A 72,089-nucleotide genomic window follows, 5' to 3' on the forward strand; every position below is an offset into this window, starting at 1 on the left:
GAAAAAGTGGTATGATTCTTGGTTTGAGATGTTCTTTGGAGATTTTAGATGTTATAAGAAGTTAAATGAATGAAAGTTAGTGGGGACAAGTAAAGAAGAGTTTAATAGTATTGTTGGAGCTAAAAGTAAGGGAATTTGACTAAATTTGTGTAAAATCGAGCTGAAAATGGAAATATGGTAGGGGTATCGGTACTGAAAGAATAGTACCGATACTATAGGTTTAAATTAGTAGAAATACGATGAACATCATCGATACTGAAGCAATTAGTACGATATTGATGTGAGTATCGATAGTACCAGAAAGGTATCCATACCATGGATTCCAGAATATAGAAATGGTATCGATACTAAAAGGTAGTATCAATACCATAATATAGAAGTATCGATACCATGGTAGGGGTATCGATGCTATTGAGCTTGGAATTATAAGATAGGCTGAAATTCTAATAGAAATTGAAATAATAGTACTTATATCATTAACGTACAATGTTAGAGAATATACTAACATTTGGTATTGTATGTATCTTTAACGGATGCTTGTGAAGATCATAACCAGCTCCCGAGTCTAGCAAGAAAAAGGGCAGGGGTAAAGTTGTCAAACCGAACATCATTACACTTATTAGCGAGGCTTATCAGGTGAGTACATTTATTGTATTTATATGGTCGAACATCATTACAACTTATTAGCGAGGCTTATCAGGTGAGTACATTTATTGTATTTATATGAGATGAGTAAGATTCGCAATGAGTTAACTTAGAATGTTTTTATTTAATGTATGTTTTATAATATTTAATATACTTTCATTATATGTATAGAAAGGATATTATGAATGAGTTTTAGAGTATGAACTGCTCTAAAATGAATAAATAAATGAAAATGCATATTGGTGCATTATCAGCATGAAAGGATGCCATAAATGAAAATGCATAACAGTGCATTAGGCAAGAAAATATTCCATAAATGAAAATCCATAATGGTGCATTATCGGCATGAAAGGATGCCATAAATGAAAATAAAGAATAATAACTAAGAATAATGGGAAACATATACAGAAAGATAGGTATGCTGGGCATACTAAGAATAATTACAATGATTGTATGAAAGAAATTTGGTTTAACTGAGACAAATTTATTTGATCCTTATGGAGTATATGATTTATTTTGAAACCAAATAACCATGATATACTTATGTATACATTAACGTTTATTTACAATATTATGTCTCACTAAGTAAATACTTAACATGTGTTGATTTCACGCGTAGGTAAAAGTATAGACTAGTCAAGTAAGGAGTGCAGCAGTAGCAGCAGCTATCATAAATTTAAGGTTGACTCGTCAGTAACAATAGAACAATCTGGTTTATTTTGAAAATTAGTTAAAATGTAATTGAAGTAAGAAAAATGCTCTGGAATGTATTTAAGTTATAACTTCGTAATAGATTACAACGAATGTTTTGCTTTATATTAAAAATGAATTGTTATGAAATTTTGAAACAAAATTTTATGTGTTTTACAAACAAGTATATGGTTTCTAAAAGTAATGTGACATATGTACGAAAACATATACGAGAAATGGGTGTTACATACGGTAAATGCTACAGTTTCCATGGAACTCGTCATGCTGGCGTAACGAGTTCCATGCTACAGTGCCACACCCGCGTGACGAGTCCTAATAAAAAATACTTTTTTTAATTTTTAAAAGCATTGTAAAAAAAATATTATTTTATTGTTGATAAAACTCATCACGTCGGTGTGATGAGTTCCAACTGGTATAATTTTGAATTTGTTGATCGTTGGATTGACCGTTGTTGAATGATACGTTTTAAAAAAAAATCATTGGAACTCGTCACGCCGATGTGACAAGTTCCAACGGCTAAAAATATAACATACATAGCACGCTCCTTTCACTTCTTACACACACAACACACTCCTTTTATCTTCAATCTCTTACACAACAAACTCATTTCTTCTAACCAAATACATTTCAAATAATGAGCTACAAATTCTTCACATTTGTCTATTATAATGTTGAAATTCTACAAACTGATGTTGGTGTTGTGTTTAAGTCACACAGGTTCATCAATATGATGTTCCATGTTGATGTATCTCATCGCCAAATGAAGCAAAAAATTGAGAGAAAACTTGGGGCTTATGTTTCATGTTTAAGTTATCAGCACCTGATCTTCTCAAATTCAATTACATACGGATGACGATGTTGTTGTTATGGTTTGACTTCATCAATCATCAAATAATAATATGATGGAGATGTACGTCAAAACCACAAATACAACTGATATTCCGACCACATTAGTACTAGCTCAAAGAACATAAAAAGCAGACCCCTCTCAACCATATGCAAGTGATGGTGATGATAACTGTCGAAACGATTTTTTTCTTAAGAGCAAGATTTGAAAACCACACCATTTTTTTAATTATTTCTCTTTATGAATGATTTTTAATTAAAAAACAATAAGATTTAGAAAATCTCTCGTTTCGAAAATTTGGAAATTCCTTAAAAAACATACGGTTCGAGGAGTCGCCACTAATCTTTGATTAGGGTGTGATTGGGCACCCAAAAATGTTTTTGTCATTTTAAATAAAAATAAATTTTAATTAAAACAACAAATTGAGGTCTGCATTACCAGAAAATGAGTTCGGAGTCGTTTATGCGTGAGGAAGGGTTAGTACCTCCACAGCCCTAAATCGGTACCTAGTCGATTAATTAATGTCTTTGCAATGAAATTTACAAGTTCGACTTTAATTTGATTTATGATCCCTTAAAACAATAAAAATATATACATTCAACAACACCAAAATAATTAAATTAAAATTACCAAGACATTAGAAAGATAAAGAATATTTGATTATTTAAAAATATTGAGATCAGATCTTTAGGTGAGTTCTAACGACCTTTTCTCAACAAATTTAAATAGCAAAACATTTATTTTTCTTTCACTCCCAAATTTTAAAGTGGTGAATCAAAATTTTGGGTGTCACTGATGGGATACAATTTTAATTTAAAATCGTCTAAAGCGACTCTCTAGTGAGTTAAGAGAAGTCATTTAAACAATTTTAAACTAAAGGATATTACCCTTAATCAAATTATGTAATTAGGTTGAGTCATATACATAAGGCTAACATGCAAATATTAATTAAAAATAATAATTATCTACTTAATAAAATATTAAAAAAATACCAAACAATATACCATCTTAATACAAAAATTATTTACATGTACTATGTAATTATATATATATATATTAACATGTAATGCGTAAGTGTGACTTAAATAAAAATAAAATAAAAACATAACGTGCCAAACTACAAATTTAAAAAATATACATATCTAAATGATGACCAAATTTCAATAAATATGAAATTAAACATGTAAATTAAAAATAAGCTAGTGACCCTAAACTATAATTTTACCAAACTTTTTAATATAACTTAAACTAACGTAAACCTAAACTATTTTAACGCCCAAGGAAAATGCACACAGCCGCATCAAGCTTTCTCCATCTCTTCCTCGCACAGCACCCTTCTTCTTCTTTTCATGGCCGCCGCTTCTCTACTTCAAACATCACCGCAGCCGACCGGCAACCCAACAACGAAAGAAGCCTAGGCCCTCCTTACGAATGGTGTTGTCTCTCACCAAATAACCAAAACTACTACTCCGACCATCATCCAAACTGTCTCACGAATGACGTTGGCTCTCACCTTTCAAACCGAGAATTCTAACATTCTTTACTTCGCATTGAAACAACATTCGACCGGGTAAGTTACCCAATCCTAACCAAAACAAAACTAATACGCAATTTTCATCTAACACCCATTTTTCTATCGTTTGCTTCCGATCTAAACCTTGGGATCACGACAACGCTAATGGAAAGCTCATAGGAATTTCCTCGCCATTCTCCCTTTCACTCTCACGATTAATCTTAAGACCACCATGTACACGCCTAACCGAAAAATGGCTTTTAGTTTTGGTTCATGTGAAGCTATGACTCCAGTGAGGACTCAAGATCCCCTAAAGTAAAAACTAACACCTTCCTCACTCTTATTTTGTTTCTTTTTTAATTTGAAAACCCCACACACATGAAGCTACTGGAAATTAAAGAAAGATGGAAGATACCTAAAAATCGTTATGGTTTCTATATCTTAAATTGCCTTTTTTTTAATATGGAAGCGATAGTCTCTTTGCATTGATTTCAAGAGAGAAAAATGGGATCCGAGAGAGCCTCCTTCGTTTATGAAATTCCTTTTTCTTCTTCTCGAACGATGCCCTCTCTTTTCGTTTATTTATTTATTTTTAGTTTAGAACTTATTAAAACAAATGAAAAAATATTAATGTAAATAACAATCAAGAACAACCTCATATAGACCGAATTTCTCTTTGTATTGCTTTGTTTCATTTAATTGAAAAATAACACAAGCACACATACACACACTGAAAAAATAAGAAATTACCTTCGAGAAATACCAGGAGAAAAACTCCTTAATATACTGCTTTCGAGAAAATAGGCTTGAGAAAATATGAACCCCCCTTTCGTTCGTGTTCTGCTTGTTAATTTCTCCTCTGAATCTCTACCCGATTCCCCTGTTCGACTCTTCCTTGTTCATGAATTCTCCCTCCTTTTAGCTTTCCAGTCTCCACCGAATCATTTGTCCTTGCTCTTTATTTTCTCTGCATTTGGTGAGATAATAACATGTTTAGGTGAAATCATCCCGTGATTTTTGGGTTAGGTGCTTTCTTGACTTTGGTTTGATTTTTTTTGTGCAACATGCTTCTATGGTGGCACGATTGGCGGCAATGACTTGGCTTGAGCTAGTGTCAAATTTGTTGTAGGTTTCACGTGAAAGGCATGGATGGTGGCAGCATCTAAACGAGTCAATTTTGGATTCGGGTCTTGTAACCGGGTCTGAATCCAGGTCTTGGGCCTGATTTTTTGGGCTCCGAGATTTGTTGTAATTGGGCTACAAAATAAAAATAAACAGTATTAATATATATTATTATTATTATTATTATATCCCGACAAAACGGTGTCTACAGCTGCCCCTCTTTGCTTATTCTTTTGTTAATAAGAATAGGGCAAAGATAAAAAGACAACGCATTTTCGTCCAGTTCCATCTCCTTGCTTTAAAATTTTGGTATGGGACCTGGTTCACCTTTCTACTTGGGAAGTCAGACTCAAGATCGATTTTCTTCACTACTCTTCGGTGAAGGCTTAAGATTGAATTTACTTCACTACTCTTTGATGAAGGCTTAAGATGGCCCGGAGGACTTATTCATCATGCTCGGAAGGCTTACTGATGAATTTGCTTCACTACTCTTTGGTGAAGGCTTAAGATTGATTTGCTTCACTACTTTTCGGTGAAGGTTTAAGATGGCCCGGAGGACTTAATCATCATGCTCGGAAGGCTTACTGATGAATTTGCTTCACTACTCTTCCGTGAAGGCTTATGATGAATTTGCTTCACTAATCTTCGGTGAAGGCTTTAGATTGATTTGCTTCACTACTCTTTGGTGAAGGCTTAAGATAGCTCGGATGACTTAATCATCATCCTTGGAAGGCTTACTGATGGATTTGCTTCACTACTCTTCCGTGAAGGCTTATGATGGATTTGCTTCACTACTCTTCGGTGAAGGCATTAGATTTCCCTAAGGACTTAATCATCATGCTCGGAAGGCTTACTGATGGATTTTCTTTACTACTCTTCAGTGAAGGCTTAAGATTGACTTGCCCTAATCTCATGTGTGCAAGTCCTTCCAATCGACCGATTCACTTCTTCATACACAAAAATCTTTATTTTTCTTCTACATTTGATGGTCATCACTTCAGAATAATGCTTCTTCTGTGGATTAGACCTCTCAATTCTTCAGGGTATGCCTCTCTAAATATGAGTCCTTGTGTTTGAGGTTTGAAATTTTCCTTTCAACTTGTTGGGCTTTTGACATCATGGATATTCTCTTTTCACTGAAAGATTTGTCAAAACCATGTGTTTGTGCATGAAACACGAATGCAATTAAATGTATTAGTGTAATGCATTTTCTTTTATGCAAATAATATTCTCATGAATGCGTAAATGTTGATTCAAACTTCATTTGTCTCTAAAGTGGCGAACTCGGTCTTTGTCTACTTGATCATTCCTTTCCAGGGTCTACTTTATATACTCGTGTAGCAACTCATAGTTTCCAACTTGCATTTTTTGACGAGCCCTCTGATTTTCTTCTATCTTCTTGTCATCTTTATTTTCTTTCTTCATTTTGGAGAAAGTGTTTTCTCTCTCGACTTCTTGCTATGGTCTGAAATAGGACTTTGTTGCCCCATTTTTGGAGACTATGTATATGATTACGCCAAACTTCATAAAGATCAATGAGATATCATCATCCATTCTGATTTGACACTTGCAGCACATCCCAAGAAAGATCTACCCCAATTCTTCATGTCACCACATCATTTCTCATTTTAATCTTGGAGTTACGTAGGACAACCTTCATCTTGGGCAATATAAACAACACATGATCGTAACATTGATTCAACATCAGATTTATTGGTTCGTAAATTATTTGACAACATATTCATCTTTTCATATGGCTTTTTCCCACATCTCCAATCGGAGAAGCTCTTCACATAGCATTCAGAGTTTTTGTTTGATATTACAAGGATACCAAAACTCAGCAGAAATCACAAGAGTAATGCAACTGATGATTGACAAAATGATCGTATACAGTAAACCCCACTGTTTCACCATTTTCACTCTTCATATACTTCTATCCCATTGGAACTATTTGTTCAATTCAATGATCTTTCCACAGGTTGTCATAGATGCCCCACATTAATACCTTTAGCTGAAACAGACCTTCCTAGTGCCCCAACGTTATCTTATACTGGTATGGGTCTTCAAAATGCCCCAACGCCTAAAATTGTAAGGTTCATTCTCAATGCTTTCTTAGTTTGAATCTTGTCATCTCAACATGATGTGGGTTCAGTCATTCCCCAATATTATCTTATACGGGCCTTCAAAATGCCCCAACACCTCAAATTGTAAGGCTCATTCTCAATGCCTCCTTGGTCTGAATCTTATCATCTCAACATGATGTGGGTTCAGTCATGCCCCAATGTGGGTATTCATGTCTCCCTTCGTACCAAAATCTCTTGACTTTGAATGCTCAAATTCTAGTGCCGCTACACAACAGTATAGTCGAATATCTTGAGGGCTTCTCTTCATGTTGCCCTAAACACTTAAGAAGTAATCAATTCTTCTAACAAATTGTATTGCACTTTTATACATGTTGTAATATGTGATTCTTCTGAATGATGAGACCATCTGCTTCAAGATTGCGGAATGCTTCATGTTCTGACATCGCTTATTCTTTTTCTCAAATAGAGGCACAATGAGCCTCACCAACTCCAAGAACCTTTCACATTTGAATTTTCCTTTTTTAAAATGTTTTTCCCTTTTCTCTTATTTTAGGGAACACAGAATGAAAGAATTTATAAAACATTGCCCCTTAATTCAGGCTCACAATCAAATCAAATCATAAATATGAATTCACATAATATCAAGAGAATTAATAGCTCTTTAATGTTTTCAGGGTTATATCTCTTTGACAAATGTCAAAATTGAGGGGTTGGCTTCCTATTTTCTAAGGTTTCGACCACCAAAATGTCATTTCTTTCTTGATCATTATGAACATCGCAAGATGCCCTTCTTTCTTGGCTTGGTATTTTAATCGGATGTGGACAAAATGACGCAACTAGCATAATCAATTACTAGATTTTCTAGAACACTTCTATTTCAGTTCTCTGAAATCTTCCATTTGTTCAAGCTCCATAGACTCCTCTAACAAAGGCAGTGCAGAAATATTGATCTAAAAGTGACATTCCTGAGTGCTCGTGTAAAGTTGACTATAACAGATGTTCCTTAACTCCCTTAGTCCATCTTTACCGAAACTCCTTATTTATAAATTTGATTTAATTTACCATTGTTTGGCTAGCTGAAATCAGCTTTATTGTAATTTTCCTTTATCGAGCTAACTGAAGGGTTCATCTCATCACAAAGTCTTTGACTTGACAATCACAGTGGAGCATACACCGAATTGCCAGGTACCCGATCAAGGTCATGGTTTGAATATAATCTATTCATAAAGCCAGGGCTTTCGAGTTTCCTCTATAATCAATTGCCTTAGCGGAATAGCTCAACTTTATTTTATATATATAATATAATCACCTTTATCAGGCTTTATTATATACATATTATAATATGACATGGGCATACGGATCCAATTTCTTAAGCTTGTCAAGAAAAACCTATCATAGTCTAGGTGTTGCTGAAAGTCAGAAAATCTCATCGTTAGAGTTCAATTTCCAAGCAATTGACCTAAATTAGATTCACCTACTCGACTATTCCATCTGTAAAGATCATAATCATCATTGAACGTCGTTAACAAAAGTATGGTCTAGACAGTTTTGTGATGTCATACAAAAGATGCCCCATGTTGTCTGCTCCTATACATACCTGAATACCAAGCCTATGGTTTATTTCTTTATGATAGAAAAAGTCTATATCGATCCCTGTAATAAAAGGTATGGTGTTTGATTGTATCTTCTGGGGATAAGGTCAAGGTCTTTGTTTTATCAGGTTTCAACCCTGTCATTTTGTCAAAGATTTATAACTCTAATCATTAAAGAGCTTTTAATTCAGCTGATATTCAAAGAATTTCAAGTCGTAAATTCGATACAATGTTCACCATCCTTAAAGTGACATTAATTCATTTAAATATCATTACAAAAACTGATGAGAAAGTTTAAAAAAACATGTTCAAACACGATGTTGTAAATGACATAAAGTTTCATGAAATGACTTCTTTCTAATTAGGATACCCCATTATTCTTCTGATGCAATGGCGTTTGACTCGATCGGGTGTTATACATTGCGCTCTTATGCCGTACTCGAGTTCATCATCCATTGTTCCACTAATTCTTGTGTCAACGTCCCATTTTCAAAAAGCCTCTCTATCTCCTTGAACAACATCCTACAATTCTCCGTAACATGCCCCAATGCCCCTAAGTGAAAATCACATACATTTTCTTGATCATAATTATGGGCAGAAGAGTTTCGTGGTAACTTTATTGGCTTCGGTTTGAGGTGTTGGCATTTAATCAAATGTGGGTACAAATCTGAGATAAGAATTTTGAACACCTTCAACGTATTTTTCGATCGTGGGACTTTATTTGGACGACTCGAGAAACCAGCTGCCCCTTTTCTTTTACGACTATGGGAGCTCTGGACGTGACATTCATTCACCTCATCAGCTCTTACTTCTAGATTTCTTGGGCTTTTTGAAGTGACTTTCAAGTTTCCTTTGCTAATTGCATCTTCAATTATTTCCCCAGTTGTCATAAGATCCTTGAAGTCATTTGTCGAATTTCCCAGCATTAACTCAAAGAAAGGAGCTGGAAGAGAATCGTGAAACATATGTGATATTTATTCTTTTACCAAAGAAGGTTGAACTTGTGCTTCCACTCCTCTCCATATTAGGGTATATTCTTTAAAGCTCTCAGAAGCTTTCATCCTCATCTTTTGAAAGTGATGACGTTTTAGGGCTAAGCCTTTAACATATTGATATTGCCCCATAAAAGCATCAACTAGGTTGACCCATGTCTTGATCTGCTCTTTGTTCAAATGATTGTACCATACTACAGCTGGCCCAACAAGACTATCATGGAAGTAATGAATCAACAGATTATCATCATCTAAGTACCCTTCCATCTTTCTGCAAAATATTTTCAGATGAATTAGGGGGCAACTGATGCCATCATATTTCTCAAAATTAGGCACCCTAAATTCATGTGGGATGACCAAATCAGCGACTAAACTGAGTTCTCTAGCTTCTAACTCCTTGTGAGTGGCATTAACAACCTTCATATTTTTAACGGTTTCATTCAACCACTTGATTTCGTTCTCAAATTGCTCATAATTGACGAGGCTCTTCCCTTTGTTTGAGTTAGATGCTCCAAGGCAAATTATCACTCTTGATGCATTAGTATGATGACATTGATTTCCTTTATCATCCATTTTTTCTTTACCAACATCTCCTGGTTCCAGTACCTGGATCATTTGATTCGACGCGCCTTGGAGAGAACCCGATACTTGATTCCTCGTACCTTGTTATAACCCGACCAACTGCTCTTGCAACTGATCTTGCGATTCCTTATTAGATTGCTCAATTGCTTCCATTTGTTTGTCAATGATGATGAGGAAGTAGTATGAATGAATAATCTTGTTATTACTGTCATATAATCTTCCATAAGTTATTTCCATGTTTTTATAACTAATGCATGTAAAATACTTAAACAAATACATGAAATGTAAATGCAAATGCTAAATGCAAGTACAAAAGGTGTCATTCCAGAGTGACCATCTTTAAAATAACTTTCATTGAACACAAAGGTCCCGGTACATCAAACAAACTTTACAAATAAGGAATGACTTTTACTCCTAACTTTTCTATCTCATTCAAAAGCTAAAGTAACTTCCACTCATGTTCGGGGGTTGAGTTGTCAATCTGCTTCAATTCTCTTGCAAAGCCAGCTAAATCAACCTATTTGTGAGCCACATCGCTTGCTTGGGTCATAATTTCTTTCACGACTTTGTCCATTTTCTCTATCTTGAGTGCCAATTGTCGGAGTTGTAGGCACTGCTGTTGATTTTTCCTTGTAAGAAAGTCATTGTGGTTATGAAACGCTTTCATAAGATCACTACAGTCATCCACCATCTTCATCAACTTCTTGTTTTTGGCTCTGTGGCTTTTAGCTCAGCTTTATTTTCCCACTTATGGTATTGATATGAAATTTACATATTGGCTATGGACCTATTTAACGTCTTAATTTCAACTTGATACCTTCTCAAATCATTGATAGATGTATTGCACCTCTTTTCCACGATCTGTAAATCATGAGAAAACTTCTCTGCTCGACCTTCGAGCACCTTGCAGTTCTTTCTACAACATTCAGCTTCATTATGTTATCCACTCATCTGGGACATTCCCCATACCAGCAAATTTAAAAGCTTGATTGATCCTTTGAAAACCATCCTGCATGGCTTCCATCTCTCTACTCAACTTATTATTTTCACTCTTTAAGTGATGAATCTAAGCTTCATATTTTAGCAAACAATCTTCCTCCTGGATGACCTCATTGATACCCTTACCTTTGGTCTCTTTTGGCTCAAACTCAATAGGATAATATGTTGCCGAACTATATTGATCTTTCAATTCGAACTATAATACTCCATGATCTAGAAGATGTTGGACTCAACACTTGAAGGTAGAGCAATTCTCGATAGAATGTCCTTGAACTCCAGCATGATAATCACAATGAACATTGACGTCATACCAACGTGAATATGGAAGCTGAAAAGGTTTCATATAATGTGGGGCAACTTCTCTGGCTTCTAACATTTTATCATACAAGTCCTTGTATGATATTAGGATAGAATCAGAATGAGAGCCACCTCTCGACTTGAATTGAACTGGAGCTTCAAGCTTTACTTCCTCTGATGTTGAGAGTAGAATATCACACACCAACGAGTTCTGACTGCACGGCTTCTTTTCATCCTTCTGAACTTCTAGAGTTGACACAATTTCCCTAGCGTTTCCAAACAGCTTGTTAATACGAACATTGTGTGTGGCTTCTCATACCAGCTAGAATCCGCACGCTCTAAGGTAGTCTCTTGCATATTTGGCACCTCAAGATCATTCTCCTTGAGCTCTCTCTTTTCTTTTATAGAGGTTTCACTTCCTTTGTCCAAAACATCTATTCTATCCATCATCTTTGACATCTACTCTTTCAATTCTCTTATTTCCTTTTCCTCCTCGTCAGCCATGCGATCCTTGGGTGCAGATCTCTCCACTATTCTTGAAGCCTTCTTAGGATGCCATTTCTCAGTTGTATTATAGTCTGCTTGATCACGAAACCCCTTGTTCATCATGAAAACCTTCTACTCTGATGACCACTCACAAATCAACACCTTTTGATTACGTCATGATTATGCAATGCATAGAAACAGAAAAGCAACATAAAAAACAAGTTAGTACAAATAGGATAACAAAATGACCAAAAACAACAATAGAAAAATAAATTAATAAGCTAATGCAAAAATAAGAATGTAAATGCAAATGCACGAGGTGTTAATTTCGAAAGTGACCACTTATAGAACAACCTTCATTTAGACGACAAGAATTCAGTAAGTACACCATGTAATCAAAATATAAATGTGATGCTTCATCTCTTCATTTCCTTGAGTTGTACTCTTCATGGGATCCAATATTGCACCCCAAATCTGTTGGCGTATTTTATCACCTTTGATGACGTTGGATGTTCATAAATTGAATTTTGAAATCTTCATTCTTACCTCCAATGCAAGTTGTCATCATGTCTTTATGAATGGGCTTCTCGTCCTTGGTATGACTATATCTATCTTCTAAGTCAACATCTTGACCTTTGCAGCTTTAAAGGAATTCTTCAATCAGCTTCAGATCTCTACATTCATCGGGTTTCCTTCTTCATGGATCGTTTGAACATCTCTGGATCTCCCCGTTTTGACAACATGGTGGAGAATTTCTTGCCTCAATATGGTTAGCCTTCTTGTTAGTCAATCACTTGTGAATTAACACCCCTTAATGACATGAGGATGCAAATGCAATAAAATAACAATAAAATAGACATAGAACAAAAACAGGTTAGTACACATAAGATAAACAAGATAGTAAGTACCGTAAACATCAAATAATACCTATCCTCATATGCTAGCTACCCAATGATGCTTTAGTAGATCCTACCCAATATGATATCTACCCACATGCTTTGTCATTCACAAAAAATCCTAACCGCATTATATCTAATTCGTACCTAACCACATGATCTCTAGTTTGCATACTTTTTGTAAAAATGAATAGATTCGAGGAAAATGTTAGAATGAGTTTCCCCTTGTGACCTTCAAAGAAAGATGGGCAGAGGTTCAGTATAAAACGGGCAGAATTCTGGTATCACTAACAGGGTCCTCGAATTGTCCTTTGCTGGTGCCCCTTGGGCTTGCCAGACCCTCGATTCTCACCCATTATAGGATTAAAACGAATCAAGTTCAATTCGAGAGGAAAGATTTCCCTATATCCATGCGAGGAAACTCAATGTTTTCTCGTAGACATAAGGCATGTACCCCAGAGGTTACTAGCTAAAGCCCGTGTGGAGAAAAATAATTTTTCTCACGTAAGCGTAGCTTTCACCCCTACCTAATGGGACAGAGCACAGTTAGAAGGCTCTAAATATTGGAGGTTTATAGCAACAGTGAGGGGAAACTCATAATACTTTGCCTCGATCCAAGTAAAACAACAGACTAAAGTGAAGGTCAGATAACTGAAACATGTAGATCACACGTTAGTACAACTATTTATTTGCTAACCAAATCACAAATTAAAATGTAAACAAAAATTGAAAACAAATTAGGGATCAAAAACCAAATTAAAACGAACTTATAACTTTCGTTTACAAAGACAACTAATTAATCGACTATCGGCATGACTCTTTAAAAAAAGTCCCCAGCGGAGTCGCCAAGCTATCGAAACGATTTTTTTCTTAAGAGTGAGATTTGAAAACCACACCATTTTTTAATTATTTCTCTTTATGATTGATTTTTAATTAAAAACAATGAGATTTAGAAAATCTCTCATTTCGAAATTTGGAAATTCCTTAAAAAAACATATAGTTCGGGGAGTTGTCACCAATCTTTGATTAGGGTGTGATTGGGCACCCAAAAACGTTTTTTCATTTTAAATAAAAATAAATTTTAATTAAAACAATAAATTGAGGTCTGCATTACTAGAAAATGAGTTCGGGAGTTGGTTACGCGTGAGGAAGGATTAGCACCCCCACAATGCCCTAAATCGGTACCTATTCGATTAATTAATGTCTTTGCAATGAAATTTACAAGTTTGACTTTAATTTGATTTATGATCCCTTAAAAAAAAAATATATAACATTCAACAACACCAAAATAATTAAATTAAAATTACCAAGCCATTAGAAAGATAAAGAATATTTGATTATTTAAAATATTGAGACCAGATCTTTAGGTGAGTTCTAACAACCTTTTCTCAACAAATTTAAATAGCAAAACATTTATTTTTCTTTCACTCCCAAATTTTAAAGTGATGAATCAAAATTTTGGGTGTCACTGATGGGATACAATTTTAATTTAAAATCGTCTAAAGCGACTCTCTAGTGAGTTAAGAGAAGTCATTTAAACAATTTTAAATTAAAAGGATATTACCCTTAATCCAATTATGTAATTAGGTTGAGTCATATACATAAGGCTAACATGCAAATATTAATTAAAAATAATAATTATCTACTTAATAAATATTAAAAAAAACCAAACAATATACCATCTTAATACAAAATTATTTACATGTACTATGTATATATATATATATATATATATATATATTAACATGTAATGAGTAAGTGTGACTTAAATAAAAAAAATAAAAAACATAACGTGTCAAACTATAAATTTTAAAAAATATGCATATCTAAAATGATGGCCAAATTTCAATAAATATGAAATTAAACATGTAAATTAAAAATAAGCTAGTGACCCTAAACTATAATTTTACCAAACTTTTTAATATATAACTTAAACTAACCTAAACCTAAACTATTTTCACGCCTAAGGAAAATGCACACAGCCGCATCAAGCTTTCTCCATCTCTTCCTCGCACAGCACCCTTCCTCTTCTTTTCATGGCCGCCGCTTCTCTACTTCAAACATCACCGCAGCCGACCGGCAACCCAACAACGAAAGAAGCCTAGGCCCTCCTTACGAATGGTGTTGTCTCTCACCAAATAACCAAAACTACTACTCCGACCATCATCCAAACTGTCTCACGAATGACGTTGGCTCTCACCTTTCAAACCGAGAATTCTAACATTCTTTACTTCGCATTGAAACAACATTCGACCGGGTAAGTTACCCAATCCTAACCAAAACAAAACTAATACGCAATTTTCATCTAACACCCATTTTTCTATCGTTTGCTTCCGATCTAAACCTTGGGATCACGACAACGCTAGTGGAAAGCTCATAGGACTTTCCTCGCCATTCTCCCTTTCACTCTCACGATTAACCTTAAGACCACCATGTACACGCCTAACCGAAAAAGTGCTTTTAGTTTTGGTTCATGTGAAGCTATGACTCCAGTGAGGACTCAAGATCCCCTAAGGTAAAAACTAACACCTTCCTCACTCTTATTTTGTTTGTTTTTTAATTTGAAAACCCCACACACATGAAGCTACTGGAAAATTAAAGAAAGATGGAAGATACCTCAAAAACGTTATGGTTTCTATATCTTATATTGCCTTTTTTTTTTAATATGGAAGAGATAGTCTCTTTACATTGATTTCAAGAGAGAAAAATGGGAGCCGAGAGAGCCTCCTTCGTTGATGAAATTCCTTTTTCTTCTTCTCGAACGACGCCCTCACTTTTCGTTTTTTTATTTTTAGTTTAGAACTTGTTAAAACAAATGAAAAAATATTAATATAAATAACAATCAAGAACAACCTCATATAGACCGAATTTCTCTTTGTATTGCTTTGTTTCATTTAATTGCAAAATAACACAAGCACAAATACACCACACTGAAAAAAATAAGAAACTACTTTCGAGAAATACCAAGAGAAAAACTCCTTAATATACTGCTTTCGAGAAAAATAGGCTTGAGAAAATATGAACCCCCTTTCGTTCGTGTTCTGCTTGTTAATTTCTCCTCTAAATCTCTACCCGATCCCCTGTTCGACTCTTCCTTATTCATGAATTATCCCTCCTTTTAGCTTTCCAGTCTCCACCGAATCATTTGTCCTTGCTCTTTCTTTTCTCCGCATTTGGTGAGATAATAACATGTTTAGGTGAAATCATCCCGTGATTTTTGGGTTAGGTGCTTTCTTGACTTTGGTTTGATTTTTTTTTTGTACAACATGCTTCTGTGGTGGCACGATTGGCGGCAATGACTTGGCTTGAGCTAGTGTCAAATTTGTTGTAGCCTTCACATGAAAGGCATGGGTGGTGGCAGCATCTAAACGAGTCAATTTTGGATCCGGGTCTTGCAATCGGTCTGAATTCGGGTCTTGGGCTTGATTTTTTGGGCTCCGAGATTTGTTGTAATTGGGCTACAAAATAAAAATAAATAATATTAATAATATAATTATTATTATTATTATATCCCGGACAAAACGGGTGTCTACAATAACCTTGTTAGACGATTCAATGAAAGTCTTGCTGAATTTAGTGAAGATGATGAAGATATTGTTCCGTTGGTAGACGACACACTATTAGTTGATGAGTCCGATGTTTCTGAGGCTGTTTCAAAGGGACAATGTGTGGATATTGAAGCTTATGTATGGGAGGCAGCTATTTCAAGATGTAAAGGATTACAGAATTCTTCAAATGTTTGGACCAAAACATACCCTCAACATGAAATGCCTTACCATGATTTGCCTCAGTATTATCATACAGTTGCAATGCATGACATAACTACGATGCTATACGGAATCCTGAAATATATGATATGTCAAAGTTATATGCTGCCCACTGGGGTTTTTTTCGACGAGCAGTCATCTGAGTTGGCCATTGGGTCTCAGTTTGAAACAAAAAAGGCACAACTAGCAATCAAGGAGTACTGCATCAAAGCTCATCTTCAATTATATGTCACGGAGTCGGATCAAAAAACTTATTTCGTATGGTGTATACAACATGATGTTAGTTATAAATGGAGGATACAAGTATCATACCTATAACGGAAGATGTTGTGGGATGTTACAAGGTTCAATGCACAGCATGCATGTACAATGACCTCCTTGACTCAAGATCACAAACATTTAGATTTGAATGTCATATGCTCTTATGTGAAGCTGTTGGTGGAAAAATCCAAGAGTGTCCGTTTTTGTGTTAGTGGCAACCATTCGGAATACATTTGGTTATATTTCGACTTATTACAAGGCATGGATGGTTAATCAGAAAGCAATGACCTTGTTGTATGGTGATTGGGATCAGTCATATAATGAACTACCACATCTGCTTCAAGCAATGGAATTTTTCATCACTGGAACCATTGTTAGGTACTATACTCGTCCTACGGTCATGCTTGAGGGAGACGTTATACCTGGGAAGACAATTTTTGGTGGCTTGTTCTGGGAATTTAAGTAAGCTATCAAAAGGTTTAGATTTTGTAAACAAATGATTCAAGTCAATGGCACTTTTTTTGTATGGGCTCTACAGGCATGTCTTGATGATAGTCGTTGCACAAGATGGAGACGAAAATATTTTCCTCATTGCCTTCGCCATTTTTAAAAATGAATCAGAGGAAACTTGGAATTTTTTCTCTCCAACTTGTGTTCCCATGTTGTCACTTAAGATGGGGTTTGTATGATCTCAAATCGGTCACCTGGGTTGTTAAGGATAATTTCTAGACCCAAAATAAATGGACACTTTGCACGCATATCCTGCCTATTGTATATGTCATATTACGTCGAATGCAATGAAGAGGTTTAAGCAGAAAAAGATCAAAAAGGAGATTATCAACATGATTAAGTTTATATCATTTTTCATTAATTATTTAGCTTCATTTATGTTTTTTATTTCTTAATAACATTTAATTTACTATTTTTTAGGGTATGCTTTACTCCAACCAAACTTCCATGCACGACTTTAATTACATTTTATTTTAATTAAAAGTTATTTTTTAATTAAAGATATTTTATTTGTTTACATATTTTTCAAAACTCTTTTAATTAAAACTAAAATTATTGACAAATTTTAAATATTTTTAAGGGTGAAAAACGAATAAACAAATTTATTACTTATCAATGATTTTTTTTACAATTAAATATTGAGTACAAAAACTTAAATAAACAAATTTATTACTTATATTTGCGCAATTCTTGTCGATGTTGAGGAGTGGTAGAATATTCATGACGTGGTGCTCATCGACTTCGTTGTGGTCATCCACCTTCATCATTTCATCTTCTTCCAGTTCAAGTGTACTGAACATTACTCCACTACTTTGATTTAATCTTCGAGTGAAAATGATGGAGTATTCAAGGTATTTTACGCCATCATTTACGTCATCGCCTCAAACTGATATTGTCTGTATTGAAGAAGATGATCCCATGGAACTATATCTTCTGGTTCTGAGGAAAATTGTTGTGAAGGTGGCACTTGATCCCACCCACTTCATTCCCACGGTGCTCGACTCTTCATCGATGGTTGATATGCACCATAAGATGAAAATGTTGATGAATGATGATTTTGTTCCATATTTTTCCTTCATTATTTCCCACTCGGACCATGCCACCGGCGTTGTCAAGTATGGTTTCCCATTTTCTTCATAATTTTGGAGGTAGGGAGAAACATTGAAATCAAAATCATCAGGTTATACCTCGGAATGATTAGGAAATCGTAATTGTCTATTTTTCCATTGTTGTATGAATATAGCATGCTTCCTTGGCCAATCTTCACTATGCTTCCCACGCGCATCTATTTTATGCAAATCGTCCATGTTAAATATGGACATTTCTATCGGTTGGTAGAACCCCAATTACCGTAAAACTCTATCGGAGGCATTGATCTCAATAATTGCAAAATGGAGCAATGGTGTTACGGCACACCATGTCTCCGCTCCTTCGAAGAACATTGACGGTAAACACCGTTGGATATCCGACTCATAATAAGGCATCCAATTAAAATATCAAAAGTATTATGTTAGTATAATTAAATAATTAATATTAAAATTTCAAAGTTAATGTAAAAAATATTAAAATTTACCGCATTTCTACCGGTGATATCAGTCCTCATCCGAATATATACTTTGGTTGCACCCGACAACTTTGTATCGGTTATTCGGTGTCGCCATCTAAAAAAAATTACATTATTTATTATCATTTTTAGAATATGTAAATAAATATTATAAAATATCAAAACTTTAAATATAGGAATTTACCTTACGAAAAGAGGAAACTTCATATGAGCGGATGTAATAGGCGTCATAAATGGGATACAAAACCACACCCATGATTGGAGCAAAACTAAACAACCCGCTACGTCCACTTTTTTCCTCTAAATTAAATTTTTGTAATGTATTTAAATTGATAGTTTTAGTATTTTATTTATATGAATACATACTTTGAAGTTGTTAAAATTGAAAAAAATATACGATTTTTCAAATTTCCAAAATATTTTTAAAGTGACGTGACATCCATATCTAGTGTATGGAAAGATATACGGGGATGGCTTTTACATTTATTGGTATCAGAGCTACAGGTTTAGCCGATTCTCGATTGAAACTGAGTTTAATCGAAATAAGAAAAAGAAATTTCATGCCATTAAGATTGTCAAGGCTACTGATATGGTGTCATTAGTGTGTAATTGATGGCACTCCTTACTAACTGTAATATTGTTACTATGTATGTTCTATTAGATATTAGAATCCTCTAACTCGCGTAGAGTGGGGGAACAAGAAATGAGAGAAGGGATTCATAGCGAAAGTTACGAAGCTAATACTGAACAACCGGTTCCATCTGAAAATGCTAATGCGCCTGCACATCAAGGGATGTCAGTACCATAGTATGGAGTTTTTATGCAAGCTCTCAACGCTATGTTGACCCGTTTTCAACCTCCTCCGCCTCCCCCTTCTCCTCCAACACCGAAAAATATTGATCCCAAAAGAGCTGAAGAGCTTGGGAGCTCCAGAGTTCTGGGGAGAAGAGGGTGAAGGTCCTATGGAGGCCGACTTATGGTTAAATGATGATATAATAATGCTAAAAAATCTTCATTGTTTGGATCCAAAAAATTTGGGTGGAGATGTATCTTTACTTAGAGGATCGCTCGAGTATGGTGGTCAAATACTACGATGTATGCAACACCGGAGCAAGTGACCTAGCAATTCTTCCTGGAAGAATTTAAGAACAAGTATGTGGGTAAACAATTCAAATGAGCAATGCTGTTAAAGTTCCTAAAATTGAAATAACGTGATCGATTAGTACACGAGTACGAGGCTGAATATAATAAGTTGAGTCGTTTTGCTATGGAAGTGGTTCCAAATGACAAGGCCCGACGCGATTGGTTTATTGAGAGGTTGAGGCCAAAACTAAAAGAAATGATGCTGGTTTTGAGTTTGCCTAATTTGCAAGAAGTTATTAACAGAGCCAAATATATCGAGAGAGCTCAAGAGGAGACATTAGTAGCGGAACATAGTGTACAGATTGGGAAAAGAGTTGGAATGCCTTCAACTCCCCATTATGTTAAGATAGGCAAGGGCTCAAGTTCGAGAGATACAGACAAAGAGGGTTTTGTTGTAATTTCACAGAAAATAAAATCGTCCCATTCGATTACTGCTAGCTCGGGTAGAGCAATTGGGGAAAGAATTGTATGTCAGACATGTGGAAGAGTGCACCAGGGAGTATGCAGACTTCTTAGTGAAGCTTTCTTTCAATGTGGTGAGACCAGTCACTTTGCCCGAAATTGTCCAAAGAAATCTGGGGACAATTTAGTGCAATCTGAAAGATCTGTGGCAACCTCTAATAGAAACAGAGAAAGTGGAAGATCAAGTGGATGAGATGAATCATTGAAGCGACAAGAGATTCAGGGAGTCGTCAAAATCTAGAATATTACGACCAATGGGGGTCGGGATGATCCAAAAATTTTAATAGGTACTTTTCATCTTTTGATGAGATTGTATTGGTATTAGTTGACCCTTGATCTGTGCACTCATACATTAGTACAAGGTTGACTAGAGCTAGAGGAATTCCTATAGAACCAATCTTGAGTAAAATGATAGCCGTAAACCTTAATGGGTCAGGGTATAAGTGTGAGTGAAAAGATAGTAGACAATTAATAAAGATTACAGGGGCTATGTTATTGGTGAATCTTAAGGAATTATAAATTGATGAGTTAAGATCATTGCGTAAAGTGATATTGATAATGATTGTAAAGAGAATGATGGTTGGTTAAGGCGATAGATACTCAAATAAGAAAAGTAGGATTGTTTGATAATTTCACAATATTGGGAAATTAGAGATGTCTTTTTATATCAATATCTTGGGTTACCTCCAGATCGAGTGGTGGAATTCAAGGTTGTTGGTTATTAAAGTATTGAAAAATGTTTATACGATTTAGTATCAATGAATCAAGAGGAATTATCTTTGTATGATTTAGAGTCGGTAATAGTCGAGTTGCCTTAAAAGATTTAACGTCATTATCGATATAGTGAGTGGTACTAATCACACGAACCTTAATTACTTGTGGAATTGAAGAGAGTGAACATGAGACAGAAAAGATGTTCAGAACCTCTAAAGATGTATGAAGTGATCATTGATTTTACTACAAAGGAAAGACGAAAAATTTCTGGATAAGAATGTTATAAGTAAAAATGAAGAAATTAAGGACTTTTGGAGGTCAGGTTCGACAAATGTTCGTAGTATTGTGGGAGACTTTATATGTCTGACGCACTATTAGAGGAAAAGTTGAATATCAAGTATTTACTAAATTGTTTCAATCAATCTTGATTCATGAATGGAAAATGGGTTATAGAGATATAGAGATTCGATTAGAATTGATTTATGAAAAAGAATCAATACAAATCTGGATTAGAGAAAGCCAGAAAATGCGTAATAAAATGATTCATATGGTTGAGGTATTATGGTAAGCGCATAAAGTCTTTAAATTCGAGGATGAATTTTTCTAAGTAGGATAATTGTAATACCCAAATAACAGGTCAATGACTATATTGAAAAGATTTGAAATTTAAAGATTTATTTTAATAAATGGTAATAGATGAGGAAATGATTTAGAATAGTGTTTTGAACTAAATTGTATCAATAGATGAGTTACGAGGATAAATTTAAGAGGGAAAAATGAATTTAAGATATATATTAGGGATTTAAGAAAAAAGGGAAAGTGAAAACAGTTAGGTTACTCTTCTTCTTCTTCTTCATGTGGTTTTCTATCCTTCATAGCTTCAAAGATCGAAATCAAGCTCCCGAGTCAAGCAAAACTAAAGGCAAAGGAAAAGTATCGGAGTGATCAACTTTGCATTTTTGATATAATAGCGAGGCAATCCAGGTGAGTACATTTAATTATGTACGTATATGTTACGGTAGTCATACTTGTATGATCTATTAATGTAAGTATGGTGATTACCAAATGGCACTAAGTGTGCAGAAAACTTAAGAAATTCAGACTAAGTGTATGAATTTCTGTATGGGCACTTTTTGTGCAAAACTAAAAAATTCATACTAAGTGTATGAATTTCCGTATGGGCACAATGTGTGCGAAATAAGAAATTCATACCAAGTGTATAAATTTCCTATGGGAAATATATGTGAAATTGTTAGAAGTTCATAATAAGAATGTGTATTTCCATATTGGTAGTGGGATTATTGCATGGGCACTATAGGTTTTAACCATATAATATATAATGATTGAAAGGGATAATTTATATTATGAATGTTTATTATAGTAGAAACTGATCTAAAATAAAAGATTCATACGCCTAATTGTACAATTGACAGAAAGGTGTCATTTATTCCAGTTAGATGAAAAGTTAAGTGTCTTTGAGGCCTAACTGTGCATTTGACGGAAAAATATCATTTATGCCAGTTAGATGAAAGGCTAAGTGTCTTTGAGGCCTAACTGTGCATTTGACAGAAAGGTGTCATTTATGCCAGTTAGATGAAAGGTTAAGTGCCTTTAAGGCCTAACTGTGCATTTGACAGAAAGGTGTAATTTATGCCAGTTAGATGAAAGGCTAAGTGCCTTTGAGGCCTAACTGTGCATTTGACAGAATGCCAGTTAGATGAAAGGCTAAGTGCCTTTGAGGCCTAAATGTGCATTTGACAGAAAGGTGTCATTTATGCCAGTTAGATGAAAGGCTAAGTGCCTTTGAGGCCTAACTGTGCATTTGACAGAAAGGTGTCATTTATGCCAATTAGATGAAAGGCTAAGTGCCTTTGAGGCCTAATTGTACATTTGACAGAAAGGTGTCATTTATGCCAGTTAGATGAAAGGCTAAGTGCCTTTGAGGCCTAACTGTGCATTTGACAGAAAGGTGTCAATTATGCCAGTTAGATGAACGGTAAAATACCGTTGAGTAAAAGAATAATGGTCTAACTGTGCATTTGGCAGAAAGGTGTCAATTATGCCAGTTAGATGAACAGTTAAATACCGTTGAGTAAAAGAATAATGGCCTAACTGTGCATTTGGCAGCAAGGTGTCAATTATGCCCGTTAGTTATGCATTTGGCAGAAAAGTGTCAATTATGTCAGTTAGATGAACGGTTAATTACCGTTGAGTAAAAGAATAATGGCCTAACTGTGCATTTGGTAGCAAGGTGTCAATTATGCCCGTAGATGAACGGTTAAATACCGTTGAGTAAAAGAATAATGGTCTATCTGTGCATTTGGCAGAAATGTTTCAATTATGCCAGTTAGATGAACGATTAAATACTGTTGAGTAAAAGAATAATGGCCTAACAGTGCATTTGGCAGCAAGGTGTCAATTATGTCTGTTAGATGAACGGTTAAATAGCGTTGAGTAAAAGAATAATGACCTAACTGTGCATTTGACATAAAGGTGTCAATTATGCCAGTTAGATGAACGGTTAAACACTGTTGAGTAAAAGATGAACGGTTAAATACCGTTGAGTAAAAGAATAATTGCCTAACTGTGCATTTAGCAGAAAGGTGTCAATTATGCCAGTTAGATGAACGGTTAAACACTGTTGAGTAAAGGATTAACGGTTAAACACTGTTGAGTAAAAGAATAATGGAATCGCTTTGCATTTGACAGAAAAGTGTCAAATATGTAAGTTAAAGGAAAGACTAAATACCTTTGGGTAAAAGAATAAAGGAATTATAATGTATTGTGATAGGAATGGTGCATAAGTGATATGAAGGGATGATATAAATATATATATAAATAGTGAACAACAATGCATAATTAGTATGAATGGATGTTATAAAGGAAAACGTAAACATATCTTAATGGACATGAAAGGATTCCTAAATGAAAATACAAAATGGTGTATTAACAGTGTTTAAGGTTCCGCAATGATGATTATAAAAGATACATGATCAATTGGCACCTTGGTGCAATACATGTATAGTATTTTCACAATTAATGTACACAGGGAAAATAAAGAATAATGAGGAAACTATACAAAAGGATAGGTATGATGGGTATACTAGGAATAATTTTCATGATGGGATGAAAGAATTATGGTTTAACTGAGATGAGCTTAAATGGTCTTTATGAATGATGCAATTTAATTCTTCATTCAATATTCATAAGATATTGTCGTATAATTGTAATATATTTACAATATTATGTCGCACTAATTAAATACTTAACGTGTGTTGATTTCACGCGTAGGTAAAGGAAAATATTAGTTGCGTAAGGAGTGCATCAGTAGCAGCAACTTTCATCAATTAAAGGGTTGACTCGTCAGTAACGTTAAGACAATCTTATTCTTTTTGAAAACTTAGTTGGCATGTAATGGAACTAAATTAAATATTTTGTAATGTATTTAAATTGATAGTTTTAGTATTTTATTTATATGAATATCATACTCTGAAGTTGTTAAAAATTGAAAACAATTATACGGTTTTTCAAATGCCCAAAATAATTTTAAAGTGATGTGACATCCATATCTCGTGTACGAAAGGGTATACGGGAGATGGGTGTTACAATTCATATCTGCAACCCATTCATGACATCGGCTAGAGCCTCCTTTCCTAATAAATTTGAAATAACAGTATTTCGCGAGTAAGTGTTGCGAAGCACCAACGACATACCATTAATAAGAACACCAAGTTGATACACGTTATCTTCCAATGTTATCGTCACTTCACCACAAGGAAAATGAAACGTATGTGTTTCGGGCCTCCAACTCTCAATCAACACTGATATCAGTGCCGACATCACCTTAAATACGTGAAGAAATGTCGCTCCATATAATCCGAATTGTGAAAGATATATCATCATCCGCTTATGTGACTCTTCATTCGTCATTCCTCGATGACGAATGGCTCATTCTTCTCGCTACAATTTGAAAATAAATTATTTAATACAATTACACAAATAATTATTATTAATACTATAATTTTGTCAAAACTAAAATAAAATTAAACAAATTAAATTTACCGTAGTCAAATCGGTTGATGAAATATGAAGATCATCAAGACATAACATTTCTTCTCTTGAGGCCATTTTAGCACATGAGTTTTTACTCTCAATATAATGATTGAATCCAAGTGAAAAATCAATCTAACCCAAACCTCTATTTATACTACTCTACCCAACGGCTATAAACAACTAGTTTTTTCAAATTGAAAATAGCCGTTGAGGCTCGTCACATCGGCGTGACGAGTTCCATTGAATTTTTAAAAAAATTTTGATCGTTCAACAACGGTCAAACCAACAGTCAACAAATTCAAAATTATACCTGTTGAAGCTCGTCACGTCGGTGTGACGAGTCACTTAAGATGACACGGCCCATTAAAAAAAATATACCATGGAACATGTCACGTCGATATGACGAGTTCCATAGACACTGTATCATTTGCCGTAGATCCTAAATTAAAATTTCGAGTACCCTATTGGGCTAAATAATTCGCCCGCTTGAATTATTGGGGTAAAAAAACCAACGTAGTTGTGCACCACTAAATTATACAAAACTCATCGTTAAAAATTATTTTTTTTGGTAAAATGGTATAAGAGGTTCCCATACTTTTAGAAAAACTAATGTGACCCTTGTATTTATTTTTCTCTCAATATGGTTCTCCAATTTAGAAACTAAGCCTAATGTGGCCTTTTGATCAATGTTTTTCATCGTTGACTATTACAATGTTGACGAGGCCTTTAACGGTGTTGATGTGGCGATCCATGGTGTTGATATGGTAGTCCACGATGGTTGATAACGTGACGGATAACATGGCAGCTCGACTAAATTGGTAACTCAAACATGGTAGATGGACTATCACATCAATATCGTGGACCACCATGTCAGCACTGTGAAATGCCACGTCAACATTGTATCAGTCAAACGACGAAAAACATTTTTCAAATGGCCACCTTGAGTTTATTTTCTGAGTTGGAGGGCTACATTGAGAGAGAAACTAATACGAGAGGCACTTTATTTTTTTCAAAAATACAGGGACATCTGATGCCTTTTTACCTTATTTTTTTGTACCCAATTTAATAAATTTATACATTCGAGTCAGGGGGCAATATCTACAAATAGTTTCAACACCATTTGATAAAAATATAATTTCATAACTTCTAGTTTTTAACATAAATATAAGTTTGGTAAAAAATGAATCAAATGTAGAAGCTGGTTCAAAGACCTGGTGTTGTGTTTGTATCTTTAAAGTCTTAGATTTTATTTCCCTTGATGACATTTTACTTTTCTTAATTTTAAATATATTATAATATAAATAAAGATCAAATTAATAGAATATATAATTTTTAAGAATTAAAATTATAATTATACCAGATTACGTCATACTTTTTTTTATTAAATCAATAATAAAAAAATTAGCAACAAGTGACAAAAACAAAAACAAAACGTAACGTGATATATGATTTTGTCAAAAACAAAAGTTAGATTATCAAAACAGAAACATGAAAATAAGTATGATATCAAATATGTAGTTTAGCCTAAAATTTATATTCTCAAACTATTCAGCAAATGTAATATATTGATGTAGTGGTTAAACAATTTGGCTTATCTAGGGGACTTGAATTTGAATCTAAGTGTAATCATATGACCTTATTCTTTTAATTTTTTTCCCCAACCAATTAGTTAAGACCATATGTCACCACAATATGAGGACACACGTTACTAATTAAAATTTGTCTAAGTGACAAAATGAAAATGGAAGTAAATAACGGTGATCAGTTAATAAAAAAAATCGATGATTAAATTTATTTTTTTCAATGATGTAACCTATCCAAAAAGTATAGCACTCCATAGTTAACTATAATTACATGAATTTTTTTACTAGATATGAATTGGGTAAAATACATCATTCGTCATTGAATTTATTCTCTCTTTCTTATTTTACTCATTGTACTTTCAATTTTTCTAATTAATTCACTAAATTTTCGAACCGTTCTTATTTTGATCACTCTGAATTATTTTATTATTATTTTCATATGATGTGACCTTTATTATTATTATTTAATATAAAATAATTTAAAATATTAAAAAAAATAGAATGTGAGTGGACGCCACTGTCAGACGTCGTTGACCGTCGTAGATGGCAGTCATTTTATCCCAAATTTCATGTGTCGGTTCGCCTCGATCCCGTGAGTTTGAATCTAGTGGTTGTTTCACTGGAAAATGTCCCAACACCCGTAAATCTCGACTGAAACATTTCAACTTCCTCACTTTTGATCTCCACTTCCACGGAATTCGGAGCAAGTTCTGACAAAATGAAGGTCGGATTTGGACTCAGCTCGGATTTGAACTTAGTGAGTAAATTAGAAAGATTGAAAGTATAGTAAGTAAAATAGGAGAGAGAGTAAAATTTAGTAAGGAATGGTGTAATTTACCCATATGAATTCCATAATCGATAGTATGTGAAATATAATTTTATGAGTTAATTGCATCATATATCCTTAAAGTATGACCCACATTTTAAGTTAGTCCTTAAAATTTTAAATATTCTAATTTCATCCTTATACTATGACTATTATTCTAAATAATTTCTCAAATTTTTGAACATGTCAATTTCACCCCCAAACTATGACCTTCATTCTAAATTGGTCCCTAAACTTTTTGAATATTCTAATTTCATCCCAAACTATATGTATATAATAATCACATCCTTGTTAATACAATCGTTAGGACAAGTTATAATATTAAATGTTTGAAAAAATAAAATTTAAACTATGATTAAAAGTAATTATATATTTGAATGAATTTGGGGATGAAATTAGAATATTCAAAAGTTGAGGACTAATTTTGAATGAGGGTCATAATTTAGGAATGAAATTAGAATATTTTAAAAGTTTAAAGACCAATTTAAAATGAGAGTTATAATATAAGAGCATATGACAGAATTAACTCAATTTATATACTAGTTTTTGTGTAGGTAAAGAAATCAAAGAAAGCGTACGGTAGTAGTGATGCAGCTGTAGAGTTATAGGTAAATTTTTTATTTAATTATTAAATCATGTTTCGATCATTTATTTTATTTAGTGGATTTAGTAATCTAAAATTGTATTGTTTTTTATAAAAGTTTTAGATTTAAATAACTACTATCAGTAAGTTATATACATTGTTAATGATTAAAAAATATTTTTAAATATATATTATCTTATAATTATTATATGCTGCTATTAAGAAAAAGAATTATTGATAGCAAAATCCTAGATAAACAGTTCTATTTCAACAGTATATTCCCAAATTCCTGTCATACAAGTGTGGTAGAATATCCTTCAGATTCCTGTGCACTTTCTTGTTTTAACCCCAAACCCTTGGTATCAACGTTTGTAGCCTTATATTTTGCATGGTTAAGACAGTCCCGTATAAAATGAGTCAGCTAAGACGCAAAATCTGCAACCAGAAGGTGCTGATAAGCAAAGCTCAGAAAAAGAAAAGAGAAGAATTGCGTCCGAAAATATCTATCGGTGCTTCAGGCTCTTGACACGGCCAGAACACAGTGGTACCATGTGAAAGCTATAGTGATAGCGGGTATGGGTTTCTTTAAGGATGCATATGATCTGTTTTGCATCACGACTGTGGCCAAACTCTTGGGCCGACTGTATTACTACGATCCTCAGAATCCATTGAAGCCAGGAAAGCTCCCTAATGGCATTAACAACATGGTTACCGGTGTTGCCTTGTTTGGAACTCTAAGTGGGCAGCTAGTGTTCGGTTGGCTTGGTGATAAACTAGGTTGTAAAAAGGTGTATGGGATCACTCTTCTCGTCATGGTGGTTTGCGCCATTTGCTCTGGTTTGTCATTTGGATCCTCCTCCGGATCTCTGATTGGAACCCTTTGTTTTTTCAGGTTTTGGTTGGGCTTTGGCATTGGTGGAGACTACCCACTTTCCGCCACAATTATTTCCGAATATGCTAACAAGAAAACTCGAGGGCCGTTCATCGCAGCCATGTTTGCCATGCAAGGGGTAGGGATTATATTTGCAGGTTTAGTTTCTATGTGTCTTTCGGCAATATTCCTTGAGCTGTACCCAGCGTCGTCATTCAACGTTGACCCTATCTTCTCAACCCAACCCGAGGCAGATTATCTATGGCGGATTGTGCTGATGTTCGGTGCCTTACCGGCTCTCTTAACGTATTATTGGCGGATGAAGATGCCAGAAACCGGTCGCTACACTGCCATTATCGAAGGGAATGCGAAACAAACGGCGGCTGATATGGGTGGGGTTCTTGACATTGAATTCCAAGTTGAAACAGACAAGGTTTCTCAATTCAAGGAAGCAAACAAGTACCCGTTATTATCTCAGGAATTCTACGATTGGCATGGGCGTCATTTGATAGGTACGATGACCACATGGTTCTTGCTGGATATTGCTTTCTACAGTCAAAACCTAACCCAAAAGGACATTTTTCCGGCTATGGGTCTAACTAAAAATGCTCCTCAAATCAACGCCATTGAAGAAGTCTTGGATACCTCACGCGCCATGTTCTTCATCGCTATGCTCGGCACATTCCCGGGCTACTGGTTCACCTTCCTTTTCATAGTAAAGCTTGGCCGATTTACAATCCAACTAGTCGGCTTCTTCATGATGTCATTTTTTCTTCTGTATGGGTTGACGTTCTTTTTTGCCAACTTTGGACCCAACAGTACCACATTTGTGCTCCCGGCGGAGCTATTCCCTACAAGGCTGCGGTCGACCTACCATGCGCTCAGTGCGGCGGCGGGGAAGGCGGGAGCCATGATTGGGGCTTTCGTGGTTCAAACATATACGTTGGATGACAATGTTAACCACATCAAGACCGCCCTCATAATCTTGGCCTTCACAAATATGTTGGGATTTGGTTTCACTTTCCTGATACCGGAAACCAAAGGGCGGTCTTTAGAAGAAATTTCCGGCGAAGATGGCAGTGGTCGTCAGAATGAGACTCATACGGTCACTAGGAGATCCGTTAGTTTGCAAGGAAGCAGCCGGTTGGAAACTCATTGAAGGCTAATTTATTAAGCAGGCGAAAGACGTCTATTTTAGGTTGATTTTGTTTGATTTTTCAGTATCTCAATCGGATGTTCTATGAATAACAACTACGATCGATGTAGTCTTTTGCCATTATATTATTTCAATGGGATTTCCTTCTCCGCCCCATATGTAAACATAAATTATAAATATAAATGTAGTCCAAATACAAAATATAAATACAAATTTAGTTAAGTTACAAGCCTTTACAGCTCCTTTTTCCTTTATGGGAATATTTGAAAATTATTAGAAAGCAATCTGTGTCCCTCTCTAGTTTTTAACATTTTGTGAGAATATTTATGCTAATTATTTTTTAATAGATTTATGCTAATTGTTTAAGTCTCATCAAAGTCGTAAATTCAAATATTAATATGGTCCGTTGTAAAAATTTATTACTTCATAAATTTAATTTTATTAAACAATAAATTATTTATTGGTTTTTAATTATAAAACTTAAATTTATAATAACCGTTTAAGATCAAAAATGGAGTTTAAATTAGTTTCTATTTTCAGTTTGGAATTTTTAATCGTAATAAAAAAATGAGTTAAACACCAAAAATTTATTTAAAATTAAGGTTGAAAGAGTGATTTTCAACCTAACCTCAAAAGTTTAAATTTATAGATTTTGCTGTGGAAAATCCCTTTTGAGTGAAATGATATTTTTATCCTTAAAAGGGCATTTGGATCAAGAAACGTTTGGTTCAAAAACATTCTCACCGAAGATAATGAAACATTGCCTACAGTGTTTTTTCCCCCTTGCATTTCCAGGAATCTCATTTCTTATGTTTTCTTAAGTATTAGACAATTTTTTCTCTTTTGGACAATAATACCCCTGAAGTAATATAATTATTTTAAAATGATCCTTTCTTTTGTATATAATTACACGAGTATGAATCTATTTTATTTATTTTTAATGGTTTAGGAATTTGTAATACTTATTATAAAATAATATGATGCATATAAAATAAAAAGTAAAATAAAAATATATCAAAATTTTATTTTATTTTAATTATTTTTACATATGTGTTCGATTCATATTTTGTTTTTTTGTATATTTTTAATTACATGTATTATTTAGGACTACTTTTCATAAAATGTTTTCATATTATATAATATAAATATTTTCCATTAATTTTATCATATAATTTGATATCATATTTTCTTGTCAACTCATACATGTAGCATATATAGAAAAAGTGTAGCAATTAACACATACTTATGCCAATGTAAGTATGTACATCTTCCAACCTAAAAATAAGCACATACTTACACCAGTGTAACTATGTAAGCATGTAAATCTCCCAGTATTTTAGTTGTAACGCCCGAATCTCGGGTTAGTAGTTTGGGCTAACTCGAGACTTAATAAATTGAGCCTAATAGACTTATAAAATAGCTTGGACTAAATTGAGTTCGAAATAGGCTTGAGTTAGGCCCAAGTGATTTAGAATTGGAGACCATTTTAATATTAGGAGGATTGAAGGAGGACTGAAAGTGTGATTTACCCCTTGTTGAAATTAAAAGCTGAAAACCTTTAAAAGTTTGATGCTTTCACGTGTACCCTTACTCACCAAACACTCTTCCTCTTCTCTTTATTTTTTCTCTCTTCTTCTTCATCTTCAAGGTTTGTACAAAGATGAAAGCTTTAAGAAATTCAAGCCTAGTTGAGTTTATCAAAGGTAAGAATATTAATCTCCATTCCAAGAGCTTCAATTTAAGCCCCATATTTCAAGTTTTATGCATAGGATCCAATAAAGGGTTTTAAGGAGGTTTAAGAGAATCAAGTGATTCTAGCTTGTTTTTAGTGGATTTAAGTTATATCAAGTGTTCTTAACTTCGATCCATGCTTCTAAATAATTTGGTAACTCATTTACTTTGTCTTTGATTAGTAAAAGAGGTGGGAGAAAGCTCCAAGGCAAGGGAAAAAGAGAAATTGACCCTTGGTTGATTTTGTGAGAGTTTCCAACAACTAGAACACCAAGGTAACACATTCACAACTTCCTTATACCATTTGTAAGTCATTTCACTACAATAAAATTGTTCAATGGCGTCTTTTTTAGTCCTATAGCGGTGTTTTTTAAACGTCACAAAAAAGCTTCTCGGCACAAAAACTGCCGATATAACGAATGTCGCAAATATTAGTGGTGTTTGTAAATAAAAAAAACCATAATAGGTTGGGACATTTAGTGGTGTTTTGTTTACAAACATCGCAAAAGGTTAGCAAATTTAGCGGCGTTTCATGTAAATCCACGAAGGCAAATTGTACGGAGGAAGTTGTACGGAATAAGCAGAGCAGGCCAAGTACTTTATGAAGGTGATTGTTTCATGCAAATCCACGAAGGCAAATTGTTCAGAATAAGCAGAACATGCCAAGTACTATATGGAATATTCATGATTTTAAAAGGATTAAATCCATCAGATGCAAGATCGAGCCTCACATTTCGAGGATCTTTTGCAAAACTTGGAATTTTTTTTGTCAAATGACTTCCATGCTAAACAATTTGTAGGATGCCTTAATAACATGTCATTGGTTCATCAATTATGATGCCACCTCGTAGACTCAACAGTCTTTCAAGACATAAAAGGTCTTTGAAGCCTAGGTATTAGAGGAAAATACCGCAAAATCTTTATTGACTTCTTTCTTGATCGTACTTCAACTTTGTTCTCACTCACATTTTATGCCCCTACATTCATCCACCGAGATTTTCCGCATACATGACAGGACTCCTGATTTTTTCTATCACCGCAATACAACATATAATCATTCAGACAACTATGAATTTTCTCATAACCGATGTCCAAATCCTTTATCATTTTCTTCATATCTTTGCATGATTGTGGAATTTTTGCAAAAGGAAACATTTCTCTCATAAACTCTAATAATTGTGTAAAAGAGTTACCAGTCCACCCTCCAAAGCATTTTAAGTGGAAAAGACGAATGCAAAATGAGAGTTTTGAATATTTCAATCCCTCATAAATTTGTTCACTCATCTCATCAAGCAACTTATTAAACTTTGTCGCTTCTCCATTTGGCTCTTCATCACATCCACTTCTTCCTATCTCGGTAAAATCAATAACACACATATCACAATTATCTTCTCTAACAGATTGATGATACTGTGCATATTAAATGCATCCCGCAACATACCCTCCATGTCATCTTCTCTGACATATCGATGATGAGAATTAGGAGGATAAGTTTAATTACTACTGAAAGAAGATCTATGAGGTGTACACTCTCCGTGGAATATCCGTCTTTTATAGCCCCAAACAAAATCAAAAACAATTAGATGCTCGTAGGCAACTTCCCAAATGTTCCAATTCGTGTAATCACACTTCTTACAAGGGCAAATAATTTGATTCTCCTGACTTGCATTTACAAAAGCTAAATTTAGAAAAGTTTATACTCTAGTTCGATACTCGTCATTTACCTTTGACAAATCCATCTAACTCTTATCCATTTCGTATTTTTGGAATATCCATGTCAAATGTCAATTGCTAAATAGAATATAAATAGACCTAACAAGGTTAACAATTAGGGAATACTAGTGATAAGATAAAGAGAACAATTTCCATTGCCAAGAATCTAATATTAGTGAGATGTGCACAATGTCTGAAGCAAAAAATCATTCCAAGGTAATTAGTTTAAGATTTACTTAAAACATATTAAAAATTTAGGGGTCATTTTATTGTTTGGCTAATTTTCCAAGGTATTTGCATACAACATATATTTGAATTTATATTTTTTTTAATTTTTTCATTTAATGGTCACATTATCGATGTGTCTTTTTCTTTATAACATGATAATAGAGAAAAACAACCACGAAAAGCATTAATTTAACCGCCATTAATGCTTGCTGTTTTTGCCAACAAAATTGATTCTCTTGCACTCTTTAACTTTTCCCCCCCATCAAAGAACAGAAGCTATAAATAGATGGCTTTCTTGCACTCTTATTTGATTATATAATTGAAGATTTTTATTAATTTTGTTATTTTTAGTTTAAACTAATATGCTGTTTTTTTATGGATAGATATGAACCACATCTGAACAACAGAACCAATCAAACACACAGTGTTAGTTACTAGTAATTCTTTATGTTAAAGAATTTTCATGATCTATGTGTAGACCAGATAGAATTTACCCTTATGTTCACTTTTACGTTCAGTCAAACCCCGGTTATCACTCTGCAGCATCAGTTAATTAAAAGTTAACAAAAGCTCCTGAGATCAGACCATGAATAGACATCATTTTACAATGAGGCTACTATAGCTTCCTTTCAAGATTTTTATTTAGTTTTTTAATTAAAAGTTATATCAAATTCATATATTTGATTTTTTATTTAGTTTTTTTAATAAATGCAAATATTTTAGCAGATACTGCTCGCTTGGGTTGAATGTGTATTGGGGTAGCAATATCAAATAACAAACCTATAATTAATGAATTCGAATATAATAAGAAATAGGACAAACTACTAAAATGACAACTTAGCTATGGGGTTGGTGTCGATATAACCGTCATACTTTTAATTTTGGTAATATGAAATTAAGAAGGTCATATCGACACCAACCACATAGTTAAGTGGTCATTTGAGCAGTTTACCCTAAGAAATATTAAACAAAAAATTCATATTTTTTATTCAGCCTGCAATGGGAAGGTATATCCACTGCCTTTCTATTGACCATTATAGAAAGACAATGAGCTCAAGCTATATTATCCCAGCTCTTCAATTTCTAAAAGTATTAGTGTCCAACTTATTCAGACATGACTATCAAACATAATCCTCTAAATATATAATACACAATTGGAATAAATTAAGCATGCTCGTATCCAAAACTAATCCGAATCCGGCTTAGAATTACCATGTAAGAGTTTGAACTAATTCTGCTAGAGCCTACTCTTTAGAAAACCGCTATGGTCTGGAATGTACCTCATCTTAAGCAAAGCTAGGAAGCTGAATTATCGTAAGCAAAGGTGGCCGACGAATAAAAACTAAACTAGAAAAAAATGCAAAAATAGTCCTACGGTTTTTGTCGTTATCCCACAGTTCAGGGACAGAAAACATTAGTAAATTTTGAATTTAACGTAAACCGATACAGCAGATTGCAAGAAACAAGTTGGATGGTTTTGGAACACGACAATGGCAGAGTACGAAGGAGAAGAGAGACATACCTGTTGGTGACCGAAAACCAGTGACGGTGGTGTGATGTTGCGGTTGTGGTGATGGCTGCACTGTGGTGGCTTCACTGTGATGTTTGGGCATTAGAGGAAAATTAGGAAAATGGGAATGAAACAATTAGGGATTTGGAACCCGATGTGTTAAAATATTGTACAATCGCGACGTTTATTAAAGAAACGCCACTAAAGTACGCATTGTTAGTGGTATTTACCAAAAAATGCCGCCTTATAAGTGTCAATCGCCTATTGTGACGCTACACCGTAAATGCCACTAATGTCTTTGTTTTGTGGCGTTTTACCCATAAACGTCGCATTATGTTCAAATTTTGTAGCGTTTTATTTAAAAACGTAGCAAAAAAGGCCGTGAAAAACCAATTTATCTGTAGTGTTCAAATGTTGTATAGCTAGAGAGTTGAGTTATGGAGCATGGTATAGCATTTCATGGTAGATTCCATGTTTTGGTGTTTAAGCAAGCTCTAAAGCCTTTATTATGACCCTTTTATATCACATAAAATATTAATAATGATTGGGGACCTCAATAGAACAATTTGGGAGAGTTTGAGTGTTAATTTCGTGCCTACACAGGGCATTTTCAAGTGCGAGTATTGGTATTGGAAGAATAGTACCAATATTGTTCTTATGAGAGGCATAAAATCAAGAAAATTTTATGAGGGAGTATCGATACTCATTATAAGAGTATCGGTACTCATTAATTATAGGAGTATTGTTGAGTTAATCGATTGACGGAATTGGCCAAGAGGGGGGTGAATTGGCAATTAAAATTTTGGTGGAAGCTTTTGTAGAAAATTGAAAGTAATTGCACAGCGATTTAGAGTGGTTCGACTTTATCAACCAAAAGTCTACGTCCACTACCTTAGCTATCGACACTAAGGATTTTCCAACAAATTCACTAATTTGTTCTTTCTTTTGAGGACAAAGAGTAACCTTACAGCTCCCTCAAGAATTATACCCCAAATTCTTGAGCACACTCTTTTTCAAAGAGAAATACACAAATTTGCAAACTTACAAGGAAAACCTCACAAGGTAAGATGTTTGCACAATTCTAGAACAAGAAAAGAACACTCACAAATAATTACAAATGAGCACAAATGGTGTTCTTTGAAAGCAAAATGAATATTGAAAGGAAAATTGGCTTGATTTGCACAAACTTGGTGTTTGATGCTTTCTCTCTTGTTTCCCTATGATTTCTTATCAATCAAAGGCTTCAGAACTTGTTTAAATGCACCTTGAATCACTTCTGAACGTTGGGGATGATTAGTGAAGATCATATAGCCGTTTTAGTGTGAAAACAATTAATAAAAACAGCTTGGAGCGTGGGGGGAATTGGTACCCCCTATGGGGAATGGGTTCCCTAAGTGTAAAATTCAAATATTTCGACCGTTATACAAGGGGGGAATCTGTACTCCCTTGGGGGGAATCGGTTCCCTCCGAGCATACTGGAATTCTCGGAGCCAAACCATTCAGGGGGGAATCGGTACCCCCTTGGGGGGGGGAATCGGTTCCCTCTGAGCAATCTGGAATTTTTGGCTTTGAAATGGTTCGAAATACTTTGTAAAATTATTTTGAGATTGTTTTAAGATTAAAACTTAATTTTTCACTTGAGTAAGGATTAAAAATGATTTTTGAAAGATGTGGAGTAATGTTTTGATATTCGAATAGTTATATCGAATATACTTAGAAAATCATTTGGAAAATCTTAAAATTCATTTTAACTTAATTTGTTATATCGAAATATCAAAATGTTTTCAACAATCTCCCCCTTTTTGATATAACAAAACATTTTAGTAATTTTAAGATTTTGAAATCAAGTTTTGAAATTACTCCCCCCTTACTTTAACACTTCTCCCATTTATCATTTAAATTTAAAACACATTTAACACTTCTCCCCCTTTTTGTTAAATCAAAAAGACATTTTAAAGAATTTAAACAAGGTTTTGAAATCATTTAGCCAATTGATTATATATAATATAAGCTGCTAAGATCACAAGTAAGAGAAACGTTAGCCATTAGTTTCATAATCAATATTCATAATTAATGTGACATGGCAAAATTGGTCATATATCTAACATGAAGTAAATGATGCAATAATGAATAAATTTAATCACACCAAATAGATAAGTTCTCACCATTCATAAATCCAAACAAATTCAAAATCAATCAATCCACAAATTCAAACATTCCAAAATATTCAAAATGTTAAAACAATAAGTTTGGAGTTCAAAGCAAAACATAAGAATCACATATCCAGATCAGGAGGAGGAAAACGAGCTCGCATAGCGGCCATTTCGTGAGTGAGTTCATTAATACGTGCGTTGGTTGCTTCGTTGTTTGCACGCATCTCCCGAAGAATTTCTAATTGTTGAGCTCCCATTGTGGATAAATGAGACTCTATAGAAGTAAACCGCGAATCCATTGTAGCATATCGGAAATCGAATGTCTCCATAAAGGATTGAAAATATGGAGGCATTTGATGCGTTTGTTGTGCTTGCTCCTCGGGCTGCTCAGGCTCATCTTCGGCTTCATCGATATCTCGCATTAATTGCTGAAGTTCGAGATCGTCATCAGCTTCTAGTAGAGCTCGTGAAGAACTAGCTCCCGGAGTATTTGCAGAGGATCGAATCCATTCACCGGTTTCCTTATCCTTAATCCATCCCGCTCTTGTTAACGAAAAAAGATTAATTTGTTTCTTAAGGGGGAAAACGGCATCTAGACCGACTCTAAGCCTAGCTTTGGAAAACATATTACTCAAAATGCAACCGTAAACTAGAGATGAACATAGTTTCTTGTTAGGAACAAGATTTACGGTTTCAACAATTTCAGCAAAAATAATCTGAGGTAGGTTTATTTTAATATTGTTTTCGAAACAATGTAACAACCAAAGATCTAAGGATCTAAGAGTAGAATAACGACCTCCGGATGGTCGAAACCACCAAGAAATCATTAGATGAAGAAAACGTTCATGAAGGTCTAAGACACTTGCACTATCCCTTCTTTTATAACGAGATCCTAAGATTTGTTTTTTATTTGAAATACCATCATTATCTAATCCGAATGTATTGTCTATGTAAGCCGAGTCAATATATAAGAATTGTCCTAGGAGGTAGGAACGAATTCCCATGGTTTCGGTTTCAGTTTGGTTTTTAACACAAATGGCATTAGAATAGAAAATACGAACAAGTTGATGGTAGACAATGAATTCAAGATAAAAAAGTTTGTCAAATTTCCATTCTTGTAAAAGAGGAAGATATTTAAAATTAATATCTAACATAGCTTGACAAGAAGGAATACGTTCTTCTCTAATTTTGTAAGAGTCGAAATATTGATAATACCAAAAATGATGATTTCTAGGACCAGGATGATTAAAGCACGAATTTTGGATAGTCAAATTAGGATCAATGGGATTAGGATTAGGAATTGGATTTTGAGGATTTGGAGGTGGATTTGGTTGACGGTGTGAGTGACTAGATGATGACCTAGCATGTTTAGGATTGGACATGGTTTAGGAAATCGGAATAGAATGGATAACCTGCAATTTAGAAAACACATGTATGCAATTCAATCAATCCCAAAACTCAATTGAGTCCTCAATATTTCAAGGTTCTCTAAATCAATCCTAATGGGCAAAGTTTTTGAAAACTTTTGAAAAATACGGTTTTGAGAAACAATATATGTATAGTTTTCATAACAACAATATAATTCAATCAAAACACAATAATTTGAAAATCAACATTTTTTTTATTTCAAAATTTTAAAATGTTTTTGGAAAATTCTTGTGTTTTTGATGAAATTAGTTGTGATATCTAGTTTCTAATCACTAAACACTCAATGCCCGATCTATTTTCTAAAGTAGAGGAGTGATAGGCGGTAAGGAAGAGAAGAGAAGAGGGTTTGAAGTTTTAAAGGGTTCCTCCCGTGTATATCCAGAACCCTAGGGGGTATCGATTCCCCTGTGGGGGGAATCGGTTCCCTCATGGGGGGATCGATTCCCTCTGCACCAAAATGCTAAAATCCGATTTTAAACACCCAAAATGCTAAATTAATTTCCTCTAGTGGTATTGGCAACTCATTTATTGAAAATTAATCATGTTCAAACAATTAAATTAATCTTTAAACGATATTTGAATATTAATTTTTCATCAAGAATCATAAACTCCCCCTAACTAATAGCAATGAATGCAATCAAAAATTACTATTATAAGCATTTTTCATTTATTCTTAAAAGTGCTAAAATTATTTTAAACACTAAGTGAAGATAGGTTGGTCAAACCTAATTCTCTCCTAAGTGTCCAAAATAATTCCTTATCTAAAGGTTTTGTGAAGATATCCGTTAATTGGTGCAAAGTGTCAACAAATTCTAGAACTACATCTTCCTTAGTGACATGGTCTCTAATGAAGTGATGTCTTATTTCAATGTGCTTAGTTCTAGAGTGTTGGATGGGATTTTTAGTGAGACAAATAGCACTAGTATTGTCACACTTGATAGGAATGGTACCAACTTCAATTCCATAATCAAAAAGTTGTTGTTTCATCTATAAAACTTGTGCACAACAACTACCAGCTGAAATGTATTCAGCTTCAGTGGTAGATAATGCAACATGATTTTGTTTCTTTGAAAACCAAGAAATCAGCATATTTCCAAGGAATTGGCAAGTACCGGAGGTGCTTTTCCTATCTAATTTGCATCCTCCATAATCCGCATCAGAAAAAGCATGCAAGCTAAAACTAGAGTCTCTAGGATACCAAAGTCCTAAACTAGGAGTGTCTTTAAGGTATCTAAAGATTCTCTTAACAGCTAGTAAATGTGATTCCTTAGGGCATGATTGAAATCTAGTACATAAGCAAACACTAAACATAATGTCCAGTCTACTTGCAGTTAGATAAAGTAGAGATCCAATCATTGACCTATGTAATTTAACATCTACACATTTACCTCCTTCATCTAAGTCAAGCTTTGTTAAAGAGCTCATTGGAGTGTCATGAGGTTTGCCATTTTCCAGTCCAAACTTCTTGAGCATATCTTTGACGTACTTAACTTGATTGATGAAGATGTCATCTTTTCTTTGCTTGATTTGGAGTCCCAAGAAAAATGAGATCTCCCCATCATGCTCATCTCAAACTCACTTTGCATTAGCTTAGAAAATTCTTGGCAAAGAACATTATTAGTAGAACCAAATATTATATCATACAATAAATTTGAACTACTAATAAATATTTACCTTTATGCTTTAAAAACAATGTAGTGTCAACCTTCCCTTTTGAAAAACCTTTTTCAATTAAAAAATTTGACAATCTTTCATACCAAGCTCTAGGAGCTTGTTTTAAACCATAAAGAGCTTTTGTCAATTTAAGAACATGGTCCGGAAATTTTGAATCTTCAAAACCTGGAGGTTGTTCCACATACAGTTCTTCCTTTATAAAACCATTTAAAAATGCACTTTAACGTCCATTTGATATAATTTAAATTCATGAAAACATGCAAATGCTAATAACATTCTAATTGCTTCCATCCTAGCTACGGGAGCGTATGTTTCATCATAGTCTATGCCCTCTTCTTGAGTATACCCTTGAGCAACAAGTCTAGCCTTGTTTCTCACTATATTACCACTCTCATCAAGCTTATTCGTAAATACCCATCTAGTACCTACAGTAGATTTATTACTAGGCCTTTCAACTAATGTCCATACTTTATTTCTCTCAAATTTATTTAACTCTTCTTGCATAGCCATAATCCAATGTTCAGTATTTAATGCTTCTTTAATATTCTTAGGCTCTATACATGAGATAAATGCAACATAATTACAAATATTTCTAAGAGAATATCGAGTTGTTACCCCTTTGGATGGATCACCTATAATTTCACCATCCTTGACATAGTTGTACTCTCTTGGATAAGATACTTCCCTTTCTTCAATGGTTGGATTCTCAAAAGGATCATGAGTTTCCTCATTTTTTGTTTCTTCCTTTGATGATGGTTCTCCAACGTCATGTCTAACGTCATTTGCATTTATAACACCTACATCATCATTCATACAAGAGTCCTTCCTCGGAAGGGTATTATCATCGAAAACAACATGTATAGACTCTTCTACAACTAAAGTTATTTTATTAAATACTCGATAAGCTTTAGAATTTAAGGAATAACCCAGAAAAATTCCTTCATCACTTTTAGCATCAAATTTGCCAAGGTTCTCTTTACCGTTGTTTAAAACAAAACATTTACATCCAAAAGGATGAAAATAGCTAATGTTAGGCTTTTTATTTTTGAAAATTTCATATGGAGTTTTCTTTAAAATTGGCCTAATCATTACTCGATTTATAACATAACAAGCGGTATTTGTGGCTTCCGCCCAAAAGTATTTTGGCAAATTATTTTCACAAATCATGGTTCTAGCCATTTCTTCTAAAGTTCAATTTTTCCTCTCAATAACTCCATTTTGTTGAGGGGTTATAGGTGCTGAAAAATTATGACTAATATCGTTAGAGTTACAAAATTCAGTAAATCCAAGATTTTCAAATTCAGTTCCATGATCACTCCTAACACTAGTTATAGAGTACCCTTTTTCATTTTGGATTACTTTTGAAAACGTGATGAATTGTTCTAATGCTTCATCTTTAGTACATAAAAATAGAACCCAAGTATATCTAGAATAGTCATCTACCAAGACAAATGCATATTGTTTTCCACCCAAGCTAGTAGTCCTAGTTGGCCCAAAAAGATCTATATGGATCAATTGTAATACTCTACTAGTTGATACGTCATTAATGGATTTAAAAGAAATTCGCTTTTGTTTTCCTTTAGCACAAGCATTACAGATTTTATCATTATCAAATTTAAGCTTAGGCAACCCTCGAACTAAATCACCTTGAATTAGACGTTGCAAAACACTCATACTAGCATGTCCTAGTCTCCTATGCCATAACCAACTATCATGTTCATCCTTAGCCACTAGGCACAAATTAGTCATATCAATAGAATCTAAATGCACCATGTATATGTTTCCTATTCTATGACCAACAAGCATAATCTGATTAGATGCAATGTCAATAACTTTACAATCATTAATATCAAACATGACATTGAATCCTTTATCACAAAATTGACTAATACTCAATAGATTATGCTTTAATCCAATCACATATAAAACATTCTTAATTTGTATGGAAGAGGTATTACCGATAGTACTAATACCTTCAATGTGACCTTTTGAATCATCACTAAAAGTCACTTCTCCTCCATTTTTGGCGTTAAGCTTAATGAACCGGCTTTTGTCTCCGGTCATGTGTCTCGAGCATCCACTATCAAGGTACCATGAGTTTGAATTTGTTTCCCGTGCCTTGTAGCAATGCTCATTTTCCTACAAACATAGATTAATTTCTAATTTTTGGTACCCAAATTCTTTTGGGTCCATATTCATTAGTTTCCAAAATCCTAGTCCCCTTAGGTATCCATTTGTGTAGGATATCCTTATCTTTAGTAGTAACGAGCTCCTTAGGAACCTATATACTTCTAATAATTTTTCCATTAGAGGTTCTTTGGGGACCTCTATGATTGTAGTTTTTAAAACTTTTTCTAACAAAGTTGGATTTTGAATTTTCTCCACTTTCAAAACGTTTTGTTTCAACTTTATCAAAAGAAGCTTTAAGATCATCAATTTTCTTTTGATATTCATCATTGACCTTTGAAAGTAAATTTTGCAAATCTAAATTTTTCTTTTCAAACTCTTCCAGTTTGATTTGCAAATCTTTGATTTTACTTTCAAGATCGTTGTTGGTTTTGGATATGAGTTTATTTTATTTTTCAATTTTGAAACATCATTTTTATATTTTAAAAACAATTTCTCATAATCCAAAGCCAACCCATTATATTCCTCTAATAGCTCATCATAGGATAAATCATCAAAATCAGATGAGTTAGAGGTTACCTTAGAATCTTCCCCGAATGCCATCAAGCACAAGTTTGCTACTTCTTGTTCCTCTTCATCGGAACCTTCTTCATCGCTCCATGTAGCCACATGAGCCTTGTGCTTATTCTTTGATTGACCCTTCCTCTTTAATTGTGGGCAATCATATTTGACATGCCCTGGCTTTTTGCATTCATAGCAAATAATCGTGTCATTTTCTTTTGGTTCATTTTTGAGGCCTTCATTTCGTTTGAATTTTCTTCCTCGGTAAGGTCTCATCATTTTTCTGAACTGTTTGGCAAACAATTCCATTTCCTCGTCATCGTCATCTTCATCCGAATCACTCTCATTTTTTTGTGGATTTGAGAGCAACTCCAATGTTTTTCTTCTTCTCCCTCTCCTTTGGTGTTTCTTCAATCTTATCAAGGTCCACCTGCATCATTTCATGAGTGAGGAGTGAACCGATTAGCTCTTCAAGAGTTAAGGATGTTAGATCCTTAGACTCAATGATTGCCGTTTTCTTTGATTGCCTCGATTTTGGGAGGGAGTAGACTAACTTCCTCACAAGCTTTTCATTTGAAATGATCTCTCCATATTATTTGAGACCATTGACAATCGTTAAAAATCTATCCGTCATAGCTTTGATATCTTCATTTGGTTTCATCTTGAAATTTTCATAGCTATGCGTTAGAATACTAATTTTAGATTTCTTTACCTCATCAGTACCTTCATGAGTGACTTGAAGTTTGTCCCATATTTCTTTGGTGGTTGTACAAGATGAAACTCTTTTGTATTCATCTGGTCCAAGAGCACAAAATATGATATGGATGGCTTTGAAGTTGAGCTGGAACATTTTTGTCTCTCATTCACTCCATAATCTTGGATGAGTGAGAGGCTTGAAGTATCCTTCTTCTACGACATTCCATGTTCCCATGTCACTTGCTTGAATGAAGTACATCATTCTATTCTTCCAATAGGCATAGTTAGCCCCATTGAAGAAAGGAGGCTTGTTGACGGGCATCGAATCGAGACCGGAGTCGAAGTTTAAAGTGGAGGCCATTGATGACTTTGATTATTCGATATAACTCTTCCCAAATCGACTCAAGAGGCGATTAAACCTTCAAATGAGTTAGGCTCTGATGCCAATTGTTAAGTTAATCGATTGACGGAATTGGCCAAGAGGGGAGTGAATTGGCAATTAAAATTTTGGTGGAAGCTTTTGTAGAAAATTGAAAGTAATTGCACAGCGATTTAGAGTGGTTTGACTTTATCAACCAAAGTCTACGTCCACAACCTTAGCTATCCACACTAAGGATTTTCCAACAAATTCACTAATTTGTTCTTTCTTTTGAGGACAAAGAGTAACCTTACAGCTCCCTCAAGAATTATACCCCAAATTCTTGAGCACACTCTTTTTCAAAGAGAAATACACAAATTTGCAAACTTACAAGGAAAACCTCACAAGGTAAGATGTTTGCACAATTCTAGAACAAGAAAAGAACACTCACAAATAATTACAAATGAGCACAAATGGTGTTCTTTGAAAGCAAAATGAATATTGAAAGGAAAATTGGCTTGATTTGCACAAACTTGGTGTTTGATGCTTTCTCTCTTGTTTCTCTATGATTTCTTATCGATCAAAGGCTTCAGAACTTGTTTAAATACACCTTGAATCACTTCTGAACGTTGGGGATCATTAATGAAGATAATATAGCCATTTTAGTGTGAAAACAATTAATAAAACAACTTGGAGCGTGGGGGGAATCGGTACCCCTCATAGGGAATCGGTTCCCTAAGTGTAAAATTCAAATATTTCGACCGTTGAACAGTAGGGGGAATCGGTACCCCCTGGGGGGAATCGGTTCCCTCCGAGCATACTGGAATTCTCGGAGCCAAACCATTCAGGGGGAATCGGTACCCCCATGGGGGGGAATCGGTAACCCCTTGGGGGGGAATCGGTACCCCCTTAGGGGGGAATCGGTAACCCCTTGGGGGGGAATTGGTTCCCTCTGAGCAATCTGAAATTTTTGGCTTTGAAATGGTTCGAAATACTTTGTAAAATTATTTTGAGATTGTTTGAACATTAAAACTTAATTTTACACTTGAGTAAGGATTAAAAATGATTTTTGAAAGATTTGAAGTAATGTTTTGATATTCGAATAGTTATATCGAATATACTTAGAAAATCATTTGGAAAATCTTAAAACTCATTTTAACTTAATTTGTTATATCGAAATATCAAAATGTTTTCAACAAATATCGATACTGGAGCCTCTGTTTCGGGACACATAGGTTGGTATCGAGACCATTTTTTCGGATGACATTTTTGGTATCGATACTCAAGGGAGTATCGATACCGAAGCTATTTCAAAACAACCAAAAATTGGTATCGATACCCTGTTCAATATCGATACCTTAGCTTAGGAGTATTAATACTGATATGAGAGTATTGATACTGATATGAGAGTATTGATACTACCCCTTTTTCCTCAGTTTAAATTAGTAGTAGATTACCGATACTCAAGGGTTAGTACCGATACCGAGAGGTCAGTATCGATTTCAGTGTACATTTGTTTGGCATAAATTTCAAGGGATTTTAAGAGGCAATGAGGTTTTCCAATAACTCTGTAATTACTCTCAAATAAAACTACAAGTGAGAAAAATTATAATGCTCGAATACAATAGAAACAAGATCAATTAGGGAGACATAAAACTAGTATTGATTGATGCTCAGGAAACGATCAGGATACCCAAGTTTCTTTAGTAAAGATATTGGTGTCGAGAAATAACATTTGTCTGGATATCCTTAGGTAGTGTGCGAGGCATTTTAAACTGACTAACTAGGGCCGAGGCTCAACACTCGCGAGGGGTGGGTTAGTCGAGGGTTTTGTGTTTGATATAAAGATTTCGGACCTCATCCTCGGTAGACTAGAGGAGTGCATGTGCTCTGAGATGCAGAACCATCAACTGCACCATGTCAACCCTAGAGTAGAAAGTGAAGAATACAAGTATACTCACTATTGCATTTTACTTGATAGCTTGAGCATTTGATGAACATTTTTTTAGTATGGTTTAGATGTTAGTGTAGCACTGGGCTGGTGAGCACATCATTCAGAATTTGTTTCTGTGCGCAGCTATTTAGGCGGAGCATTCGAGGAGCCTTTTGTACAACAACTTCCTAGATCGAGTGTGGAGCATAGTACTGCCTCGAGTTATTCTTTAGAGGGCATGTATTATTTGTAGACCCTTTTCTATAATTGAGTCGTAACTTTATTTTGGAAACGTTGGGTTGTATTGTTTTGATATACTTATTTTGGGATCTCCCTGATATAAACTTATTGTATATATTTATGGTTGAATTATTTGATTTAAATGGTTTTAAATCATTGCTTTAAATGTGTAATTAAAAAGAAAATTTTGGGTTAACTACTCTGGTGGTCCCGTGTGGCATTCTAATATGTCACTGTTTGTCGAATCGATTTAGGGTGTTACATTAGTAACTAAAAATAAACACATAATTATATTAGTATAAATATGTTTCTATATTTTTAAAGAAATAATATATATATATATTAAGTTATTTGTATAAAATTTTATTAAAAATATTAAAATTAGAAATAATAGAAAATTATATTTTCTATGAAATTTAATGTAAATATTTTGACTTTAATATTGAGAATTCAATTTGTTAATAAAGAAAATACATTTTAAAGATAATTTGGTAAAACATACATTTTTTTATCTTATATTCCTTCAACCAAACATTGTAATATTATATTCATGCCAAACAAATCAAACAATGTAATACAATATTCCTAATAATATGTTAAGTAATATAGCATTTCAGTAATTCATTCCTAAAAGTAATCATACTTTTCATGAACCAAACAACCCCTAAATATTATATTTTCAGTTTATAATATAATATCAAAAATGGACATGTTCTCTTTCTAAAAACACTTTTTAACGGTAATTTAAACAGTTAAATTTTAAATTATATTTTAATAAAAAACACTTAAAAAATTTACGGTACTTTTTAAACCAGTTTTCAAAAGGTATAAATTAGTAGGCACATCCAGAGTATCATCACGATTCTTTTTATATACGTTTATATATTATAGATTTATATGATAAAAAAAATCGACTATTTGAAAAAATTAGATCATTAAATTATTGGGTCGTTTGTATTTTGATCAATGAACATAAAATTTTATTAATAAAGTCACTAAAATTTCAGTTTGATTTTAATTAAACTATCAAGCATTAATTATTAATAGAATTGTTGACTTAATAATTTAGTAAATTTATATAATAAGATTTTTACTTACTCCTCAACATCATTGTGACCCTTTCCATGATTCAATCTACCTGAATCAACCTCAACATCTCGACTAATACCTACCTGTGGAACGATGTACATGATAAATTTTAAATTTAATGTCAATTAGGTTGAAAATCATTTTTTTCAATTACGGTTTTAAATCAATTTTTGAGTGTTTGACATTGCTTATGGGGTGAAAAATCATTTCTCTAATGCCAAAAATATTCCCAAACTAACTATTAGAGTATGTAACCAGGGATGGATGCAGGATTTTAAGTTAGAAGGCGAATTTGAACATATAAAATCTTAAGGAATGAAAATCGATTTCAGTAGAAAATGTATATAAATAATCTAAAACATATAATAATTTTATATTTTTAAGGGCGACCAGTCCTATCCACTCCCGTAGATCCATCCTTGTATGTGAGTGTTATGTTAGTATAGTGAGTGCAGGTGAATCTTGTGTACTTCATCACTTAGGTTCCTTTCAACTGACGTTGATTGAAGACAGTTAAAGTAATTAGGCTGAATTTTAACTAATTCAGTCAGTTACTAACTTGAATATACTAACATAACACACATATTCTAATACAACGTTTAACCAACCTCAGTTGAAAAGAACTTAAATTTACCTACATTCATTTGACTATACTAACATAACACTCACTTACATACTCTAATACTAACTCATATACAAAGTTTTAAATTAAAAAACACACACACACACAATAACAATACACGCATATTTATAGTATGACTTCCAAATTCTCTACCACAGGTCATAATTTCATCATATCATCCCATTTAAGTTTGATACATGGCATGTTGCATTTTATTCGATTTTGTAGTAAGTTGTGTTAAATTATAAGTTCGGTTGGTCGTTTTCTAAGCCTTGCTCCCATATGCATATGGCTGAGTTGCATATAAGATAATAATTTTGAGCTCAACAATTTATTGTGCCATGTATTCTCTATTTAATTGTTTTTTTGAAAAAATGGTTATGACATTCTCTATATGGTTGATTAATTTAAATCATGAATAATAAAGATTTAGTATGAGAAAATTAATTTAATCTAATTTATTTTATTCATGACAGCAAAGTTTATACTCTTAATTGGATCTGGTAAATTTTGACTCGAATTCGATTATCCAAACCAATTTATCCGATCCAATACTTGATATTAACTCGAACATTATGATTAAATTTTATCTGAAACCCGAACCTTATCCGACCCGAATCACACTCAATCTAAAATTTAACTGACCTAATATGGACCCATATCCAATTTAACTCGAACCGGAATTAACCCGAACCAAAAACAATATGAACTGAAAATAACCTAAATTGAAAGCAATCTGAACCGAATTTAACCCAAACCGAAAGTAACTCGAACCAAATTTAACCCAATCTGAAAGTAACACAAACCGAAATTAATCTGAATCGAAAGCAATCTGAATCGAAAATCTATATACACTATTATACTTATAATCGAATTAAGCTTAAATGATAAGATTAATAAACAATAAGACATGTTTTTACAAGAATATATCAAGAATTCTATATATAATTGATTAGACTCGTAACAAATTCAACCCAAATTGAAATGATCTAAAGGTTGACTCAAATAGAAAATCAACCAATTTGATATTGACACGATTCTAAAATCAACCGATTCGATATTGACCCGACCCAAAAGTCAACCGATTCGATATTGATCCAAACAAAAAAATGACCGATCTGATAATCACTGACCTGAAAACTGACCCACTTGAAAATTGACTCGACCTGATACTCGACCCGACCCAATTTATCATACACCAAAACTAAATCCGAACCAGATCCGATCCGACCGAAAAAAAAATTAAATCGAATATAATCTAGACCCAAAATGATTCAACTCAAACCCGATCCGAATAACTCGTTTGTCACCTCTAATCTTAATACCTAGTGTCTCATTCACTAAATTAATTGTAATTGATTAGAAAATAAAATCTTTTTAATTTTATTTATTTTAATTATTATATCAGTTACATACTTAGTAATTTTTAATCAATCGTTTTCTTATAGTTTATAAAAATGGATAAAAAGGTAATGTTAAATTTAATGATAATATTATCAAAATGTCTCACCCATTTGCTAGACTTGAATATTTTATAGAATTTCAATTATATACTGTAGTACTTTTTGTTAATTTTTCTAAGATAGTTCAGTATATGTACATTTATATATTTATAATATAAAATTAAAATATTAATAAATTAGAAATTAAAACAAAGAAGGTTTTGAGTTTTCTCCTTTTTCTCTTAAATTTTGTACACAATTCTAGTTGACTATAATCAATGACTGTCACCAATCCCTGTATTCTATTTTCTTGGTTTAAAGACTACTTTTATTGATGTAGTAGATTCAATTTATTATTTTTGTCTCTATAATATTTTTACATCAATTTAATATTTGAAGTTGTTCGAGGTCATCATTCTAGCCCTCGAAGTCCATTTTAACTAACATAACCATTAGTCTTATGCGTTTATTGACGCCAACAATTTTCATATCAGTCAATATTACTGATATGATTTGGTAATGATGTGACATTTATTAAAAATAAAAAAATAGTTATAATATTTACTAAATACAACTATTAAAACAATCCTAAAAATTTGACATAATCCCTCACTTAAATAGATAATAAATTTTTGGGAATTTTTTATAATCGTTGTGTTTTGTAAATATTTTAATATAATCTCTTAATCCTCAAATGCTTTCTGTTAGTCAAAATAGTCTATGAACTTCGAGGGCTATGATGCTGATGCTAAATAATTTTGAGGACTAAATTAAAACAAAAAAAATATAAGAGCAAAAAAGATAAATTAGGTCTACTATAAAAATAAAAGTAGCTTTAAACCCATCTCTCATTCATGTGGATCCAATTGATATTAATAGATATATGATCATTAATTAATAATTCACTTATCTATTTTATAAATTTATGATTTATCTGTATATTTATATTTTATAATAAATTTTATTATTTTTTTGAAAAAATTATTTTATTATTTTTTTTGAAAAAAAATATTTTATTATATTTAAAGAAAACTTTTTTTTGGAGTTTTATATATTTATTAATTATTAATAATATTCATATATTTTATAGATGCAATTATCCAAACATATAATATTTAGATAGAATAACATTTCTTTAAAAAAAACGGTTATTTTTATGGAATCCAATAAAACACTGATAAGACGTTTCATTTGAGTAAGCTTGTATAAGGTTTTTATTTTTCTTCTTCCCTTTTTGAACGAAGTGGGCCTACATCAAGAAAAATAAAGTGGCCACAAAGTCTAAATTTAGTTAGCATGTGGATGGGCTCAGACCATTAAAATGATTTCGTGGGCCAATGGTTAGATATGACGGTTGCATTACAGTTGAACACGTGGCCTACACAACGGCATTTGATTGATCGACAAGATGGTTGACCTAAAAGCTAATTAATTAACTCATTGTTTTTGCTTTGGTCGACAAATTCCAATCGGTCCAATTTCACGGCAACTTAATCGAGATTTCGTTAAACCTCTCAATGATTATAAAAGCAAAATAAATTTAGCACTTCAACTGTGATCCAGAAGTTCCCATATGCAACGCTATTGAATCCTTTTTTAAGTTTTAAAGAAAATGATTAAAATAAAATTAATTAATTAATCGATGTTTGTTCAAGTGATAAACAGTTCGATATTATTTAAGTAAAATCTCAAGTTCGAGTTTTTGTACATGTAGAAAATATATATTGAGAGTCTCATCCATCAAAATCAAGTGTACGACCAGTGGCGGATCCAAAAATATTTTTTTAATGTGGGCACACATTGGCTAACAACATAAACTTTTTGAATGGGTAGGAACAATTAAAATTTCAGGATAGACACAAATAAAATTTTAATGTGGACACCATCAATAAAATAAGAAAATAACCGGAAAAAAATTATATTTTAGGATAAACACATATAACCACGAGAACAACTAAAAAATAAAACTAATTAGATATTTTTATTGATTGAAATTAGTTGATAAAAAAGTATATATTCTGTATTACGAACATACCTCGCTTTGTCAATTCTATCAAATTAAGTTCTGTTATAAAGTTCTTTTTCATTAGGATGTCACTTACATTGTTGAAAGCTTAAAAGATTTTGTGGTGGGGATGCTTTGTAGGAAAATTATAAATTTCTACAGCAATTTATCCATATTTGATAATTTATTAGTGTATTATTTTATTTAATATATCATACACGTTTGTTCTATTAAAATCAAACGTTTATTTTCATCTAACTTGTAAATGCATACTAATTAAAATTTTATATAAACTGATGACCCGAATTTTATTTTGATCCATTAAGGGTGTTGGGGCAAATACATGAAATATTTTCAATATTTAGCAACTTTTCTTTTTTATCCGTGATTTTTTCTTCAGTTTGAGTTATCTACTTAAATCTGTATATTCTTGTATTGTAATTTTATTTATTTGTTGTTATTTGTTGAATATTCGTAACAATTATAAAATAAATTATACTATAGAAGTGTTCCAAATCCTTATATTTATACTTTGTATAAAATATCAACACTATATTTTTTGTACTTTTATGTTTTTATATTTTATTAACTAAAATATATTTAAGAATCTACATTCAAAAAATGAATAATAAAATAAAATTACAGTTTAAATATATTAGGATGAAGGCTATTTCATTATATTATGTTTTATGGTAAGAATGTAATTATGGGAAAAAAAGGTTAAATATGTCATTTAATATCTTATTTTGCAATCAACTATTCCAAACCGTTGAATTTTTAGTATTTTTATTTTCAGCTTATTTTGCACAATAAATCTTTAAAAAAGGTGTTTACCAAACACTAAAAATGTAGAGTTTAACTACCAATAAGTTATTTATACTCAAATAAACTAAAAGCTCTTCAAAAAGTTATTTGCCAAACACCCTCTATATATTTGTACGATTGTATTAAGAAGTTACTTTAGAAAATAAATAATATATTTGTATCATATTTATACTTCTATTTTCATTATTTTCTACTTTTTTATTTTCTCATTTTTATAAATTATAAAAATAATTAGTTATTCATTAGTTAATTCACTTATAAGGTGGCACGAGTTGAATGACATTCAATGGTAAAGGAATTGTTGTTATTTCTTGAGGTCCTGAGTTCGTGTCATGGGTATGAGCGTTTAATGACATTCAATGGTAAAGGAATTGTTGTTATTTCTTGAGGTCCTGAGTTCGTGTCATGGGTATGAGCGTTTAATGTCAAATGATTAAGAATTATCTTTGAACAAATAATGTCTTATACTTACCCAAATTAATAAAGAAAAATAATTCACTCATAAGTTGTAATACTCCAAAATTTTGATTAGTGATTGAAGTGTAAATTCGAAAGTTTAGGGACCAAAGTATAAAGTTGTAAAAGTATAGGGACTAAAAATGTAAATTTTCAAAAGTTATATTTTGGATTTGTAAATTATTAGTTCAGCCAAGACAATTATTTTAGTGGGTTTCATATTTTTTATCCAGAGTTTGCATAAAAGTCTATTAAAGGATAAAATTCGGTATATTATTCTGATAACCAGATAGAATCATAAGTCTATAAAAATTTGAAGGAAGGTAGATTTGGGTTGGAAAAAAATATATGGATATTTTTAATTAGTGGAATTTAAGTTGGATTGGTGGAATTTGGCGAGAATTGCACTATAAATTGAAATAGTGTAATTTAGTGATTAAAATGAAATTTTAAAATATTAGAGAGTCAAAAAGAAAAATTGAGAGATGAAATTTTTATGGTTATTTAATAATATTAAAATGGAAATAACGGGTGGCATGGGTGCAATTTTGAGAATTCATTAATGGCAATTTAGTCTTTTGGCCCAAAATCAATAAAAAATTAATTTTTAATTGATGTTAAAGGCTACTTAGGAGATATTTTTCAAGGAAATTTCTTGAAATTCTTTCTTCTTCTCCAGAATCTGAACGAGCCTCCATATAAGGTAAGCAAGTTTTATTATTTTTTTCATTTTAGTCTATTTTATTGAGGTTTAGGACTAAGTTGTGAAATAAGAAAGTTACCTACATCAAATTCTCTACAAATTGGTATAAGTATTTCATTGTTTCATGTTGAAAAGTGAAAATGGTTATTTATGGTGGATGAAGGGGAAGTTGAATTTGATTGAGATAAGGTTGAATTTTCATCCTAGGAGTGTTATGGAAGCATTATCAAGTATGAAAATCGAATTGAAACAATTAAAGGGACTTATTTGTGATTTTTTGCTATTAAAGGGTTGATGGAGAAATATTTAATTTATGTTATTTTGATATGTTATTGATTGAGAATGGTTAGAATTGATTGGAAATGAATTTACTTGATGAATCATGCTTGAAACAAGTTGGAAAGTATGAGGGGCCTATCTTGCATGACTTGAGAAATTAAAGCATAATTATGTAATTGTTGGAAATTAGTGCATTATGTTGTTTAATTACCCTTTCATTGCTCTATTTTATTATTTAAATGATTGGGCTAACTATAGCTGAAAATTATATCACTTTAAGAATTCCATTCAAGAGGAATGATATTTTGATTTTATAGCTATATGGTCTATTCAATATTTCAACATATTGCACGGTTTGGTATTGTGCTGAAGGTGATTTGTGTTTGATGATGTTAGGATCTTGAATTGATTCATTTGTGTTCATTTGATGAGCTAATAAAAAAGAGTGAATAAGTTAAGAATGCAAATTAGTGAAATCGGTTGAAATTGGTAATATGGGCAGTAAGTTTAGAAAATCACCATAAATTATACAAGAATGATTAAAAGAAGATTTTTATACATTTGGTTTTGTAAATCAGTCTAGTTTTATTTAAAACAAACAGATATTGATTTATAAGTGTATACAAAAAGATATGAATGCTTATGTAACATCCTCAATATCGGGTTAGTGACTAAATTAAAATATTTTAGAATTTATGGGTCAAAGTAGATAATTTGAAAAGACCAGGGACTTATATTAAGAATTTTGTATAGGATTAATTATTAAAGAAGGAGAAATGAAAGGGAAAATGGTTATTTGACCTAGGAAATGAATTAAAAATGAATATGGGTTATATATACACGTGGGAATGAAGGAAAAGGGAAAAAGAAAGATCCAGAGAACTCTTTCTTCTTCTTCTGCCGTGAAGTTTGCAAGCAAATGCAAGATTTCTTGTTATTTTTTTTAGTTGAAATTAAGTTTGGTTTTTTGTCATTAGATGATACTTAAGCTTAAGGAAAGCTTAAGTTAGCTTAAAACTATAAGATGAATGAGTTGGAAGAGATTAAAGATAATGAGTTTTTAAATGAAATTATAGGAAAGAGTTGATAAGTGGATTTTGAAACTAAATTTGACTTGTCAATGGTTGAATTAAGAGATATGAAGTGATAAAATTGAATTTAGAACATGTTGAAAATTGAGTTTAATTCTTGAATTCCATGGGGTGTATAGGATTTTGAAGTTAAGGATGTATTGAATGAGTATTAATGAGTTTAAGTACGAGTAGGTGAGTTAAGAATATATGAAGGGAAGAAATATGAAGTGTTTGAGCTGAAATGAAGTAATTTTTGTGCTTAAAATGTGATTTATGGGCAAGGGGTATCGGTACCCATTCAACAGGTACCGATACCGCAAGAGTAAAATTCATGAAGATATTCAAAGGGTATCGATTCATTAAGGATGGTATCGATACCCCCTTGAAACGAACAATTATCGAATGTATTTTGGGTATCGATACCTAGGTAGTGCACCGATACCCCAGTTAAGGGATGTACTGATACCCTATAGTGGGTACCAATACCTAATTAAAGGGAAATTGAGAATAGACTTTTCTTTTGGCTTAAGAAATTAAGGATTGAATTATAATTATTGAAATGTATGATTGTGTAGATTTCAAGCACGAACAATTTCTGAAATGATCGAAATGTTAGAGTTGATCAAGAAGAGAAATTAAGCCATAGGAGTAATTGATAGCAAGTGAGGCCAAGGTGAGTGCATACTAGAGATGTAGTTCCAAAGGAATTATGACTTGTGATAAGTCTATTCGTATATTATTACTTATAGCACAGTAATTATGAACATGCATACATATTGATTATTATAAATATATGCATAAGTTAGACATGCTTTTAGTATTTGATAAATTGTATATGATTCCTATGAATAGATGCAAATTACATATGTGATATGATATGAGATTGATAATTATTTGTATATGTGATATGTGATAAAAGAAAAGACATATGTGAATACATGAGAAATGATATGAATACATGAACATATGAATAATAACAATAATGCCCTTGTTATGTGATATGAGAGCTAGAGGTATAATTAGCATGCGAAGAGTTGAGGGTTTCATAGGTCCTTCGGAACATATACAGAGGTTATTCGGGACAAATTCACATGCTCCTAGTGGGACCCCATACGAGCTGTGGTGACAGCATAATGTACAACCTCTTTGTACTCACATACCTTAAGTTCTCAGTAATGTAAATGGGCCTATAAAAGATATCAAAGGTATTTACATGAATATATGTTAACATATTATTATTGGTGATATTGTATCATATATGTGTGACATGACTAAATTATGATATGATTGTAATTGAGTAATTAGAGTGCATGCTCATATTCATAGGAAATACATTATTATTATATTTTTTATGCCTAACTAATTCTATGACTTAGCGTGTAAGTGTTTTTACACGTAGGTTCAGAGGAGCAAGAAGATCAAGATTAGGATTTACAGAGCAACATAATTTCACTCGAAGATCAGATCAGAAATACTTTATAAAGTATGTATTTGTGTAATAGAAAATGTTGGTATGTATACGAATTTGTTAAGTATATAAGCTCTGATCAGTTTTTGTAATGTGTCAAAGGTTTTATGTAAATTATTAACTTATTTTAATGAAAGTTTGAAATTTGTATGATTTTATATGATTTAAATGTTTTGAATAGTTAATGTGACACCTTGGATTTGTATCCGGGTCAGATACAAGTTGGGGGTGTTACATTTAATGGTATCAGAGCTAAGGTTTAACCGATTCTAGGCATAAACCTGAGTCTAGAGTGTCTTTAGATGTGTACATGCTAACATAGTAGTAACAACTTCTGATCTGATATGAGTAACAAGTATGATGTTATGCTAATAGAGTTATTTGATCATATCTTATTAGATGTCCGGACATGATAAGTGAACCAGTAGATGATAGATTAGCTGAGAGTAGTAATTCACCTGCCCTGGCCAGGCAAGGTAATGGACATACACTTTTTGGAGTGCCTGTGCAAGAACAAGATGTCTTTTTCAGGACGTTAGACGGAATCTTAGCGCGTTTCCAACCTTCTGCCTCCTCAACGCAGAGGATGAATGTAACAAAGGAGTTAAAGGGATTAGGAGCTCCTTAATTGAAAGGTGAAGCTGAGGAAGGTCCAGTTGCTGTGGACCTTTGGCTCAATGATGTGATCATGCTAGAGGGACTCCATTGTTCTGATATGGAAAAGTTAGACGGAGTAGTCTCCTTGCTACGTGGGCAGGCGAGAATTTGGTGGACGAATGCCACTTTGAGGATGCCAAGTGACCAGGTAACATGGTATTTGTTTTTAGAAGAGTTTAAGCACAAGTATATATGAGATCAGTTCATCAGGCAAATGAAGCAAGAATTTTTGAATCTGAAGCAGATAAATTGTAATGTGTATGAGTACAAGTGCAAGTTTAACAAGTTAAGTCGTTTTACGACTGAGTTGATTCTAACCGAGAAAGATGTGTGTGAATGGTTTGTGGAAGGCTTGCACCCGAGATTGAAGGGGATATTAATTGTGTTAAACCTATTTTCATTCCAAGAGGTAGTGAATCATGCAAAAGCTCTTGAAAGATCTCAGAATGAACGGTTTGGGGAGCAGAAAGCTCAATCTTTTAAAAGAATTGGGGATTCGTCGAGTTCTACACCACCTAAGAGAGGCAGGCAGAGATTCTGGTTTTTGATCTCAAACACAGTTAGAGTCGATGTCATCCTCCAGTAAAGAACCGAATCAGATGAGAACTAGACAGACTCAACTTGTATAGTCTGGTGATGAGCGAGCACAGTAGAGTCAGATGAGACAATGTCAGATTTGTGGGAGAAGTCATAGTGGAATGTGTAGAGTGGTCACTGGAGCTTGTTTCCGATATGGAGAAAAAGGGCATTATATGAAGGATTGTCCGTTGAGGGCTGGAAAGTCTACACAGTTGGAGCGATCTGCTTCTATGTCTCAGAGAGGACGGGGTAGAGGTAGAGGAAGAAATCAAACAAAATCTTCTACTCAATAGGAAATACACTCTACTGCTAGAGTATATAACCTCAAGACCAATGCAGACTGTGATGATCCAGAGATAATAACAGGTATCTTCCTATTGTATAGTAAATGCATTATGATATTGGTTGATCTGGGCTTGCATAATCATATATAGTAGTAAATGAGTGAGAGAATTGAGAATTTAGTTAGAAGTTATTTGTAGTAATATTGTAGTGACAAATCCATTAAGTCATAATGCTCAGGTAAATAAGATATGTTGAAGGTGTTCCATTCGGATTCAGGGAATTGAATTCTCTGTTAATCTGATGGAGTTAATCTTCGAGGGATTTGAAGTAATATTGGAAATGGACTAGTTATATAGTTAGCATGCAAATGACGATTGTAGATTGAAAATGGTAAAGCTAATCAGATTAGATGGGTTGGAAATTATAGTATTAGAGGATAGATTGTTGAGTTAATCGATTGATGGAATCGGCCAAGAGGGGGGTGAATTGGCAATAAAAATTTTGGTGGAAGCTTTTGAAGAAAATTGAAAGTAATTGCACAACGATTTAGAGTGGTTCGACTTTCTCAACCAAAGTCTACGTCCACTACCTTATCTATCCACACTAAGGATTTTCCACAAATTCACTAATTTGTCTTTCTTTTGAGGACAAAGAGTAACCTTACAAATCCTCAAGAATTATACCCCAAATTCTTGAGAACACTCTCTCCCAAAGAGAACAATACAAATTTGCAAACTTACAAGGAAATCCTCACAAGGTAGATTGTTTGCACAATTATAGAACAAAGAAAAGAACACTAAAAAATGAATACAATTGAGCAAAATAAGTGTTCTTGAAAGCAAAATGAATATTGAATGAAAAATTGGCTTGAAATGCTCAAACTTGAGGTTTGATGATTTCTCTTTGATTCTCTCTTGATTCTAGTTGCTTGATGTTTCTTGTTGTTGATCAATGGCTTCTAAGCTTGCTTAAATACACCTTGAATCACTTCTAAACGTTGGGGATGATTAGTGAAGATAATATAGCCGTTTTAGTGTGAAATCAATTAATAAAATAGTTTGGAGCGTGGGGGGAATCGGTACCCCTTGAGGGGAATCGGTTCCCTAAGTGTAAAATTCAAATATTTCGACCGTTACACAGGGGGGAATCGGTTCCCTCCGAGCATACTGGAATTCTCGGAGCCAAACCATTTAGGGGGAATCGGTACCCCCTTGGGGGGGGAATCGGTTCCCTCTGAGCAATCTGGAATTTTTGGCTTTGAAATGGTTCGAAATACTTTGTAAAATTATTTTGAAATTGTTTTAAGATTAGAACTTAATTTTACACTTGAGTAAGGATTAAAAATGATTTTTGAAAGATTTAGAGTAATGTTTTGATATTCGAATAATTATATCGAATATACTTAGAAAACCTTATTGCAAAATCTTAAAATTCATTTAACTTAATTTGTTATATCGAAATATCAAAATGTTTTCAACAATCTCCCCGTTTTTGATATAACAAAACATTTTAGTAATTTTAAGATTTTGAAATCAAAAACCGATATTTTTGAAAATTACTCCCCCTTACTTTAACACTTACTCCTCTTTAAAACATTTAACACTTCTCCCCCTTTTTGTTAAATCAGAAAGACATTTGTAAAGAATTTAAACAAGGTCTTGAAATCATTTAGCCAATTGAGTATATAGATTAAGCTGCTAAGATCACAATCAAGAGAAACGTTAGCCATTAGTTCCATAATCAATATTCATAATTATTGTGACATGGTAAAATTGGTCATATTACTAAAATGATGTAAATGATGCAATAAATTTAACTAAGCCAAATATATAAACTCAAACATCCAAACAAATCCAAAGTCTAACAATCCTCAAAATCAAACATTCCAAAATATTCAAAATGTTGAAACAATAATCTTTTAGTTCAAAGTTTTAAAGCTAAGCACAGAATCAAACATCCAGATCGGAAGGAGAAAAACAAGCTCGCATAGCGGCCATTTCGTGAGTGAGTTCATTAATACGAGCGTTGGTTGCTTCATTGTTTGTATACATCTCCCGAAGAATTTCTAATTGTTGAGCTCCCATTGTGGATAAATGGGACTCTATATAAGTAAAGCGTGAATCCATGGTAGCATATCGAAAATCGAATGTCTCCATAAATGATTGAAAATATGGAGGCATTTGATGCGTTTGTTGTGCTTGCTCCTCGGGCTGCTCAGGCTCATCTTCGGCTTCATCGATGTCTCGCATTAATTGCTCAAGCTTGGGATCATCATCAGCTTCTGGTGGAGCTCGTGAAGAACTAGCTCCTGGAGTACTTTTAGAAGATCGAACCCATTCACCGGTTTCCTTATCCTTTATCCATCCCGCTCTCGTTAAGGAAAGAAGATTAATTTGTTTCTTTAGAGGAAAAGAGGCATCTAGACCAACTCTAAGACTGGCTTTAGAAAATAGGTTACTCAAAATGCAACCGTAAACTAGAGATGAATAGAGTTTCTTGTTAGGAACAAGGTTTACGATTTTAACAATTTCAGCAAAAATGATCTGAGGTAGGTTTATTTTAATACTATTTTCAAAACAATGTAACCACCAAATATCCAAGGCTCTAAGACTAGAATAACGACCTTCGGATGGTCGAAACCACCAAGAAATCATTAGATGAAGAAAACGTTCATGAAGGTCTAAGACACTTGCACTATCCCTTCTTTTATAACGAGATCCTAAGATTTGTTTTTCATTTCAAATACCATCGTTATCTAATCCGAATGTATTGGCTATGTAAGTCGAGTCAATAAATAAGAATTGTCCTAGGAGGTAGGAACGAACTCCTATGGTTTCGGTTTCAGTTCTGTTTTTAACACAAACGGCATTAAAATAGAAGATACGAACAAGTTGATGGTAGACAATGGGTTCAAGTTCAAAGAGTTTGTTAAATTTCCACTCTTTTAAAAGAGGAAGATATTTAAAATTAATATCTAACATAGCTTGACGAGAAGGGATACGTTCTTCTCTAATTTTGTAAGAGTCGAAATATTGATAATACCAAAAACGATGATTTCTAGGACCAGGATGATTGAACCATAAGTTTTGGATAGTCAAATTAGGATCAATGGGATTAGGATTAGGAATTTGATTTTCAGGAATAGGATGAGGATTTAGAGGTGGATTTGGTTGACGGTGTGAGCGACTAGATGATGACCTAGCACGTTTAGGATTGGACATGGTTTAGGAAATCGGAATAGAATGGATAACCTGCAATTTAGAAAACACATGTATGCAATTCAATCAATCCCAAAACTCAATTGAGTCCTCAATATTTCAAGGTTCTCTAAATCAATCCTAATGGGCAAAGTTTTTGAAAACTTTTGAAAAATATGGTTTTGAGAAACAATATATGTATAGTTTTCATAACAACAACATAATTCAATCAAAACACAATAATTTGATTTTTTTTAATTATTTCGAAAATTGGAAATTCTTGTGTTTTTGATGAAATTAGTTGTAATATCTACTTTCTAATCACTAAACAATCAATGCCCGATCACTATTTCTATCTAGAACTAATTAAAACTAGTCCTATGTTCAAAATCAATGAAATAGAGAGTTTTAGAAAAATTTACCTTAAAAGATGAGATTGAGTGGATTTTGATGTTGTTTGCACGATTTTAATGATGCTAGCAAGCTTAGAAGATGATATTTGAAGAGAATTCCGATTAAAAATGTTGTTTTGAGGTAAAGTGGAGATAGGGAAAGAAAAGAGAGAGGAACGACGGTAAGAGAAAGAAAATAGAGGGTTTTAGGATTTATGGGTGTTCTGCCCGTGTTAAATTCCAGAACCCCAGGGGGTATCGATTCCCCTGTGGGGGGAATCGGTTCCCCTTCAAAGGGGGGGAATCAGTTCCCTCATGGGGGTATCGATTCCCTCTGCACCAAAATGTTAAAATCCGATTTTAAACACACAAAATGCTAAATTAGTGGCATTGGTAACTCATATATTGAAAATTAATCATGTTCAAACAATCAAATTAATCTTTAAATGATATTTGAACATTAAATTAATTTTTCATCAAGAATCCTAAACTCCCCCTAACTAATAGCAATGAATGCAATAAAAAATTAGCATTTTTCATTTAGTCTTAAAAGTGCTAAAATTATTTTAACCACTAAGTGAAGATAGGTTGGTCAAACCTAATTCTCTCCTAAGTGTCCAAAATCTTTACTTGTCTAAAGTTTTGTTAAGATATCCGCTAATTGGTGCAAAGTATCAACAAATTCTAGAACTACGTCTTCCTTAGTGACATGGTCTCTAATGAAGTGATGTCTTATTTCAATGTGCTTAGTTCTAGAGTGTTGGATGGGATTTTTAGTGAGACAAATAGCACTAGTATTGTCACACTTGATGGGAATGGTACCAACTTCAATTCCATAATCAAAAAGTTGTTGTTTCATTCATAAAACTTGTGCACAACAACTACCAGCTGAAATGTATTCAGCTTCAGTGGTAGATAATGCAACACAATTTTGTTTCTTTGAAAACTAAGAAATCAGCATATTTCCAAGGAATTGGAAAGTACCGGAGGTGCTTTTCCTATCTAATTTGCATCCTCCATAATCCGCATCAGGAAAAGCATGCAAGCTAAAGCTAGAGTCTCTAGGATACCAAAGTCCTAAACTAGGAGTGTCCTTAAGGTATCTAAAGATTCTCTTAACATCTAGTAAATGTGATTCCTTATGGCATGATTGAAATCTAGCACATAAGCAAACACTAAACATAATGTCCGATCTACTTGAAGTTAGATAAAGCAGAGATCCAATCATTGACCTATATAATTTAACATCTACATATTTACCTCCTTCATCTAAGTCAAGCTTTGTTGAAGAGCTCATTGGAGTGTCATGAGGTTTGCCATTTTTCTAGTCCAAACTTCTTTAGGATATCTTTGACGTACTTATCTTGATTGATGAAGATGTCCTCTTTTCTTTGCTTGATTTGGAGTCCCAAGAAAAATGAGAGCTCCCCCGTCATGCTCATTTCGAATTCACTTTGCATTAGCTTAGAAAATTCTTGGCAAAGAACATCATTAGTAGAACCAAATATTATATCATCAACATAAATTTGAACTACTAATAAATATTTACCTTTATGCTTTAAAAACAATGTAGTGTCAACCTTCCCTTTTGAAAAACCTTTTTCAATTAAAAAGTTTGACAATCTTTCATACCAAGCTCTTAGAGCTTGTTTTAAACCATAAAGTGCTTTTGTCAATTTAAGAACATGATCCGGAAATTTTGAATCTTCAAAACCTGGAGGTTGTTCCACATACACTTCTTCTTTTTATAAAACCATTTAAAAATGCACTTTTAACATCCATTTGATATAATTTAAATTCATGAAAACATGTAAATGCTAGTAACATTCTAATTACTTCCATCCTAGCTACGGGAGCGTATGTTTCATCATAGTCTATGCCCTTTTCTTGAGTATACCCTTGAGCAACAAGTCTAGCCTTGTTTCTCACTATATTACCACTCTCATCAACCTTATTCCTAAATACCCATCTAGTACCTACAGTAGATTTATTACTAGGCCTTTCAACTAATGTCCATACTTTACTTCTCTCAAATTGATTTAACTCTTCTTGCATAGCCATAATCCAATGTTCATCATTTAATGCTTCTTTAATATTCTTAGGCTCTATGCATGAGATAAATACAACATAATTACAAATATTTCCAAGAGAAGATCGAGTTGTTACCCCTTTGGATAGATCACATATAATTTCACCATCCTTGACATAGCTGTACTCTCTTGGATAAGATACTTCCCTTTCTTCAATGGTTGGATTCTCAAGAGGATCATGAGTTTCCTCATTTTTCATTTCTTCCTTTGATGATGGTTCTCCAACGTCATGTCTAACGTCATTTGTATTTATAACACCTACATCATCATTCACACAAGATTCCTTCCTTGGAAGGGGATTATCATCGAAAACAACATGTATAGACTCTTTTATAACTAAAGTTCTTTTATTAAATACTCGATAAGCTTTAGAATTTAAGGAATAACCCATAAAAATTCCTTCATCACTTTTAGCATCAAATTTGCCAAGGTTTTCTTTACCTTTGTTTAAAACAAAACATTTACATCCAAAAGGATGAAAATAGCTACTGTTAGGCTTTTTATTTTTGAAAATTTCATTTGGAGTTTTCTTTAAAATTGACCTAATCATTACTCGATTTATAACATAACAAGCGGTATTTTTGGCTTCCGTCCAAAAATATTTTGGCAAATTATTTTTACAAAGCATGGTTCTAGCCATTTCTTCTAAAGTTCAATTTTTCCTCTCAACAACTCCATTTTGTTGAGGGGTTCTAGGTTCTGAAAAATTGTGGCTAATACCATTAGAATTACAAAACTCAATAAATCCAAGATTTTCAAATTCAGTGCCATGATCACTCCTAACACTAGTTATAGAGTAACCTTTTTAATTTTGGATTATTTTTGAAAATGTGATGAAATGTTCTAATGCTTCATCTTTAGTACTTAAAAATAGAACCCAAGTATATCTAGAATAGTCATCTACCAAGACAAATGCATATTGTTTTCCACCCAAGCTAGTAGTCCTAGTTGGCCCAAAAAGATCTATATGGATCAATTGTAATACTCTACTAGTTGATACGTCATTAATGGATTTAAAAGAAACTCGCTTTTGTTTTCCTTTGGCACAAGCATCACAGATTTTATCATTATCAAATTTAAGCGTAGGTAACCCTCGAACTAAATCACCTTGAATTAGCCGTTGCAAAACACTCATACTAGCATGTCCTAGTCTCCTATGCCATAACCAACTATCATGTTCATCCTTAGCAACTAGGCAAAAATTAGTCATATCAATAGAATCTAAATGCACCATGTATATATTTCCTATTCTATGACCAACAAGCATAATCCGATTAAATGCAATGTCAATGACTTTACAACCATTAATATCAAACATGACATTGAATCCTTTATCACAAAGTTGACTAATACTCAATAGATTATTCTTTAATCCATTCACATATAAAACATTCTTAATTTGTATGGAAGAGGTATTACCGATAGTACCAATACCTTCAATGTGACCTTTTGAATCATCACCAAAAGTCACTTCCCCTCCATTTTTGACGTTAAGCTCAATGAACCGGCTTTTCTCTCCGGTCATGTGTCTTGAGCATCCACTATCAAGGTACCATGAATTTGAATTTTTTTCCCGTGCCTTGTAGCAATGCTCCTTTTCCTACAAACATAGATTAATTTCTAATTTTTGGTACCCAAATTCTTTTGGGTCCATATTCATTAGTTTCCAAAATCCTAGTCTCCTTAGGTATCCATTTGTGTAGGATATCTTTATATTTAGTAGTAATGAGCTTTTTAGGAACCCATATACTTCTAACGATTTTTCCATTAGAGGTTCTTTGGGGACATCTATGATTGTAGTTTTTAAAACTTTTTCTAACAAAGTTGGATTTTGAATTTTCTCCATTTTCAAAATGTTTTGTTCCAACTTTATCAAAAGAAGCTTTAAGATCATCAATTTTCTTTTGATGATCATCATTGACCTTTGAAAGTAAATTTTGCAAATCCAAAATTTTCTTTTCAAACTCTTCTAGTTTGATTTGCAAATCTTTGATTTTACTTTCAAGATCGTTGTTGGTTTTGGATATGAGTTTATCTTCATTTTTCATTTTTGAAACATCATTTTTATATTTTAAAAACAATTTCTCATAATCCGAAGCCAACCCATTATATTCCTCTAATAGCTTATCATAGGATAAATCATCAAAATCAGATGAGTTAGAGGTTACCTTAGAATCTTCCCCGAATGCCATCAAGCACAAGTTTGCTACTTCTTGTTCCTCTTCATCGAAACCTTCTTCATCGCTCCATGTAGCCACATGAGCCTTGTGATTATTCTTTGATTGACCCTTTATCTTCAATTGTGGGTAATCATATTTGACATACCCCGGCTTTTTGCATTCATAGCAAATGATCGAGTCCTTCTCTTTTGGTTAATTTTTGAGGCCTTCATTTCGTTTGAATTTTCTCCCTCGGTAAGGTCTCATCATTTTTCTGAACTGTTTGGCAAACAATGCCATTTCCTCATCATCTTCATCCGAATCACTCTCATCTTTTGTGGATTTGAGAGCAACTCCAATGTTTTTCTTCTTCTCCTTCTCTTTTGGTGTCTCTTCAATCTTATCGAGGTCCACCTCATCTTCAAGCATCATTTCATGAGTGAGAAGCGAACCGATTAGCTCTTAAAGAGTTAAGGACGTTAGGTCCTTAGACTCGATAATTGTCGTCTTCTTTGATTGCCATGATTTTGGGAGGGAGTAGATTAACTTCCTCACAAGTTTTTCATTTGAAATGATCTCTCCATATGATTTGAGACCATTGAAAATCGTTGAAAATCTATCCGTCATAGCTTTGATATCTTCATTTGGTTTCATCTTGAAATTTTCATAGCTATGCGTTAGAATACTAATTTTAGATTTCTTTACCTCATCGGTATCTTCATGAGTGACTTGAAGTTTGTCCCATATTTCTTTGGCGGTTGTACAAGATGAAACTCTCTAGTATTCATCTGGTCCAAGAGCATAAAATATGATATGGATGGCTTTGGAGTTGAGTTAGAACATTTTTGTCTCTCCTTCACTCCATAATCTTGACTGAGTGAGAGGCTTGATGTATCCTTCTACTACGACATTCCATGCTCCCATGTCACTTGATTGAATGAAGTACATCATCCTATTCTTCCAATAGGCATAGTTAGCCCGATTGAATAAAGGAGGCTTGTTGACGGGCATCGAATCGAGACTGAAGTCGAAGTTTGATGTAGTGGCCATTGATGACTTTAATTATCAATGCAACTCTTCCCGAACCGACTCAAGAGGCGATTAAACCTTCAAATGAGTTAGGATCTGATGCCAATTGTTGAGTTAATCGATTGATGGAATCGGCCAAGAGGGGGGTGAATTGGCAATAAAAATTTTGGTGGAAGCTTTTAAAGAAAATTGAAAGTAATTGCACAGCGATTTAGAGTGGTTCAACTTTCTCAACCAAAGTCTACGTCCACTACCTTAGCTATCCACACTAAGGATTTTCCACAAATTCACTAATTTGTCTTTCTTTTGAGGACAAAGAGTAACCTTACAAACCCTCAAGAATTATACCCCAAATTCTTAAGAACACTCTCTCCCAAAGAGAACAATACAAATTTGCAAACTTACAAGGAAATCCTCACAAGGTAGATTGTTTGCACAATTATAGAATAAAGAAAAGAACACTCAAAAATGAATACAATTGATCACAATAAGTGTTCTTGAAAGCAAAATGAATATTGAATGAAAAATAGGCTTGAAATGCTCAAACTTGAGGTTTGATACTTTCTCTTTGATTCTCTCTTGATTCTAGTTGCTTAATGTTTCTTGTTGTTGATCAATCGCTTCTAAGCTTGCTTAAATACACCTTGAATCACTTCTAAACGTTGGGGATGATTAGTGAAGATAATATAGCCGTTTTTAGTGTGAAATCAATTAATAAAACAGTTTGGAGCGTGGGGGGAATCGGTACCCCTTGAGGGGAATCGGTTCCCTAAGTGTAAAATTCAAATATTTCGACCGTTACACAGGGGGAATCGGTACCCCCTGGGGAGGAATCGGTTCCCTCAGAGCATACTGGAATTCTCAGAGCCAAACCATTTAGGGGGGAATCGGTTCCCTCTGAGCAATCTGGAATTTTTGGCTTTGAAATGGTTCGAAATACTTTGTAAAATTGTTTTGAAATTGTTTTAAGATTAAAACTTAATTTTACACTTGAGTAAGGATTAAAAATGATTTTTGAAAGATTTAGAGTAATGTTTTGATATTCGAACAATTATATCGAATATACTTAGAAAACCTTATTGTAAAATCTTAAAATTCATTTAACTTAATTTTTTATATCGAAATATCAAAATGTTTTCAACATAGATGTTATCAGGAAAATATTAAAAGAGCAAGTGATGGGAATATTGTTTTGGAAGAGTTTAAGAATTTGTACATTAGTGATTAGTTTAAAAGATAAAGGTAGATGGAATACTGAATTTGAATCAAGGAAATTGTATTATGTATATGTAAGAATAAAGGTTTGATAAGTTAAGGAAATGAAGGATGAGTTATTTTGACTGGAAAGAATATCTATTGATGGTTTGACGAAGGTTTATATTTGGCTTTAAAGAACTGGGTTGAATAACAAAGTAATGTTATGGTGCAAGTATTAGAGTTAAAGGATTGGTATGTTGACGGAAGTTAAGGATGGAGAGACAAGTTTAAGATAATAAAAAGGGATAAGTATCTTGCGATTTGAATAAGGATTTTATAAAGAATAGGATTTGTACCAATAGTGTTAATTATCAGAGTTATGAAAATACAATAAAAATGTTGATTAGGGATAAGTTTAACTAATATGAAAGGAGTTTGGGAGCATAAGGAAAAAGATATGATCTATGAAACGAGGAGATATTGAATTGTGAAGGATTATCTTCTCCTGGTTTAAGTGATGAAGGACAGGTGTATTATGTTTAAATGATATGGATGCATAAAGGAAAATGGGGTGATGGGAGTCAAGTTTATGATAACACTAGAGATTAATTGAAGAGGTAATATGTGAATTTGAATAGTATATGTGTAATATCTATTAGTATAATGAAAATTCGAGGACGAATTTTCTTAAAGGATGAGAGATTTGCAACATCCTCAATATCGAGTTAGTGACTAATTTGAAATATTTTAGAATTTGTGATTCAAAGTAGATAATTTGAAAAGATTGGAGACTTATATTGAGAATTTCGTATAGGATTAATATCAAAGATGGAGAAATAGAAGAGCAAAATGGTCATTTGACCTTGGAAATGAATTAAAAATGAATAAGGGGTTATATATGCAAATGGGAATAAAGGAAAAGGGAAAAAGAAAGATCAGAGAACTCTTTCTTCTTCTTCTTCCGTGAAGTTTGCAAGCAAAGGTAAGATTTCTTGTTATTTGATTTTTAGTTGAAATTAAGTTTGGTTTTTGGTCATTAGATGATACTTAAGCTTATGGAAAGCTTAAGTTAGCTTAAAACTATAAGATGAAGGAGTTGGAAGAGATTAAAGATAATGAGTTTTTAAATGAAATTATAGGAAAGAGTTGATAAGTGGATTTTGAAACTAAATTTGACTTGTCAATGGTTGAATTAAGAGATATAAAGTGATAGAATTGAATTTAGAACATGTTGAAAATGAGTTTAATTCTTGAATTATATGCGGTAGATAGGATTTTGAAGTTAAGGATGTATAGAATGAGTATTAATGAGTTTAAGTACGAGTAGGTGAGTTAAGAATATGTGAAGGGAAGAAATATAAAGTGTTTGAGCTGAAATGAAGTAATTTTCGTGCTTAAAATGTGATTTTTGGGCAAGGGGTATCGGTACCCATTCAACAGGTACCGATACCTCAAGAGTAAAATTCAGGAAGATATTCAAAGGTTACCGATACCTTAAGGATGGTATCGATACCCCCTTGAAACAATGTAATTTGGGTATCGATACCTAGGTAGTGTACCGATACCCCAATTAAGGGATGTACTGATACCCCAGTTAAGGGATGTACCGATACCCTATAGCGGGTACCGATCTTTAAAGGGAAATTGAGAATAGACTTTTCTTTTGGCTTAAGAAATTAAGGATTGAAATATAATTATTGGAATGTATGATTGTGTAGATTTCGAGCATGAACAAGTTCCGGAACGATCGAAAAATTAAAGTTGATCAAGAAGAGAAATTAAGCCATATGAGTAGTTGATAGAAAGTGAGGCCAAGGTGAGTGCATACTAGAGATGTAGTTCCAAAGGAATTATGACTTGTGATAAGTCTATTCCTATATTTGTACTTATAGCATAGGAATTATGAACATACATACATGATGATTATTATAAATATATGCATAAGTTAGACATGTTTATAGTATTTGATAAATGGTATATGATTCCTATGAATAGATGCAAATTATATATGTCATATGATACGAGATTGATAATTATATGTATATGTCATAAAAGAAAAGACATATGTGAATACATGAGAAATAATATGAATATATGAACATATGAATAATAACAATAATGCATATGTTATTTGATATGAGAGCTAGGGGTATAGTTGGCATGCTAAGAGTCGAGGGTTTCATAGGTCCTTCAGAACATATACAGAGGTCCTTCAGGACAAATTTCACATGCCCCTAGTAGGACCCCATACGAGCTGTGGTGACATCATAATGCACAACCACTTTGTACTCACATACCTTAATTTCTCAGTAATGTACATGGGCCTATAAAAGATATCAAAGGTATTTACATGAGTATATGTTAACATATTATTATTGTTGGTATTGTATCATATATATGTGACATGACTAAATTATGATATGATTGTAATTGAGTAATTAGTGTGCATGCTCATATTCATAGGAAAGGCATTATTATTATATTTTTTATGCCTTGCTAAGTATATGACTTAGCGTGTAAGTGTTTTTACACGTAGGTTCAGAGGAGCAAGAAGATCAAGATTAGGATTTGCAGAGCAGCGTAATTTCACTTGAAGATCAGATAAGAAATACTTTATAAAGTACGTATTTGTATAATAGAAAATGTTGGTATATATACGAATTTGTTAAGTATATAAGCTCTGATCAGTTTTTGTAATGTGTCGAAAGTTTAATGTAAATTATTAACTTATTTTAATGAAAGTTTGAAATTTGTATGATTTTATATGATTTAAAGGTTTTGAATAGTTAATGTGACACCTCGGATTCGTATCCGGGTCAGGTACGAGTTGGGGGTGTTGCAGTTTAACCGATGATAGGTCAGATACTTGGGCAGCAGATTTTGCTCCAAACAGATTATGTAACCTAGATTGAAACTTTTTCCATAAAATGTACAAGTTAACTAGAATAAGTGTCTTATATGGTTAAATTTGTATTCGAGTCTAGTTTTTAATGGTAAAAACGGAATAATTTTTAAGTGTCTATATTAATACAAAAAATATTTCTTTGAGGGTAGTGCAAACTACCAAAATATGAAATAGAGGTAAATTATGTTTTTTGTGATATTTTTATGTTATATAGTATTTTAATTGGTTGAAATGAGCCAACTATATTATCTTAGCATGAAAACTATGACATTTATCTTATGAGGAAATCATGATAATTTCATGGAAATGTTGTTTAGAGGATGAATTTATGTTCGAATCAAAATAGAAACTATGTTAGGAAAACTTAAAAGTATTTGGCCAAAGGAAAGAAATATGGAAAATTAGTGGTAAAATTTTACAAAGTTTAGAAATTATGAATGAGTGATTCTATATGATTAGAATGTGACTTGGGATAATTTGAAAATTGGTGAAAGTATAGGGATCTAATCGCATAAATTGAGAAATATGAGGATTAATATGTAATTGTTTAATAATTGATGTATTAGGTTGAGATGAAAAGTTGGAGTGCTAAATTTGATGTTTAGATGGTGATTTGGAATATTTGTGAATTTAAGATTAAATGGAAAAAATGACTATATTACACAACATAGAAAAGTTGAATTGAAAATTTAACAGAATTTTACTTATGGTTGAAATTATGATATTATGGATTTAGAATCGAATTTGGAATAATGTATAAGCTAAAGAAATAAATTGTAAATATGGAGAAATTAGGGATTAAAGTAGAAATTGAGTATGAGATGATGTGTAAAGTCTAAATAATTATTAGAAGGACTTGAATAGTTAAATTGGAATTTTGGTTCAACATGGGAAGTTGTATAAAATATAGATCTAGTTCGTAAGTTTTAGGAAAGCTAGTGGTGAAATGAAAATTAGGTAAAGTTAATGTATTAGAGTTGATATAATTTGAAAATAGTTGAAATGAATTTAAATTGAATATTAAGG

At 33.1% G+C, this 72,089-nt stretch overlaps 1 protein-coding gene across 1 annotated transcript; it reads left to right on the forward strand.

Annotated features, from left to right (window-relative positions):
• Nucleotides 1-18,141: 18,141 nt before the first annotated feature.
• Nucleotides 18,142-30,262, forward strand: LOC120157389 (low affinity inorganic phosphate transporter 4-like). The gene is made up of 2 exons (XM_039168527.1): nt 18,142-18,419; nt 28,702-30,262. Exons 1-2 carry the CDS (start codon nt 18,142-18,144, stop codon nt 30,260-30,262), a joined length of 1,839 nt encoding a protein of 612 aa, XP_039024458.1.
• Nucleotides 30,263-72,089: the final 41,827 nt, after the last annotated feature.

Source organism: Hibiscus syriacus, unplaced genomic scaffold (assembly GCF_006381635.1).
Source record: "Hibiscus syriacus cultivar Baekdansim isolate YM2019G1 unplaced genomic scaffold, ASM638163v2 tig00111253_pilon, whole genome shotgun sequence".
Lineage (NCBI taxonomy): Eukaryota > Viridiplantae > Streptophyta > Magnoliopsida > Malvales > Malvaceae > Hibiscus > Hibiscus syriacus.

Excerpts from the sequence above, each read along its gene's own strand:
- LOC120157389 (XM_039168527.1), top strand. The coding sequence starts at position 18,142 with ATGGAGTATTCAAGGTATTTTACGCCATCATTTACGTCATCGCCTCAA. Across the intron at positions 18,420-28,701 it reads CATGCCACCGGCGTTGTCAA|AAAAAGAAAAGAGAAGAATT; the intron begins GTATGGTTTCCC and ends AGCAAAGCTCAG.